Consider the following 72,089-nt stretch of genomic DNA (forward strand, 5'->3'; position numbering starts at 1 on the left):
AAATGATAATCTATTGCTTTGAATCACTCGTGTCTTAATATTCATGCCATGATTAGATTACATGATCAAGATTATGCTAGGTAGCATTCCCCATCAACAATTATGTTTTTTATCATTTACCTACTCGAGGACGAGCATGAATTTGATGGGGAACGTAGTAATTTCAAAAAAAATCCTACGCACACGCAAGATCATGGTGATGCATAGCAATGAGAGGGGAGAGTGTCGTCCACGTACCCTCGTAGACCATAAGCGGAAGCGTTATGACAACGCGGTTGATGTAGCTGTACGTCTTCATGATTCGACCGATCCAAGTACCGAACGCATGGCACCTCCGAGTTCAGCACACGTTCAGCTCGGTGACGTCCCACGAACTCCGATCCAGCAAAGCTTCGAGGGAGAGTTCCGTCAGCATGACGGTGTGATGACGGTGATGATGATGCTACCGATGCAGGGCTTCGCCTAAGCACTGCTACGATATGACCGAGGTGGATTATGGTGGAGGGGTGCACCGCACATGGCTAAAAGATCAACTGATCAACTTGTGTGTCCTAGGTGCCACCTGCCCCCGTATATAAAGGAGCAAGGGGGGAGGCCGGCCGGCCCTAGCAGGGCGTGCCAAGGGGAGGAGTACTCCTCCTAGTGGGAGTAGGACTCCTCTTTCCAAGTCCCACTAGGAGGGCAAGGAAGGAGTGGGAGAGGGGAAAGGCAAGGCCCCGCCCCCTTACTTGTCTTATTCAGACTCAAGGGGAGGGGGCGCGCGGCCTGCCCTGGTCGGACACTCTCTCTATCCACTAGGGCCCAACAAGGCCCATTAAGCCCCGGGGGGTTCCGGTAACCCCCCCGGCACTCCAGTAAAATCCCGATTTCACCCGGAACTATTCCGATGTCCAAATATAGGCTTTCAATATATCAATCTTTATGTATCGACCATTTCGATACTCCTCGTCATGTCCGTGATCATACCCGGGACTTCGAACTACCTTCAGTACATAAAAACACATAAACTCATATTACCGATCGTCACAGAACTTTAAGCGTGCGGACCCTATGATAACCCACAAGTATAGGGGATCGCAACAGTTTTCGAGGGTAGAGTATTCAACCCAAATTTATTGATTCGACACAAGGGGAGCCAAAGAATATTCTCAAGTATTAGCAGCTAAGTTGTCAATTCAGCCACGCCTGGAAACTTAGTATCTGCAGCAAAGTGTTTAGTAGCAAAGTAATATGATTGTAGTGGTAACGGTAGCAAAAGGTAATGATAGTAAAAGTAATGTTTTTGGTATTTTGTAGTGATTGTAACAATAGCAACGGAAAAGTAAATAAGCGAAGAACAATATATAAAAAGCTCGTATGCAATGGATCGGTGATGGAGAATTTTGCCGGATGTAGTTCAGCATGTAACATTCATAACCTAGGGTGACACAGAACTAGCTCCAGTTCATCAATGTAATGTAGGCATGTATTCCGAATATAGTCATACGTGCTTATGGAAAATAACTTGCATGACATCTTTTGTCCTACCCTCCCGTGGCAGCGGGGTCCTAGCGGAAACTAAGGGATATTAAGGCCTCCTTTAATAGAGTACCGGAACAAAGCATTAGCACTTAGGGAATACATGAACTCCTCAAACTATGGTCATCACCGGTAAGTATCCCGATTATTGTCACTTCGGGGTTAACGGATCATAACACATAATAGGTGACTATAGACTTGTAAGATAGGATCAAGAACTCTCATATATTGATGAAAACATAATAGGTTCAGATCTGAAATCATGGCACTCGGGCCCTAGTGACAAGCATTAAGCATAGCAAAGTAATAGCAACATCAATCTCAGAACATAGTGGATACTAGGGATCAAACCCTAACAAAACTAACTCGATTACATGATAGATCTCATCCAACCCATCACTGTCCAGCAAGCCTACAATGGAATTACTCACGCACGGCGGTGAGCATCATGAAATTGGTGATGGAGGATGGTTGATGATGATGATGGTGACGGATTCCCCTCTCCAGAGCCCCGAACGGACTCCCGATCTGCCCTCCCGAGAGGTTTTAGGGCTTGGCGGCGGCTCCGTATCATAAAACGCGATGAATTCTTTTCTCTGAATTTTTTCTCCCCGAAAGCAAATATATAGACTTGGGGTTGAGGTCGGAGGAGCGTCAGGGGGCCCACGAGGCAGGGGGCGCGCCCCCACCCTCGTGGGACAGGGTGTGGGCCCCCTAACATGGATATTCCAAAAATAATCTCCGTTGATTTTCAGGTCATTCCGAGAACTTTTATTTTTACACAAAAATAACACCATGGCAATTTTCCTGAAAACAGCGTCAGTCCGGGTTAGTTCCATTCAAATCATGCAAGTTAGATTCCAAAACAAGGGAAAAAGTGTTTGGAAAAGTAGATACGACGGAGACGTATCACCCCATGGGTTCGAGAACTATGTAAACATGACCGAGACTCGTCTCCGGTCAATAACCAATAGCAAAACCTAGATGCTCATATTGGCTCCTACATATTCTACGAAGATCTTTATTGGTCAAACCGCATAACAACATACGTTGTTCCCTTTGTCATCGGTATGTTACTTGCCCGAGATTCGATCGTCGGTATCTCAATACCTAGTTCAATCTCGTTACCGACAAGTCTCTTTACTCATTCCGTAATACATCATAGCACAACTAACTCATTAGTTGCATTGCTTGCAAGGCTTATAGTGATGTGCATTACCGAGAAGGCCTAGAGATACCTCTACGACAATCGGAGTGGCAAATCCTAATCTCGATCTATGCCAACCCAACAAGTACCTTCGGAGAGACCTGTAGAGCACCTTTATAATCACCCACTTATGTGTTCTTCTGGTATTCAGGAGTTGCATAATCTCATAGTCATGGGAACATGCATAAGTCATCTAGAAACCAATAGCAATATACTAACGATCGAATTCTAAGCTAACGGAATGGGTCAAGTCAATCACATCATTCTCTAATGATGTAATCCCGTTAATCAAATGACAACTCATGTCTATGGCTAGGAAACTTAACCATCTTTGATTCAACGAGCTAGTCAAGTAGAGGCATACTAGTGACACTTAGTTTGTCTATATATTCACACATGTACTAAGTTTCTGGTTAATACAATTCTAGCATGAATAATAAACATTTATGATAATATAAGGAAATATAAATAACAACTTTATTATTGCCTCCAGGGCATATTTTCTTCAGTCTCCCACTTGCACTAGAGTCAATAATCTAGTTTACAAAGTAATGATTCTAACACCCATGGAGTCTTGGTGCTGATCATGTTTTGCTTGTGAGAGAGGCTTAGTCAACGGGTCTGCAACATTCAAATTGGTATGTATCTTGCAAATCTCTATGTCTCCCTCCTTGATCTGGTCGCAGATGGAATTGAAGCGTCTCTTGATGTGCTTGGTTCTCTTGTGAAATCTGGATTCCTTTGTAAAGGAAACTGCACGAGTATTGTCACAAAAGATTTTCATTGGACCTGATCACTACAAAAAAATACACTTCCGTGAGGATACGTGTTTGTCACAGTAGGTCGTGTTTTTTTGTCATGCATGTACATCCATGACAATTTCATGACAGAATCAAGATAGTCATACATGTGCTGTCGTAGAAATGTTCCATGACATTACCAAAATTATCATCACGGAAGTGTCCACTTCCATGACGATAAATCGCGCGTCACAGAAGTGCTTTCGTCAAGGGTGACCAACACATGGCATCCACCGTAACGGAACGCCGTTAAGCTATCAGGTCGGGTTTTGGATCCGATAACCCGTTAACAGCCCCGACCAATGGGGATTTTCCACGTGTAAAATCATCATTGGCTGGAGGAGACACGTGTCAGGTCCGCATTGGCACAAGTGTCACTCATCCAATGGGTGAGATGCGCCTATGATATGTTGACATGTGGACTGGCCCATCAAGTTTAAATGGGCCAGCCCAACTGAAGGCCCACAAGATTTTGCGGACCATAATGGGCCGGCCCAGCTAAAGGCCCACGAGATTTTGCGGACTATAATGGGCTGGCCCAGCTAAAGGCCCACAAGATTTTGCGGGCCATAATGGGCCGGCCCAGGTAAAGGCCCACAAGATTCTTGCGGATTATAATGGGCCGGCCCAGGTAAAGGCCCATGAGATTTCGCCGACATTAATGGACCGGCCCAGCTGTAGGCCCACAAGATTTTGAGGACCCTAGTTGGCCGACCCATTAACCGGCTGCCATGTTTTGGGCCAAATGCCGGCCCATATTTGATCTGGTCCATTAATGGCCTGCCACGCTCCGGGCCTAATAGTGGTCCATATGAGATCCGGCCCGTTAAAATCCAACCACGTTCTGGGCCAAATTACGGCCCAGATCAGGTCCGGCCCTTTAAGAGGCTTTTGGCTCAATTATGGCCCATATTAGATTCGGCCCGTCAACTGGACATTATGCTTTTGGGCCCACTTGCTAAAGGCCCACTTAGTAATTCGGCCTGATATTAGTTTTGGCCAGTTAAGGGCCAGTTTAACATTTTGGTCATATATTAATTTCGGCCTGTTAAAAGCCCGTCATATAGTTGGGCATAACTACGGCCCGATTTGCATCCGACCTGCTCGCAGCCGATATCTGATTGGGCCAAACAAGGACCGAGACAATTTTGGCCTATTAAAAGCCCGTTATTTGATTCACACAATCATGGGCCGGGGTTCATTTCGGGCTGCTGCCGGCCCGTGAGCTGTTCCGCACATTTCAGGCCCAACCTACATCGTGATTGCATGACGGCCCGATTATGTACCGTAATTTTAGGGTTTGGCCGGTTTACTGCGAAGACAGGATATATATACAGTAAAATAACTGCAGCATCGAGAATAAGAAAAAACCTAGACTATACAATAAATAAATTACAGCATATTACATCCACTGGGCATCAAAGTTCGCCACTATGATAATAAGGCACAAGCAGACAGCAGATTACATACACTGGGCATCAAAGATCGCCACCAGTGCAAATAAACACGCCGACAAAATAATATACAAAACCGACAGCACTTCAATAGAGTTCAAGAAAGGTTAGCCCTGCTGGTGAGCTGCAGCGCAAGCAGCTGAGCAAGATGATGAGACTGCGCTTGTTCAACACTTATATCTTCCTCACTCTGAAAGATAAACAAGAAGACAGATGACAGGTTTTGCACATAAAAGTATCAATGCTGACAATTCATCACACTTCTTACTGACGAATAAAGTGACACAGTTTAAAATTGCATTAACACAATATGGTATTGTTCAGGTCAAGACATGGCAGGAAATGACATTGTGAAGCAGTTGGCAGCTTCACGACACCACTGGGTTATAGATCAAGAACTCATAAGTATCAATGGTTAGTGTGCTGTCAATTTATACCATTTCAGATTGGCGAATGAAGAGACGGTTTAAATAATAGTAGAATGATATGACATTGTTCATAGTTAAGACATTGCAGAATATGACATTGTGCTGTAGTGGGTAGGTTCACCACACCACTGGATTACGGATGAAGAACAGAAGCATACATGCAGTGCAAAACAAGATCACTTGCTCCGTATAGTTTAATTTACATGGTATGAAGAAGGAACTTGGTTGTACAACTGAAAACATAAATTGAGAAAGGACAAACTTTTGTTTATGAACTACATAATAAACTTTAAACAAGCAATTTGATGCAAACACCAAAAATAAACAGCTGTTGCAGTCATGCCTAACCAAATATATACAACAAAGTTTGAAGGCTTGAGATGGACAAACTTACATCATTGGTGAAGACAAGCTCTATAAAGGCCTTGTCCATGCTGATGGGGGGGCAATTCAAGAAGTTTACCACAGAATCTTCTTCAAAAGCATTGCCTTTATTCTACATTTTGTTAAGAGTAAATAAAGATGTGATAATATACGAAAAAATGGAGAATATTTAAGATAAGATGAAGAGTGATGCTACATAACCAAGTAGCTATAAATGCAAGTGCAGCGATATAGGCAAAAGGTATAGCCAAGAGCAATGCACAGCTAAACTTCTTCAGTACCAACCTTATGGTAAGAGTAAATATAGATCTGATGTGTAGAAAATGGAGGGCAAAGGAAAATAAGCTGCAGAGTGATGGTACATGAACAACTACCTGTCATTGTAAGTACACTGATAAAGGACAACATGTACTTACAAGAACAATGTAGAGCTAAAAAACATTGGCATTGGATATATTCTACACTAATGTAACCATTCATACAGATCAGATAATTTGGAGCGAACAATTGATAAGCAAGCTATCATCCATACTACTGTCACATAATGAACCAGGTATGTATGCAAGTACAGTGATACAGGACGACAGGTACTAACAAGAGCAAAGCAGTGGGCAGCATATTTGCGATATCCTGTCATTCTTGTCAAACCGGAATTCTTCTTCGAGCAGATTTCCTACAAAAAGATCCGTAAGGCACATGCGAAAAAGTAGAAGTTCAAATTGTCATGTGATTTCATAGACAGTACCTCATCCTGGGAACGAGACCAGTGCATAACAAGGTTTTTCCATTCAATGTCTTCTAAATTTAGCACAGGAGACTTCACCGGAAATTCGTTTATAGACTTGCCATCAAAGTGTGATTTCCTCAGGTAACACCGATACTGCTACAATGCTTCCTTGAAAAGCACAAGCAAGCTTTTCTCGTCATGACTATCCAGATTGACCCTCACCTAGTTACAACAATGAAATGTAAATCATTGATGTGTTCAATCAGCAGAAAACAGGAAAATAATAACCATGAATAATAGCACTTACACGTAAGTTGGATAGGAAGATGTGAAAATGGTGTTTGTCTTCACAATAATCTTCCCATGATGGGAATATATGCACATAGTCCCTAACAACATTGAAAGCATTGTCTTTTAAACTGGGAATAAATGGAATGGGGTTCCAATCTGTAGGAATTGGCCACCTCTGCAGTTGGGATAGGTCTTCGGTTGGTGGACTTGCTGTACCTTTTGCTGGAGTGGGATTTTTCTGTGGTACAGCTGGTGCTATGGCAAATGAAATCGGTATACCTTTTGCTGGAGTGCAGGTCCTGTGTGGTGCGTCTAGTGGTGTGGCCAGTGAACTATGGGTACAGTTTGCTGGAGTCGGTCCTACATTTTGTGTCACTAGTTGTACAACCAATATAAGTGGGGTGCTATCTGATTTCTCCGGCACCACCACGTTTTTCAAGGACTTTGCTGGTGCTCCTTCAGGTTTGGCAATCACCCTCTTCCTTTGTGATGTCTCATGCACAAGAACATCATTTGAGTGGAAAACATGGTATAATGATAGATGGAATATCTTTACCTAATATTAAACGACGGATCGTTTCTCCACTTTTTCCGGTCCATCAAAGTGTTTTTCGTACGTTCTCTATTTTTTGGTTCATCGTTTTATTTTTTTTCATACGTTTTCTATTTTGTCGTATGTAGAAAAAAAGATGCAAAATAAACTGCAATATATGGAGTCGAATCCTGCTCGTATAATTTGAGTACTCGAGACTAAACCAGCCCATCGAGGTAACCTGTTGTGTGAGAAAACATAGGAAGAGATCTATGTATATACATTAGAAACGAATTTTGTCAAAAAAAACCCTTAGAAACAAGCCCGACTTTCCGCTCCCTCATCCCCTGCTATCCCGCTCGTTCGTCGTTCCGCCACCCACGCCGCCGTCCTCCCAATGGTAACCGCCGGCCCTGCGCCTCGAACCGGAGCCTGCCGATCCAGCTGCTCACCGCTCCGTGGACCTCCGTCTCTCGGTCTTCTCCACCTCCATCCGACACTGATCGGAGTCCCTGTGTTGTGTTTGCACGGGATAGGTATCCGGGACGAGCACGCAACCACGGGGTGGACGGATCCCGCCCGAGCATGCAACAATGGGGTGGTACCCGACTTGGATCCGAGCCACTTGCTGCCATAAAAAGGTCTCGACCCCTAAACCCGAGAAATCGAAAGTCACAACCTTTCCAATCTCGCCTACTTTGCCAGAACGTCATCCACTCGAGTTCCAGACGAGGTTTCAATCTCGCCTACTTCGCCAGAACACCGTCTATTCGAACTCCAGCCCAGCTACCAACTTGCAATCATTGTTTTAGGTGTTTCTACACGAATCCCCTGTCTCGATCACCACCACCTGTGCAACGGCTTCCGCCCATTCAAATGCAATTCACAGTTGCAAGGATTAGTTCAGTTTAGTACAGATTGTATGGGCAAATAAAATTAAAGTGTGTCAGCAGTGACCTATGAATGCAGCATGCAGCTACAGATTGTATCTACCTTTTCTTTTAAAAAATAGAGTTGGTGATGATGGTGTGCCTGCCATCCTGCAATATGGGCCGTCCGATTTATATCCGATGGATAGGAAGGAAACTATGGAAATTTTGCAGAAAGATACCCACACCCCTCTCCAGATTTGCAAATAAGGCATTCCATCGTTCATCCTTTTCTCCTACAAGATAAACTACTCATACAAATGCCTCTTGATGTTCCGTGCAACGCATGGGCAGCTTGCTAGTGTATTGATAATGGATGGGCATGGCATCTCGACATATATGATGAGTAAACTAAGCAGATGGCGGTGCAACAAAGTAGAAGAAATGCAGGACAACATATGCAAGATACCCGCAATCAATAAAGCATTTCCAAATTAGAACAGGCACCTTGATCGATGAACAGGATAGGCCATCTGCCTTTGACTCCTTAAGGTTAGAATAGTCTTGGTGGCACTCAATGCCTTGGTGCCAATTTTGTAAGTCATTGCAGTGTTTAGCTTCAAGAGTGGACTGCTGCTAGTGCGACAAAAAGTAGCTACACAGATCATAGTGTAGATATAACGGGAAAACCTTAAGCATCAGAGTAAAATCAGCAAAGTGGAACTTGCTAGAATATATGTGCTAGTATTGCCGGTACGGCTAGAAAGGCTTCGGATACCAGCACTCTTCAAGTGAAGGTGCGGTACTATTAATATCAGTGTTACTCTCAAAGGCGACACAGCTCCCCGCATTTCATTGCTATTCTTATAGGATTCAAGTGGGCAAGCCACTACAAATCCTATTCCTATGTTTACAAGATCCTGCGAATCAAAGAGGCTCAAAGTGTCCATCACAACCGACCGTATAGACCTTTACACTTCAAATGTCCCTGCTCATCTTCAGTACAAGGAACATAATGTACTACTATCATACTCCCTCCATTCTAAAATATAAGTCTTGGTAGAGATTTCCACTATGGATCACATACAGATGTATGCAGATACATTTTAGAGTGTAGATTCACTCATTTTGCTCCATATGCAGTCCATGGTGGAATCTATACAAAGACTTGTATTTAGGAACGGAGAGAGTACATATTAAAGAAGAACGGAAGAGGAACATGGTAAAGAAGAGCAAGCAGATTTGGGATAATAAAATGTTGGTTGCGCAGTGCCCACACATGATGAACCAAAGCGCATTAAGAATGCATCTCCCAGTTGTCTCTCGACCATTTCAGGCGATTGGATGAAGATCCTACTTCTCCTAACCCTTCTTCTTCCTCGTCTCTGATTCTTCCCATACAGAACACCGCACGGGCCGCCGGCCAGACCACCGGCCCCCACCGCCTGTGTTCCTCCGCCCCCCACCCCCACCCCCGCCCCAACCCCCACCCGCGTCGAGTTTTCTTCGTTCGGCGAGGCCCCACAACCACCCGAGCCCCTTCTATCGCACCAGTGAACTCCGGCGAGCTCTGAAAAATCGACTGACCCATTTTTGAAATTTAGTCTACTGTGATTTAACTAGTGTGGAATATAAAAGGGGAAAACCATAAGCATTGGGAGTATAGTGTTGAGCGTGCCATGGCAGATCTGAAGGTGCAAACCGGACAAAGGCAACTTCCCAACCAAGACAAGAAATCAGAGTAAAGCAGTGGTGATCTATTTTCTTGCTGCAATAAAGAGTACTGCCTCTGGTGCGGCGCCGTGTACGCATCTGCTGAGAATTTGACGGTGCTGCGGTAGCGACGGCTGTCGGTGGCGTGGAAGCAGATCTAGGAGGGTAGACGGTGGCGGCGGGGCGCGGTGGACGATACCGTCGTAGGAGCGGCGCCGGCAAGGTGGACGACGGCGGGGACGAAGCGAGAGGACGGGATGCAAGGATCCCGTGGATGAGAGAGGTCGATCTCTTGTAATGGACGGCGGCGTCGGGGTATCAGCTCCGACATGGTGGAGGAGGATGGCGGTGGATGGGGTGGAGGACGGCGGCGGATGGAGGAGGGTGGGGTGGAGAGGGTGTTTTGGCGCCCACAAAGTACGAATGGGGAAAAGGAAGGTAGAGAGGAAGGGGGAACCATGTATTCAGGGCACGCTTGTCTCAAATGCGAGGAAATTTACAAACTTAGCCCCCGTTTCAAATTTCTACTACATCACAACAACATTAGTAGGTTGGGGATAGGACGGTAATCTCGCGTACACCGAATATTTGCCGACGATAGTTTGTTTTTGGCGGCAACCGTGTATGAATATTGCTATCTCTTGATCTTGCGTTGGATTTCCCCAAAGAGGAAGGGATGATGCAGCAGAGTAGTGTAAGTATTTCCCTCAGTTTTTGAGAACCAAGGTATCAATCCAGTAGGAGGCCATGCTCGAGTCCCTCGTACCTGCACAAAACGATAGCTACTCGCAACCAACGCGATTAGGGGTTGTCAATCCCTTCACGGTCACTTACGAGAGTGAGATCTGATAGATATAATATTTTTGGTATTTTTGGTATAGAGATGCAAAGTGAAAAGTAAAGGCAAAGTAAAAAAGCAAAGCAAGATTAAAGTGATGGAGATTAATATGATGAGAAGAGACCCGGGGGCCATAGGTTTCACTAGTGGCTTCTCTCAAGAGCATAAGTATTCTACGGTGGGTGAACAAATTACTGTTGAGCAATTGACAGAATTGAGCATAGTTATGAGAATATCTAGGCATGATCATGTATATAGGCATCACGTCCGTGACAAGTAGACTGAAACGATTCTGCATCTACTACTATTACTCCACTCATCGACCGCTATCCAGCATGCATCTAGAGTATGAAGTTAAAAATAGAGTAACGCTTTAAGCAAGATGACATGATGTAGAGAGATAAATTCATGCAATATGAAATAAACCCCATCTTGTACTCGATGGCAACGATGCAATACGTGCCTTGCTGCCCCTTCTGTCACTGGGAAAGGACACCGCAAGATCGAACCCAAAGATAAGCACTTCTCCCCTGGCAAGAACTACCAATCTAGTTGGCCAAACCAAACGGATAATTCGAAGAGACTTGCAAAGATAACCAATCATACACAAAAGAATTCAGAGAAGATTCAAATATTATTCATAGATAGACTTGATCATAAACCCACAATTCATCGGTCTCGACAAACACACCGCAAAAACAAGATTACATCGAATAGATCTCCACAAGAGACGGGGGAGAACTTTGTATTGAGATCCAAAAAGAGAGAAGAAGCCATCTAGCTACTAACTATGGACCCGAAGGTCTGAGGTAAACTACTCACACTTCATCGGAGAGGCTATGATGATGTAGAAGCCCTCCGTGATGACGGCCCTCTCCGGCAGAGCTCTGGAACAGGCCCCAAGATGGGATCTCGTGGATACAGAAAGTTGCGGCGGTGGAATTAGGTTTTTGGCTCCTGTTCTGATCGTTTGGGGGTATGTAGGTATATATAGGAGGAAGGAGTACGTCGGTGGAGCTCAGGGGGGCCCATGAGGCAGGGGGCGCGCCCTAGGGGGGGGGCACCCTCGTGACCGCCTCTCTGATGCCTTGGCGTAGGGTCCAAGTCTCCTGGATCACGTTCGGTGATAAAATCACGTTCCCGAAGGTTTCATTCCGTTTGGACTCCGTTTGATATTCCGTTTCTTCGAAACACTGAAATAGGCAAAAAAACAGCAATTCTAGGCTGGGCCTCCGGTTAATAGGTTAGTCCCAAAAATAATATAAAAGTAGAAAATAAAGCCCAATATAGTCCAAAACAGTAGATAATATAGCATGGAGCAATCAAAAATTGTAGATACGTTGGAGACGCATCAGGCAACTCCAAGTTTAATTCCTTCTCGTCCTCGAGTAGGTAAATGATAAAGAGAGATTTTTTGATGCGGAGTGCTACTTGGCATAATTTCAATGTAAATCTTCTTAATTGTGATATGAATATTCAGATTCGAAAGATTCAAGACAAAAGTTTATATTGACATGAAAATAATAATACTTCAAGCATACTAACAAAGCAATTATGTCTTCTCAAAATAACATGGCCAAAGAAAGTTATCTCTACAAAATCATATAGTCTGGCTATGCTCTATCTTCACCACACAAAGTATTTAAATCATGCACAACCCCGATGACAAGCCAAGCAATTGTTTCATACTCTATCTTTTTCAAAACTTTTTCAATCTTCACGCAATACATGAGTGTGAGCCATGGATATAGCACTATAGGTGGAATAGAATGGTGGTTGTGGAGAAGACAAAAAGGAGAAGATAGTCTCACATCAACTAGGCGTATCAACGGGCTATGGAGATGCCCATCAATTGATATCAATGTGAGTGAGTAGGGATTGCCATGCAATGGATGCACTAGAGCTATAAGTATATGAAAGCTCAAAAAGAAACTAAGTGGGTGTGCATCCAACTTCCTTGCTCATGAAGACCTAGGGCAATTTGAGGAAGCCCATCATTGGAATATAAAAGCCAAGTTCTATAGTGTAAAATTCCCACTAGTATATGAAAGTGATAACATGAGAGACTCTCTACTATGAAGATCATGGTGCTACTTTGAAGCACAAGTGTGGTAAAAGGATAGTAACATTGTCCCTTCTCTCTTTTTCTCTCATTTTTATTTATATATATATTTTTTTATTTGGGCCTTTTCCCCTTTTTTTATGGCCTCTTTTCTTTCTCTTTTTTTGGGCTTCTTTGGCCTCTTTTATTTGTTTTTCGTCCGGAGTCTCATCCCGACTTATGGGGGAATCATAGTCTCCATCATCCTTTCCTCACTGGGACAATGCTCTAATAATGATGATCATCACACTTTTATTTTTCTTACAACTCAACAATTACAACTCGATACTTAGAACAAAATATGACTCTATATGAATGCCTCCGGCGGTGTACTAGGATATGCAATATGAAAATGATGGAGTGTGTCATAATAAACGGAACGGTGGAAAGTTGCATGGAAATATATCTCGGAATGGCTATGGAAATGCCATAATAGGTAGGTATGGTGTCTGTTTTGAGGAAGGTATATGGTAGGTGTATGATACCGGTGAAAGGTGCCCGCTATTGGAGAGGCTAGCAAAGGTGGAAGGGTGAGAGTGCGTATAATCCATGGACTCAACATTAGTCATAAAGAACTCATATACTTATTGCAAAAATATAGAAGTTATCAAAGCAAAGTATTACGCGCATGCTCCTAGTTGGATAGATTGGTAGGAAAATACCATCGCTCGTCCCCGACCGCCACTCATAAGGAAGACAATCAATAAATAAATCATGCTCCGACTTCATCACATAACGGTTCACCATACGTGCATGCTACGGGAATCACAAACTTTAACACAAGTATTCTCTAAATTCACAACTACTCAACTAGCATGACTTCAATATTATCACCTCCATATCTCAAAACAATTATGATGCTTCAATCTTTTCTTAGTATTCAACACACTCAAAAGAAAGTTTCACAAATCTTGAATACCAAGCATATTATTATTAAGCAAATTACCATGCTATTAAGAGACTCTCAAAATAATTTAAGTGAAGCATGAGAGATCAATAGTTTCTTTAAAACAAATCCACCACCGTGCTCTAAAATATCTAAGTGAAGCACATAGAGCAAAATTATAACGCTCAAAAGATATAAGTGAAGCACATAGAGCAAAACTACATAGCTCAAAAGATATAAGTGAAGCACATAGAGTATTCTATCAAATTTTAATTCATGTATGGCTCTCTAAAAAGGTGTGTACAGCAAGGATGATTGTGGCATACTAAAATACAAAGACACAAATAATACAAGACGCTCCAAGCAAATCACATATCATGTTGGTGAATAAAAGTATAGCTCCAAGTAAATTACCGATGGAAGTGGACGAAAGAGGGGATGCCTTCCGGGGCATCCCCAAGATTTGACTTTTTGGTGTCCTTGGATTATCTTGGGGGTGCCATGGTCATCCCCAATCTTAGGCTCTTGCCACTCCTTGTTCCATAATCCATCAAAAGAATTCAACCAAAACTTGAAAACTTCACAACACAAAACTTAAAGGAGAAAACTCGTGAGCTCCGTTAGCGAAAGAAAACAAAAGACCACTTCAAGGTACTATAATTAACTCATTCTTTATTTATATTGGTGTTAAACCTCTGTATTACAACTTCTCTATGGATTATAAACTATTTTACTAACCATAGATTCATCAAAATAAGCAAACAACACACGAAAAACAGAATCTGTCAAAAACAGAACAGTCTGTAGAAATCTGTAGCTAGCGCAAGATCTGGAACCCCAAAAATTCTAAAATAAATTGCTGGACGTGAGGAATTTATCTATTAATCATCTTCAAAAAGAATTAACTAAATAGCACTGTTCAAATAAAAATGACAGCAGTTCTCGTGAGCGCTAAAGTTTCTGTTTTTTACAGCAAGTTCAACAAGACTTTCCCCAAGTCTTCCCAACGGTTCTACTTGGCACAAACACTAACTAAAAAAAACACAAAAAAAACAGAGGCTAAATAATTTATTTATTAATAATCATAAGCAAAAAGCAAGGAATAAAAATAAAATTGGGTTGCCGCCCAACAAGCGCTATCATTTAACGCCCCTAGCTAGGCATAAAAGCGAAGATAGATCTAGGTATTGCCATCTTTGGTAGGCAATCCATAAGTGGCTCTCATGATAGTTTCATATGGCAATTTTATTTTTCTTTCTTGGAAAGTGTTCCATGCTCTTTTTTAATGGAAATTGAAATCTAATATTCCCTTCCTTCATATCAATAATCGCACCAACCGTTCTAAGGAAAGGTCTACCAAGAATAATAGGGCAAGAAGGATTGCAATCTATATCAAGAACAATGAAATCTACGGGAACATAATTCCTATTTGCAACAATAAGAACATCATTAACCCTTCCCATAGGTTTCTTAATAGTTGAATCCGCTAGATGCAAGTTTAGAGAGCAATCATCAAAATTACGGAAATCTAGCAAATCACACAAAGTCTTGGGAATAGTAGAGACACTAGCACCCAAATCACATAAAGCATAAAACTCATGATCTTTAATTTTAATTTTAATAGTTGGTTCCCACTCATCATAGAGTTTTCTAGGGATAGAAACTTTCAACTCAAGTTTTTCTTCATAAGATTGCATCAAGGCATCAACAATATGTTCGGTGAAGGCTTTCTTTTGAGTATAAGCATGTGGAGAATTTAGCACGGATTGCAACAAGGAAATATAATCAATTAAAGAGCGACTTTTATAATTAAATTCCTTGAAATCCAATATAGCGGGTTTAGCAACATCTAGATTTTTATTTCTTTCAATCCCACTTTCATCAATTTCATCATAAAGATCTAAATACTCCGAATTTTTAGAACGCCTTCTAGGTAAAGGAAGATCATATTCAGTTTCATCAAGATTCATATTGCAAAACAAAGATTTAATAGGAGAAACATCAATAACTTTTAGATCTTCATCTTGATTTTCATAGGAATTCGGTTTAGCGGCCATCTTATTGACTAAGGTGGCTTGCATATCCAAAATTTCAGCAGTCATCTTCTCTAGACGAGCAATTTGGGATCTTATACCATCAAATTCTTTAGACATATCATCAAGCTCTTTATTCATATAACTCATAAAACTTTTTTGTTCCTTAAGCTCGTTTCTAAAGAAATTATTGTGCTCAAATTGCAAAACCATAAACTTCCTAACATTGGTTTCGATCTCCTCTAACCTTTTAAGGTGAAGATCACCAAATCTCGGTTGAGCCATCGTGACAATCAAGCAAACTAGAACACGAGCAGAAAAGAGCAAACGGGAAAAAGAGGCAAATAGAGATGGAGGATAGAGAGAGAGGGCGAATAAAACGGCAAGGGTGAAGTGGGGGAGAGGAAAACGAGAGGCAAATGGCAAATAATGTAATGCAAAAGATAGGAATTGTGATGGGTACTTGGTATGTTGACTTTTGCGTAGACTCCCCGGCAACGGCGCCAAAAATCCTTATTGCTATCTCTTGAGCTTGCGTTGGATTTCCCCGAAGAGGAAGGGATGATGCAGCAGAGTAGCGTAAGTATTTCCTTCAGTTTTTGAGAACCAAGGTATCAATCCAGTAGGAGGCCACGCTCGAGTCCCTCGTACCTGCACAAAACGATAGCTACTCACAACCAACGCGATTAGGGGTTGTCAATCCCTTCACGGTCACTTACGAGAGTGAGATCTGATAGATATAATATTTTTGGTATTTTTAGTATAGAGATGCAAAGTGAAAAGTAAAGGCAAAGTAAAAAAGCAAAGAAAGATTAAAGTGAAGGAGATTAATATGATGAGAATAGACCCGGGGGCCATAGGTTTCACTAGTGGCTTCTCTCAAGAGCATAAGTATTCTACGGTGGGTGAACAAATTACTATTGAGCAATTGACAGAATTGAGCATAGTTATGAGAATATCTAGGCGTGATCATGTATATAGGCATCACGTCCGTGACAAGTAGACCAAAACGATTCTGCATCTAGTACTATTACTCCACTCATCGACCGCTATCCAGCATGCATCTAGAGTATTAAGTTAAAAATAGAGTAACGCTTTAAGCAAGATGACGTGATGTAGAGAGATAAATTCATGCAATATGAAATAAACTCCATCTTGTTATCCTCGATGGCAACGATGCAATACGTGCCTTGCTGCCCCTTCTGTCATTGGGAAAGGACACCGCAAGATCGGACCCAAAGCTAAGCACTTCTCCCATGGCAAGAACTACCAATCTAGTTGGCCAAACCAAACGGATAATTCGAAGAGACTTGCAAAGATAACCAATCATACATAAAAGAATTCAGAGAAGATTCAAATATTATTCATAGATAGACTTGATCATAAACCCACAATTCATCGATCTCAACAAACACACCGCAAAAAGAAGATTACATCAAATAGATCTCCACAAGAGAGGGGGAGAACTTTGTATTGAGATCCAAAAAGAGAGAAGAAGCCATCTAGCTACTAACTATGGACCCGAAGGTCTGAGGTAAACTACTCACACTTCATCGGAGAGGCTATGATGATGTAGAAGCCCTCCGCGATGACGGCCCTCTCCGGTGGAGCTCCGGAACAGGTCCCAAGATGGGATCTCATGGATACAGAAAGTTGCGGCGGTGGAATTAGGTTTTTGGCTCCTTTTCTGATCGTTTCGGGGTACGTAGGTATAAGGTGCACTAGGGCAAGCTGGATGCTGAGAAGCTTGTGAAGGACGGTCCACCGTCGGGGAAGGAGCATCGCAAGCCCGAGAATTATTATAAGGATGTTCTAAAGGGTGCCTGCCTTATGGCGGATGAGTGTTCCAGGGATGTAATTTTTGAGTAAAACTAGCTCGTTTTGTCCTATGCGCTGAAAACTTGTTCATATGCGCTAAGCAATGCTGTTGGAATTTAAAATATTACCTTCTGTGCGGCTGTTTATCAATACTGAGAGATGGCGAGTCATCGGCTTCTGCCCCCGTGCCGCTAGTGCTGGGGTGTTCGGGGATAAACCTGAGCGCTCTTTTTCCCATGTTTGGGCCTTGACCGGACAGAGCCGACTCCTCGCTCTAGGCGGCATAAGTCTTTAAGGACTCAAAGAACCTCTCGAATAGCGACCAGCTCTCGCTTCATCATGACAGTCAGTTTTAGCTTTCTCTACTGAGGTGCTCGACCCAGCTCAACTGGGGCACAATCGCAGTAGTTCTCCTAGTGCTACCTTAACCGATATAGCGGAACGTAAGGCACCAAAACATAGGAGCCGGGCAAACCCAACTATTGACCCAAGACATGATTCGGAGCCGATGCATATAATGCTATAAGTTCGGGGTGCCGCACTTGTTAAAGTGTTCGGACTTCTCACACCATATTGAGGGGTACTAAGCCCCTGGAGTATTTTGGCCGTACCAAAGTGTACGGGTGCAACATGTCATTAAGGAACATATATTTATAAAGAAAAAGAGTAATGCAAAAATAGACAGAAGCTATGCATTGTTTATTAAAAAGGGCTGCGATCAAAGCAGAACGATACAAGTAATGCGATAAGCAAAAGGTTGGACTATTTAACATGTCCGTTCTAGGGGCAGGCTGCGGAATGGTAAGCGAAACAGGTATACTGCTCGTAATAGAGACCACCTGGGAGTTCCGTAATGCGACATGGCTTGTCTGCTTCCCTGGTTCTTGCATCGTTTTTGCGGCAGTTAAACTGCCGAACAGGCCTTCAGAAAAGTGGAGTCCTGAAAGTAAGAGAAAATTAAAAAATCGGCAGCCCCTGGTGCGGTTTAAGCCGTGATTCGGGCGTGCCGTGATGGTGCCCCTCCCCCTGCACCCATGGTATTTCTAGAGCGTAGTTATGTACGCGAATTACTGGTGTCGCATTTTTGCGAGGGCTGGGGTTGGGGCCGCATTGCTACGCCTGCTCGGAACGTGCCAGGCGGTCTTGTTGTAGGTTACTCCGGGCGCGCTTGACGGTGTCCGGACGTTTAATGGCCGGACTGGAGAACTGCCTGGAGAGGCTGCTTTGTACTTCCGCAGCAAGGGCCACCGTGTGCTCCTCCGTTCGGAGAGAGCGTTCGGTGTTTCCATTGACCGTAATTACTCCTCGAGGGCCTGGAATCTTGAGCTTAAGGTATGCGTAGTGCGGTACCGCATTGAACTTGGCAAATGCGGTTCGCCCGAGCAGTGCGTGATAACCACTGCGGAATGTGACTATGTCGAAGATTAGCTCCTCGCTTCGGAAATTATTCGGGGATCCGAAGACCACTTCAAGTGTGACTGAGCCTGTACAGTTGGCCTGTACACCTGGTATTACGCCTTTAAAGGTCGTTTTGGTGGGCTTAATCCTCGAGGGATCTATGCCCATTTTCTGCACTATATCCTGGTAAAGCAGGTTCAGGCTACTGCTGCCGTCCATCAGGACTCTAGTGAGATGAAATCCGTCAATAATTGGGTCTAGAACCAATGCGGCGAATCCGCCATGACATGTGCTAGTGGGATGGTCCCTTCGATCAAAGGTGATCGGGCAGGATGACCATGGGTTGAACTTTGGGGCGACTGGCTCTATTGTGTATACGTCCCTTAACGCGCGCTTCCGCTCCCTCTTGGGGATGTGGGTTGCATATATCATATTCACCGTCCGCACTTGTGGGGGAAAACCCTTCTGTCCACTGTTGTTCGGCGGCCGGGGCTCCTCGTCATCATCGCTATGCGGCCCCTTGTCTGTATTTTCGGTATTTAACTTGCCTGCCTGCTCTTGAATACCCAACAATCCCTGTTGGTGTGGTTGGCCGGCTTTTCAGGGGTGCCTGTATCTGGCATAAGCGGTCGAGTATTCGGTCCAAACTGGACGGGCCCCTAGGATTTCTTTTGAATGGCTTTTTCTGCTGACCGGATTTATAGCCTCTGAATCCGGCATTAACTGCCGTATCCTCAGCATTGTCGCCGTTAGTGCGGCGCTTCTGCTTGTTGCAACGTGACCTGCCGCTACTGTCCCTGGTATCCGAATTACCAGGGTTCTTGGTCATATTGCTGCTACGAGCAAGCCAGCTGTCTTCTCCCACGCAAAAGCGGGTCATGAGTGTTGTGAGTGCTGCCATAGATTTCGGCTTTTCCTGTCCAAGGTGCCGGGCAAGCCACTTGTCACGGATATTGTGCTTGAAGGCTGCTAGGGCCTCAGCGTCCGGACAGTCGACTATTTGATTTTTCTTTGTTAGGAACCGTGTCCAAAATTGCCTGGCCGATTCATCTGGCTGCTGAATTACGTGGCTTAGGTCATCTGCATCTAGGGGTCGCACATAAGTGCCCTGGAAATTGTCGAGGAATGCGGCTTCCAGTTCCTCCCAACAATCGATTGATCCTGCTGGCAAGCTGTTAAGCCAATGCCGAGCTGGTCCTTTAAGCTTGAGTGGGAGATATTTGATGGCGTGGAGATCATCGCCACGGGCCATATGGATATGAAGGAGATAATCCTTGATCCACACCGCAGGATCTGTTGTGCCATCATATGATTCAATGTTTACGGGTTTGAAACCCTCGGGGATTTGATGATCCATTACTTCGTCTGTGAAGCATAGTGGGTGTGCGGCACCTCTGTACTAGGCTATATCACGACGTAGCTCCAATGAGCTTTGTCTACTGTGTTCGGCCCTGCCGGATTTGTGTCCGGCGTGACGGTTACCGTCTCGAGTCGTGGGGTGCCCACACGATCCGTAGATCGATATTGTTTGCCTTGCCTTGTCCTCCAACATATCTCGCAGGTCAGGCGCATTTTCCCATGCCTTGGTATGGGGTGCGGCTTGAGTGGAGGGCCGAGAGGCCTCTCTGTCGTGGCCACGAGGTGGCCGGTCGGCCGTATCAAGTGCTGGTGATGTAGGTTTAAGTGCTTCCTCCTCTAATTGGGGTAGCAACCTGCGCTTTGGGTAGCTCTTGGAGGGGCGTTCGAGTTTATGCTCTTCGGCCGCAAGGACTTTAGTCCATCTGTCGACTAGAAAATCTTGATCAGCTCTAAGCTGTTGCTATTTTTTCTTGAGGCTTCTTGCCGTGGCCATAAGCCTGCGTTGAAAACGCTCTTGCTCGACGGGATCCTCTGGCACGACAAATTCGTCATCGTCGAGGCTTGCCTCATCTTCGGAGGGAGGCGTATAGTTATCGTCCTCGACCTCTATGTATGCCGCTCTCTCGTGAGGGCTGGCTTCTCCATCCTCCTGTGCTGAATCTTGCTGGAGGGGGTTTTCTTCGGTGCTCTCCGGAGTATTATTATCTCCCGTGCTGGAGTCACCATACTTGCTTTGGTGGGATTTTGAGCGGCGCCGCTGACGCTGGCGCTTAGGCTGTTTCTTGGAGGGGTCATCCTCCGATGTTCCGTCGCCATCTCCTTCTTTTGGAGTGTCCACCATGTATATGTCATATGACGAGGTGGCTTTCCAGGGCCCAGTAGGCGCTGGTTCTTCATCGTGTCCTGCATCGGCGTCCATACTGTCGATGTCTTCGAAGTTGAAGTCGAGCATGTCGGTTAAATCGTCGACAGTGGCTACAAAGTGCATGGTGGGTGGGCTTTGAATTTCTTCATCGTCCGCATCCCAACCTTGCTGACCGTAGTCCGGCCAGGGCTCCCCTGATAAAGAGAGAGACTTTAGTGTTTTCACAATATCGCCGAAAGGTGAGTGCTGAAAGATGTCCGCGGCAGTAAACCCCATGATCGGCGCCCAATCGGATTCGATCGGCACGGGCGCGGAGGGTTCGGAGTCCGGAGGGGAGTCCGGCTCCTTGGAGTCATGAGTATTGCGGAGTGTGAGGCTGGTGTTCGGCTCGATCGCCATTGGGATCGCAGCCCCCGAGGCGGCGTCCAACCACCCATCCTCGATCGGCGCAGTTGGCTCCGAATTAAGGGTCCAAGCCGATGAGGGTGCAGCCTCCAAGGCACTGTTCGGCGGCAGAGCTAGATCATGCTCGTCGTGATAGTGCGGCGCGCTCGGCAGTGGCTCGAATCCGTCGAGGATCAAGTCCCCGCGGATGTCAGCCGTGTAGTTTAAACTTCCAAATCTGACCTGACAGCCAGGGGCATAGCTTTCGATCTGCTCCAGACGGCCAAGTGAATTGGCCCGCAGTGCGAAGCCGCCGAAGACGAAGATCTGTCCGGGGAGGAAGGTCTCCCCCTGGACTGCATTGCTATTGATGCTCGTAGGAGCCATCAAGCCTAACGGCGAGAACACAGAGGAACTCTCAATGAAAGCACCAATGTCGGTGTCAAAACCGGCGGATCTCGGGTAGGGGGTCCCGAACTGTGCGTCTAGGCCGGATGGTAACAGGAGGCAAGGGACAACAAGTTTTACCCAGGTTCGGGCCCTCTCGATGGAGGTAAAACCCTACGTCCTGCTTGATTAATATTGATGATATGGGTAGTACAAGAGTAGATCTACCACGAGATCAGAGAGGCTAAACCCTAGAAGCTAGCCTATGGTTGATTGTTGTTCTGTATGTTGTCCTACGGACTAAAACCCTCCGGTTTATATAGACACCGGGGAGGGTTAGGATTACACAAAGTCAGTTACAATGGTAGGAGATCTACATATCCGTATCGCCAAGCTTGCCTTCCACGCCAAGGAAAGTCCCTTCCGAACACGGCACGAAGTCTTCAATCTTGTATCTTCATAGTCTAGGAGTCCGGCTGAAGGTATAGTCCGGCCATCCGGACACCCCCTAATCCAGGACTCCCTCACCCACCGCTAGTCAGGCCCTGTGGCGACGGCAGCCTCACACCGCAGCCGAACTAGTGAATCCTCGTACTCGTCTCCGCGCGGGCTTCCACTGCCGCATCTTCCCCGGCTCCACATCATCCCCTTCCTAGGCCTCATCGTCGCCCACCGCCGTGGTGCTCTCCGCGCGGCGTGGTCAACGTGGTCAAGGAACGACTTCCATCGGAAAAGTACTGTACGTGGAGAGGCTAACAGCTGGGTCCACGGGCACAACCCAGTTTTTTTTATTTGCCATGTAAGTCGCTTTGTCAGGCCTATTGGGCTGCAAATCTTTCAAGACGAGGAGAGCTTTCATTCGGCTGGCCGAGAAAATGGCCCATCAGTAATGAGAAATGGGATGTACATTTTTAAAACACATCAAACCGGCAATTAGTTTCAAATATCTTTTTTTTCATTTTGATATTTTAAATTACATTAATTTTTATGCGTGGAGAATTTGTTGGATTTTATATTGATATACATTTATTTTTAAAATCAGATTGAATGTGAGTCGAAATTTCGGGATTAAAAACAGTTCGGACCACACCGAAATATGCAAAATCTCATATAATTTTTTAACCGTGGCCACAATATGGGCTGTAATGCTAACAAAAAGAATATGGGCTCCAAAAAACCCTAAGAATTAGCAAATGGGCTGTAAATTATTAGAAATAATGGCAGATGGGTTGTATGCTGTTTTCCACAGATTTGAGGCTTTCCTAAAAAAAGGTTGACGCACAAGCAGTGACTGTTGGATGTCCATCAAACGGCCGTCGTGCTTCTTCAATCTCTGCACTTCCTGCTCCAGCCACTCAAACAAGCGCTAGCGGGACTGCCTACTCCCTCCTCCCCACGGCCGATTGTGCTGCCGCGCAGGCCTCACCGCCCCACCGTACTCCCATCGCTGGCCTAGCCATCCCTCTACTCACCCACAGCTGTCGTTATTCTCCGGCGACGGCAGCCGAACTAGTAAACCCTCGTACAGTCGTACTCCCCTTCGCGTGGGAAACAACTGCCGAGTCTTCCCTGCCTCCGTGTCGTTCCCTTCCTAGGCCTCGCCGTCGTCCACCGCCCTGGTGCTCTCGGCGTGGCCTGGTCAACGTGGTCAACGACCGACATCCCCTGTTATTCTGCGGCAACGGCAGCCTCACACCGCAGTGAACGAGTGAACCCTCGTACTCCTCTACGCGTGGGCATCCACTGCCGCGTCTTCCCCGGTTCCGCGTCGTCCCCTTCCTAGGCCTCGCTGTCATCCATGCCCTGGTGCTCTCGGCACGGCGTGGTCAACGTGGTCAAGGAACTGTTGGAAATATGCCCTAGAGGCAATAATAAATTGGTTATTATTATATTTCCTTGTTCATGATAATCGTTTATTATCCATGCTATAATTGTATTGATAGGAAACTCAGATACATGTGTGGATACATAGACAACACCATGTCCCTAGTGAGCCTCTAGTTGACTAGCTCGTTGATCAATAGATGGTTACGGTTTCCTAACCATGGACATTGGATGTCGTTGATAACGGGATCACATCATTAGGAGAATGATGTGATGGACAAGACCCAATCCTAAGCCTAGCACTAGATCGTGTAGTTCATATGCTATAGCTTTTCTAATGACAAGTATCATTTCCTTAGACCATGAGATTGTGCAACTCCCGGATACCGTAGGAATGCTTTGGGTGTATCAAACGTCACAACGTAACTGGGTGACTATAAAGGTGCATTACAGGTATCTCCGAAAGTGTCTGTTGGGTTGGCACGAATCGAGACTGGGATTTGTCACTCCGTGTAAGCGGAGAGGTATCTCTGGGCCCACTCGGTAGGACATCATCATATGCGCAATGTGACCAAGGAGTTGATCACGGGATGATGTGTTACGGAACGAGTAAAGAGACTTGCCGGTAACGAGATTGAACAAGGTATAAGGATACCGACGATCGAATCTCGGGAAAGTAACATACCGATAGACAAAGGGAATTGTATACGGGATTGATTAAGTCCTTGACATCGTGGTTCATCCGATGAGATCATCGTGGAACATGTGGGAGCCAACATGGGTATCCAGATCCCGCTGTTGGTTATTGACCGGAGAACGTCTCGGTCATGTCTGCATGTCTCCCGAACCCGTAGGGTCTACACACTTAAGGTTCGGTGACGCTAGGGTTGTAGAGATATTAGTATGCGGTAACCTGAATGTTGTTCGGAGTCCCGGATGAGATCCCGGACGTCACGAGGAGTTCCGGAATGGTCCGGAGGTAAAGATTTATATATAGGAAGTCCTGTTTCGGCCATCGGGACAAGTTTCGGGGTCATCGGTATTGTACCGGGACCACCGGAAGGGTCCCGGGGGTCCACCGGCTGGGACCACCTGCCCCGGGGGGCCACATGGGCTGTAGGGGGTGTGCCTTGGCCTATATGGGCCAAGGGCACCAGCCCCAAGAGGCCCATGCGCCAAGAGATGGGAAAAAGAGGAGAGTCCTAAAAGGGGAAGGCACCTCCGAGGTGCCTTGGGGAGGATGGACTCCTACCCACCCTTGGCCGCACCCTTCCTTGGAGGAAGGGGCAAGGGCTGCGCCTCCCCCTCTCCCTTGGCCCTATATATAGTGGGGAAAAAGGAGGAGCAAACCAACGTAAGGCCTGGCGCCTCCCTCTCCCTCCCGTGACACATCTTCCTCCTCCCGCAGCGCTTAGCGAAGCCCTGTTGGAATCCCACTACTTCCACCACGCCGTCGTGCTGCTGGATCTCCATCAACCTCTCCCTCCTCCTTGCTGGATCAAGGCGTGGGAGACGTCTCCATTCCGTACGTGTGTTGAACGCGGAGGTGCCGTCCGTTCGGCGCTAGGATCATCGGTGATTTGAATCATGACGAGTACGACTCCATCAACCCCGTTCACTTGAACGCTTCCGCTTAGTGATCTACAAGGGTATGTAGATGCACTCTCCTTCCCCTCGTTGCTGGTTTCTCCATAGATAGATCTTGGTGATACGTAGGAAAATTTTGAATTTATGCTACGTTACCCAACAGTGGCATCATGAGCTAGGTCTATTGCGTAGATTCTATGCACGAGTAGAACACAAAGTAGTTGTGGGCGTTGATTTTGTTCAATATGCTTGCCGTTACTAGTCTTATCTTGATTCGGCGGCATCGTGGGATGAAGCGGCCCGGACCAACCTTACACGTACTCTTACGTGAGACAGGTTCCACCGACTGACATGCACTAGTTGCATAAGGTGGCTAGCGGGTGTCTGTCTCTCCTACTTTAGTCGGATCGGATTCGATGAAAAGGGTCCTTATGAAGGGTAAATAGCAATTGGCATATCACGTTGTGGTTTTGCGTAGGTAAGAAACGTTCTTGCTAGAAACCCATAGCAGCCACGTAAAACATGCAAACAACAATTAGAGGACGTCTAACTTGTTTTTGCAGGGTATGCTATGTGATGTGATATGGCCAAAAGGATGTGATGAATGATATATGTAATGTATGAGATTGATCATGTTCTTGTAATAGATGATCATGGAGCCCCAAGATGGAGATCAAAGGAGCTACATGATATTGGCCATATCATGTCACTATTTGATTGCATATGATGTTTATCATGTTATGCATCTTGTTTACTTAGTACGACGGTAGTAAATAAGATGATCCCTCATTAAAATTTCAAGAAGTGTTCTCCCCTAACTGTGCACCGTTGCTACAGTTCGTCGCTTCGAAGCATCACGTGTTAATCGGGTGTGATAGATCCTTTCGTTCACATACAACGGGTGTAAGCAAGATTTACACATGCAAAAACACTTAGGGTTAACTTGACGAGCCTAGCATGTGAAGACATGGCCTCAGAACACAGAGACCGAAAGGTCGAACACGAGTCGTAAGGAAGATACGATCAACATGAAGATGTTCACCGACGTTGACTAGTCCGTCTCACGTGTTAATCGGACACGGCCTAGTTCACTCGGATCATGTAATCACTTAGATGACTAGAGGGATGTCTATCTGAGTGGGAGTTCATAAGATGAACTTAATTATCCTGAACATAGTCAAAAGGATTTTGCAAATTATGTCATATCTCACGCTTTAGTTCTACTGTTTAGATATGTTCCTAGAGAAAAATTAGTTGAAAGTTGATAGTAGCAATTATGCGGACTAGGTCCATAAACTGAGGATTGTCCTCATTGCTTCATAGAAGGCTGATGTCCTTAATGCACCGCTCAGTGTGCTGAACCTCGAACGTTGTCTGTGGATGTTGCGAACATCTGACATACACGTTTTGATAACTACGTGATAGTTCAGTTAAACGGTTTAGAGTTGAGGCACCAAAGACGTTTTTTGAAACGTCACGAAACATATGAGATGTTTTGAGGGCTGAAATTGGAATTTCAGGCTCGTGCCCACGTCAAGAGGTATAAGACCTCCGACAATTTTCTTAACCTGCAAACTAAGGAGAAAAGCTCAATTGTTGAGCTTGTGCTCAGATTGTCTGAGCACAACAATCACTTGAATCAAGTGGGAGTTAATCTTCCAGATGAGATAGTGATGTTTCTCCGAAGTCATTACCACCAAGCTGCTTGAGCTTCGTGATGAACTATGATATATCAGGGACATATATGATGATCCTTGAGATATCCGCGATGTTTGACACCGCGAAAGTAGAAATCAAGAAGGAGCATCAATTGTTGATGGTTGGTGAAACCACTAGTTTCAAGAAGGGCAAGGGCACGAAGGGATACTTCATAAAACGGCAATTCAGCTGCTGCTCTAGTGAAGAAACCCAAGGTTGAACTCAAACCCGAGACTAAGTGCTTCTGTAATAAAGGGAACAGCCACTGGAGCAGGATTACCCTAGATACTTGGTAGATAAGAAGGCTGGCTAGGTCGATAGAAGTATATTGGATATACATTGTGTTGATGTGTACTTTACTAGTACTCCTAGTAGCACCAGGGTATTAGATACCGGTTCAGTTGCTAAGTGTTAGTAACTCGAAATAAAAGCTACGGAATAAACGGGGACTAGCTAAAGGTGAGCTGACGATATGTGTTGGAAGTGTTTCCAATGTTGATATGATCATGCATCACACGCTCCCTCTACCATCGATATTGGTGTTAAACCTAAATAATTGTTATTTGGTGTTTGTTTTGAGCATAGACATGATTGGATTACGCCTGTCGCAATACGGTTATTCATTTAAGGAGAATAATGGTTACTCTGTTTATTTGAATGATACCTTCAATGGTCTTACACCTGAAATGAATGGTTTATTGAATCTCGATCGTAGTGATACACATATTCATGCCAAAAGATAGTAATGATAGTACCACCTACTTGTGGCACAGCCACGTAAGTCATATCGGTATAAAATGCATGAAGAAGCTCCATGTTGATGGATCTTTGGACTCACTCATTTTTGAAAAGTTTGAGACATGCGAACCATGTCTATTGGTGTGTATGCATGAAGAAACTCCATGCAAATGGACCGTTTTGTACTCACTTGATTTTGTATCACTTGAGACATGCAAATCATACCACATGGGCAAGATGACTGAAAGCCTCGGTTTCAGCAAAATGGAACTAGAAAGCAACTTGTTGGAAGTAATACATTTTGATGTGTGCAGTCCAATGAATGCTGAGGCATGTAGTGGATATCATTATGTTCTTTCTTCACAGATGATTTGAGTAGATGTTGAGTACATTTACTTGATGAATCACGAGTCTGAATTATTGAAAGGTTCAAGTAATTTCAGGGTGAAGTTGAAAGATCGTCGTGACAAGAGGATAAAAATATCTATGATATGATCATAGAGATGAATATCTGAATTACGAGTTTGGCACAAAATTAAGACATTGTGGAAATCGTTTCACAACTAATACAGCCTGGAACACCATAGTGTGATGGTGTGTCCGAACATCATAACTGCACCCTATTGGATATGATGCATACCATGATGTCTCTTATCGAATTACCACAATAATTTATGGGGTAGGCATTAGAGACAACCACATTCACTTTAAATAGGGCACCACGTAATTCCGATGAGATGACACCGTATGAACCATGGTTTAGAGAAACCTAAGCTGTCATTTCTTAAAAGTTTGGGGCTGCGACGCTTATGTGAAAAAGTTTCAGGCTGATAAGCTCGAACCCAAAGCGGATAAATGCATCTTCATAGGACACCCAAAACAGTTGGGTATACCTCCTGTCTCAGATTCGAATGTAATAAGGGATTGTTTCTAGAATCGGGTCCTTTCTCGAGGAAAAGTTTCTCTCGAAAGAACTGAGTGGGAGGATGGTGGAGACTTGATGAGGTTATTAAACCGTTACTTCAACTAGTGTATAGCAGGGCACAAAGAGTTGTTCCTGTGGCACCTACACCAATTGAAGTGGAAGCTTATGATATTGATCATGAGACTTCGGATCAAGTCACTCCCAAACCTCGTGGGATGACAAGGATGCGTACTACTTCAGAGTGGTACGTAATCCTGTCTTGGAAGTCATGTTGCTAGACAACAATGAACCTACGAGCTATGGAGAAGCGATGGTGGGCCTGGATTCCGATAAATGGCTTGAGGCCATATAATCCGAGAGAGGATCCATGTATGAAAACAAAGTGTAGACTTTGGAAGAACTACTTGATGGTCGTAAGGCTGTTGAGTATAGATGGATTTTAAAAGGAAGATATACAATGATGGTAAATGGCACCATTAAGAAAGCTCGACTTGTCGTTAAGATGTTTTCTGACAAGTTCAAGGAGTTGACTACGGTGAGACTTTCTCACTCGTAGCGATGCTAAGAGTCTGTTGGAATTATATTAGCGATTACTGCATTATTTATGAAATCTTGCAGATAGGATGTCAAAACATTGTTTCCTCGACGATTTTCTTGAGGAAAGGTTGTATGTGATACAACCGGAAGGTTTTGTCAATCCTGAAAGATGCTAATAAGTATGCAAAGCTCCAGCAATCCTTCTGAGGACTGGAGTAAGCATCTCGGAGTTGGAATGTATGCTTTGATGAGATGATCAAATATTTTGGGTTTATACAAAGTTTATGAGAAACTTGTATTTCCAAAGAAGTGAGTGGGAGCACTATAGAATTTCTGATAAGTATATGTTGACATATTGTTGATCAGAAATGATGTAGAATTTCTAGAAAGCATGTAGGGTTATTTGGAAAGTGTTTTTCAATGGAAAACCTGGATTAAGCTACTTGAGCATTGAGCATCAAGATCTATAAGGATAGATCAAAACGCATAATGGTACTTTCAAATGAGCACATACCTTGACATGATCTTGAAGGTGTTCAAGATGGATCAGTCAAAAAGGAGTTCTTGCCTGAGTTGTAAGGTATGAAGTTAAGACTTAAAGCTCGACCACGGCAGAATAGAGAGAAAGGACGAAGGTCGTCCCCTATGCTTAAGACGTAGGCTCTACAGTATGCTATGCTGTGTACTGCACCTGAAGTGTGCCTTGCCATGAGTCAGTCAAGGGGTACAAGAGTGATCCATGAATGGATCACAGGACAGCGGTCAAAGTTATCCTTAGTAACTAGTGGACTAAGGAATTTTCTCGATTATGGAGGTGGTAAAAGAGTTCGTCGTAAAGGGTTACGTCGACACAAGCTTAACACCTATCCGGATAGCTCTGAGTAGAGATAACGGATACATATAATGGAGCAACAATTTAGAATAGCTCCAAGTAGAACAGTTATTTGGATTAGCTCCAAATAGAGCGTGATAGCTGCATCTAGGAGATGACATAGAGATTTGTAAAGCACACACGGATCTGAAAGGTTCAGACCCGTTGACTAAAACCTCTCTCACAAGCAACATGATCAAACCTAGAACTCATTGAGTGTTAATCACATAGTGATGTGAACTAGACTACTGACTCTAGTAAACTCTTGGGTGTTAGTCACATGGCGATGTGACCTGTGAGTGTTAATTACATGGCGATGTGAACTAGATTATTGACTCTAGTGCAAGTGGGAGACTGTTGGAAATATGCCCTAGAGGCAATAATAAATTGGTTATTATTATATTTCCTTGTTCATGATAATCGTTTATTATCCATGCTATAATTGTATTGATAGGAAACTCAGATACATGTGTGGATACATAGACAACACCATGTCCCTAGTGAGCCTCTAGTTGACTAGCTCGTTGATCAATAGATGGTTACGGTTTCCTAACCATGGACATTGGATGTCGTTGATAACGGGATCACATCATTAGGAGAATGATGTGATGGACAAGACCCAATCCTAAGCCTAGCACTAGATCGTGTAGTTCATATGCTATAGCTTTTCTAATGACAAGTATCATTTCCTTAGACCATGAGATTGTGCAACTCCCGGATACCGTAGGAATGCTTTGGGTGTATCAAACGTCACAACGTAACTGGGTGACTATAAAGGTGCATTACAGGTATCTCCGAAAGTGTCTGTTGGGTTGGCACGAATCGAGACTGGGATTTGTCACTCCGTGTAAGCGGAGAGGTATCTCTGGGCCCACTCGGTAGGACATCATCATATGCGCAATGTGACCAAGGAGTTGATCACGGGATGATGTGTTATGGAACGAGTAAAGAGACTTGCCGGTAATGAGATTGAACAAGGTATAAGGATACCGACGATCGAATCTCGGGAAAGTAACATACCGATAGACAAAGGGAATTGTATACGGGATTGATTAAGTCCTTGACATCGTGGTTCATCCGATGAGATCATCGTGGAACATGTGGGAGCCAACATGGGTATCCAGATCCCGCTGTTGGTTATTGACCGGAGAACGTCTCGGTCATGTCTGCATGTCTCCCGAACCCGTAGGGTCTACACACTTAAGGTTCGGTGACGCTAGGGTTGTAGAGATATTAGTATGCGGTAATCCGAATGTTGTTCGGAGTCCCGGATGAGATCCCGGACGTCACGAGGAGTTCCGGAATGGTCCGGAGGTAAAGATTTATATATAGGAAGTCCTGTTTCGGCCATCGGGACAAGTTTCGGGGTCATCGGTATTGTACCGGGACCACCGGAAGGGTCCCGGGGGTCCACCGGGTGGGGCCACCTGCCCCGGGGGGCCACATGGGCTGTAGGGGGTGTGCCTTGGCCTATATGGGCCAAGGGCACCAGCCCCAAGAGGCCCATGCGCCAAGAGATGGGAAAAAGAGGAGAGTCCTAAAAGGGGAAGGCACCTCCGAGGTGCCTTGGGGAGGATGGACTCCTACCCACCCTTGGCCGCACCCTTCCTTGGAGGACGGGGCAAGGGCTGCGCCTCCCCCTCTCCCTTGGCCCTATATATAGTGGGGAAAAAGGAGGAGCAAACCAACCTAAGGCCTGGCGCCTCCCTCTCCCTCCCGTGACACATCTTCCTCCTCCCGCAGCGCTTAGCGAAGCCCTGTTGGAATCCCACTACTTCCACCACGCCGTCGTGCTGCTGGATCTCCATCAACCTCTCCCTCCTCCTTGCTGGATCAAGGCGTGGGAGACGTCTCCATTCCGTACGTGTGTTGAACGCGGAGGTGCCGTCCGTTCGACGCTAGGATCATCGGTGATTTGAATCATGACGAGTACGACTCCATCAACCCCGTTCACTTGAACGCTTCCGCTTAGCGATCTACAAGGGTATGTAGATGCACTCTCCTTCCCCTCGTTGCTGGTTTCTCCATAGATAGATCTTGGTGATACGTAGGAAAATTTTGAATTTATGCTACGTTACCCAACAGGAACGGCTTCCATCAGACGTGGATTGTACGTGGAGAGGCTGACATCTGGTTCCACGGCCGCAACAAGGAAGTGCCTCCTTATTACATGCAAAATGATTATTCCTCCACCTGGCAGCGGGGACCCACCAGACGGGCCACCGTATTTCGCGAAAAAAACGTTTGCCCCTGACTGCTGGGACCCACCAGCTACATCTTCGCACGCAAGGAAGTGCGTCTGGGCAAAAAAAAAACAATTCGCCCCCTGACTGTTGGGACCCACCAGCTACATCTTCGCAGGCAAGGAAGTGCCTGACAATCGGGACCCACCTCTTCGAAGCGTACGTAGCGTTGTCATTCTGGTCGCGAATGTGTACGTACATATATACTGGTAGATGTAGAGGCGCGCACGTGTCGTAGTAGAGGCACGTACGTGTCGTAGTAGAGGCGCACATGTAGCCTGTACACATACGTACAGCGGCCAGGGTGCAAGAAAGAAAATACGGCCACGTATGTGTACATACGGGTGGGGTCTCGAACGCCTACTCACGCATACGTACAGGCAGGGCTCGTGTACATGGCTGGGTCGGAATGGAGAAACAACGTCGTCGTCGTGTTCATGGGGAGGCAACGGAATGCGTCGTGTTCATGGGGAGGCAACGGAATGCGTCGTGTTCATCAGGAGGCAATGGAACGCGTGGGAGCCAACCAGCTGGGTCAGAACGGAATGCATGGTCGTGTTCATCGGGAGGGCTTGGACGGAACAGGCGATGGAAACGAGGCCTGGCGTACCGCACAACAACGGAAACAAATCTCCTATGTTCGGAACGGGGTCCTGTTGATCGGGAGGGGTCTGGCATACCGCAAAACGGAGGAAACGTACCTCCTACGGTCGAAACGGGGGTCCTGTTGATCGGGAGGGGTGTGGCGTACCGTGAAACGGACCTCCTATGGTCGAAACGGGGGTCCTGTTGATCGGGAGGGGTGTGGCGTATCGCAAAACGGACGAAACAAACTTGTGTTGGAGCGCTACGATCGAAACGGGGGTCCTGTTCATTGGGAGGGGTGTGGCGTACCGCAAAACGGGACTCCACGGGATACTGTCCATCTCCACCGTCGACCTCCTCCGGCCTCCACGGGCTCCTGTTCATCCAGCCTCCACCGCGCGCTACTCCACCGGCTACTGTTCAACCACCCCTCCACGGGCACCCCTCCACCGTCTACTGTTCATCCAGCCCTCCACACCATGGGGTCCTGTTCAACCACCCCTCCACGGGCACCCCTCCACCGTCTATTGTTCATCCATCCCTCCACCACACCACAGGGTCCTGTTCATCCAGAGGCAACACCACCGCTCACTGTTCATCCACCCCCCCCGGCAACGCTCACTGTTCATCCCAGAGGCAGCATCGATCGACTTCAGTTAGCAGCAGTAGCGAAGGAATCGCTCGATCGGGTTCAGTTAACAGCCATCGATCGATCGCTCGGCTTCAGTAATGCGTAACCTGCAGTGCAATCGCTCAGGTTCAGTTAGAGCCCAATGCCTCGCTCGGGTTCAATTAGAGCCAACGCCTCGCACACACGCGCGTACGTGTACGAGAGAAACGCGCATCGCTCGGCCCACGACCTCCCACCGTAACGGGGAACTCCCCGAAATTTTCCTCCCCCTCACTTCTACCACGGTATTTTCCATCAAGGACGGCCCAAAGAATGTCATGAAGCTGTGTCTCCGGCCCGCCCAGGACGAAAAGCCCATTTTCTGTCATGATTTTTTGTCATAGAAGTAGGAGCCCACCACATCTATGATGATACCATGTTTTGTCAGAATTATCGTCATAGAAGTGTCATATGTATGACAGGAAAAAAATTCGTTCGGCCCAAAATGTCATGGATGTGTCTTTTTTTGTAGTGGATGCACTATGTATGACACCTAGATCGGATATGAACTCCTTCATCCAGACTCCTTCATTTGCTGCTTCCGAAGCAGCTATGTACTCCGCTTCACACGTAGATCCCGCCACGACGCTTTGCTTAGAACTGCACCAACTGGCATCTCCACCGTTCAATATACATACGTATCTGGTTTGTGATTTAGAGTCATCCGGATCAGTGTCAAAGCTTGCATCAGCGTAACCATTTACGACGAGCTCTTTGTCACCTCCATAAATGATAAACATATCCTTAGTCCTTTTCCGGTATTTCAGGATGTTCTTGACTGCCATCTAGTGATCCATTCCTGGATTACTTTGGTACCTCCCTACTAAACTAATATCAAGGCACACGTCAGGTCTGGTACACAACATTGCATACATGATAGAGCCTATGGCTGAAGCATAGGGAACATCTTTCATTTTCTCTCTATCTTCTGCAGTGGTCGGGATTGAGTCTGACTCAACTTCACACCTTGTAACACATGCAAGAACCCTTTCTTTGCTTGATCCATTTTGAACTTCTTCAAAACTTTATCAAGGTATGTGCTTTGTGAAAGTCCAATTAGGCGTCTTGATCTATCTCTATAGATCTTGATGCCCAATATATAAGAAGCTTCACCGAGGTCTTTCATTGAAAAACTCTTATTCAAGTATCCTTTTATGCTATCCAGAAATTGTATATCATTTCCAATCAACAATATGTCATCCACATATAATATTAGAAATGCTACAGAGCTCCCACTCACTTTCTTATAAATACAGGCTTCTCCAAAAGTCTGTATAAAACCGTATGCTTTGATCACACTATCAAAACATTTATTCCAACTCCGAGATGCTTGCACCAGTCCATAGATGGATCGCTGGAGCTTGTACACTTTGTTAGCATCCTTTGGATTGATAAAACCTTCAGGTTCCATCATATACAACTCTTCTTCCAGAAATCCATTCAGGAACGCAGTTTTTACATCCATTTGCCAAATTTCATAATCATAAAATGCGGCAATTGCTAACATGATTCAGACGGACTTAAGCATCGCTAAGGGTGAGAAAGTCTCGTCGTAGTCAACTCCTTGAACTTGTCGAAAACCTTTCGCAACAAGTCGAGCTTTGTAGACAGTAACATTAGCGTCAGCACCAGTCTTCTTCTTGAAGATCCATTTATTCTTGATGGCTTGCCAATCATCGAGCAACTCAACCAAAGTCCACACTTTCTTCTCATACATGGATCCCATCTCAGATTTCATGGCCTGAAGCCATTTTGCGGAATCTGGGCTCATCATCACTTCCTCATAGTTCGTAGGTTCATCATGGTATAGTAACATGACCTCCAGAATAGGATTACCGTACCACTCTAGTGCGGGTCTTACTCTGGTTGACATACGAGGTTCAGTAGTAGCTTGATCTGAAGTCACATGATCATCACCATCAGCTTCCTCACTAATTGGTGTAGGAGTCACAGGAACAGATTTATGTGATGAACTACTTTCCAATAAGGGAGCAGGTACAGTTACCTCATAAAGTTCTATTTTCCTCCCACTCACTTCTTTCGAGAGAAACTCCTTCTCTAGAAAGGATCCTTTCTTAGCAACGAATGTCTTGGCTTCGGATGTTTGATAGAAGGTGTACCCAACATTCCCCTTTTGGCATCCTATGAAGACACATTTCTGCGATTTGGGTTCGAGCTTATCAGGTTGAAGCTTTTTCACATAAGCATCGCAGCCCCAATCTTTAAGAAACGACAACATCGGTTTCTTGCCAAACCACAGTTCATAAGGCATCGTCTCAACAGATTTAGATGGTGCCCTATTTAACGTGAATGTAGCCGTCTCTAAAGCATAACCCCAAAATGATAGCGGTAAATCAGTAAGAGACATCATAGATCACACCATATCTAGTAAAGTATGATTACGACGTTCGGACACACCATTACACTGCGGTGTTCCAGGTGGCGTGAGTTGTGAAACTATTCTGCATTGTTTGAAATGAAGACCAAACTCATAACTCAAATATTCTCCTCCATGATCAGATCGTAGAAACTTTATTTTCTTGTTACGATGATTTTCCACTTCACTCTGAAATTCTTTGAAGTTTTCAAATGTTTCAAACTTATGTTTCATCAAGTAGATATACCCATATCTGCTCAAATCATCTGTGAACGTGAGAAAATAACGATACCCATCGCGAGGCTCAACATTCATCGGACCACATACATCAGTATGTATGATTTTCAATAAATCTGTTGCTCGCTCCATAGTTTCGGAGAATGACGTTTTAGTCATCTTGCCCATGAGGCATGGTTCGCAAGTACCAAGTGATTCCAAAAGTCCATCAGAATGGAGTTTCTTCATGCGCTTTACACCAATATGACCTAAACGGCAGTGCCACAAATAAGTTGCACTATCATTATCAACTCTGCATCTTTTAGCTTCAATATTATGAATATGTGTATCACTACTATCGAGATTCATCAAAAATAGACTACTCTTCAAGGGTGCATGACCATAAAAGATATTACTCATATAAATAGAACAACCATTATTCTCAGATTTAACTGAATAACCGTCTCGCATCAAACAAGATCCAGATATAATGTTCATGCTCAACGCTGGCACCAAATAATAATTATTCAGGTCTAAAACTAATCCCGAAGGTAGATGTAGAGGTAGCGTGTCGGCCGCGATCACATCGACTTTGGAACCATTTCCCATGTGCATCGTCACCTCGTCCTTAGCCAATCTTCGCTTAATCCGTAGTCCCTGTTTAAAATACCCAGGTGCTACTACGAGCATTAGTGAGGTACACATCAATAACATGTATATCACATATACCTTTGTTCACCTTGCCATCCTTCTTATCTGCGAAATACTTGGGGAAGTTCCGCTTCCTGTGACCAGTCCCTTTGAAGTAGAAGCACTTAGTCTCAGGCTTAGGTCCTGACTTGGGTTTCTTCACTTGAGCAGCAACTTGCTTGCCGTTCTTCTTGAAGTTCCCCTTCTTCCCTTTACCCTCTTTCTTGAAACTGGTTGTCTTGTTGACCACCAACACTTGATGCTCCTCCTTGATTTCTACCTCCGCAGCCTTTAGCATCATGAAGAGCACAGGAATTGTCTTATCCATCCCTTGCATATTATAGTTCATCATGAAGCTCTTGTAGCTTGGTGTCAGTGATTGAAAAATTCTGTCAATGACACTATCATCCGGAAGATTAACTCCCAGTTGAATAAAGTGATTGTTATACCCAGACATTTTGAGTATATGCTCACTGACAGAACTATTCTCCTCCATCTTGCAGCTATAGAACTTAATGGAGACTTCATATCTCTCAATCCGGGCATTTGCTGAAATATTAACTTCAACTCCTGGAACATCTCATATGCTCCATGACGTTCAAAATGTCGTTGAAGTCCCGGTTCTAAGCCGTAAAGCATGGCACATTGAACTATCGAGTAGTCATCAATGTTGCTCTACCAGACGTTCATAACATCTGTCGTTGCTCCTGCAGTGGGTTTGGCACCTAGCGGTGCTTCCAGGACGTAATTCTTCTGTGTAGCAATGAGGATAATCCTCAAGTTACGGACCCAGTCCGTGTAATTGTTACCATCATCTTTCAACTTTTCTTTCTCAAGGAACGCATTAAAATTCAACGGAACAACAGTACAGGCCATCTATCTACAACAACATAGACATGGAAAATACTATCAGGTACTAAGTTCATGATAAATTAAAGTTTAGTTAATCATATTACTTAAGAACTCCCACTTAGCCAGACATCTCTCTAATCATCTAAGTGATCACGTGATCCATATCAACTAAACCATGTTCCATTATCACGTGAGATGGAGTAGTTTTCAATGGTGAACATCACTATGTTGATCATATCTACTATATGATTCAAGCTTGACCTTTCGGTCTCAGTGTTCCGAGGACATATCTGCATAGGCTAGGCTCGTCAAGTTTAACCCGAGTATTCTACGTGTGCAAAACTGGCTTGCACCCGTTGTATGTGAACGTAGAGCTTATCACACACGATCATCACGTGGTGTCTCGGCATGACGAACTTTCGCAACGGTGCATAGTCAGAGAGAACACTTATACCTTGAAATTTAGTGAGAGATCATCTTATAATGCTACAATCGATCTAAGAAAAATAAGATGCATAAAAGATAAAACATCACATGCAATCAATATAAGTGATATGATATGGCCATCATCATCTTCAGCCTGTGATCTCCATCTCCAAAGCACCGTCATGATCACCATCGTGACCGGCGTGACACCTTGTTCTCCATCGTAGCATCGTTGTCATCTCACCAACTATTGCTTCTATGACTATCACTACCGCTTAGTGATAAAGTAAAGCAATTACATGGTGATTGCATTTCATACAATAAATCGACAACTATAACATCCCAAATTTTCAATTTGGAAGGTTGTGCATTAGATCATCCTTGCATATCATATTTATTTGCCTTTTGGTTGATCCTAGAAATTCTACGCAACTCAAGGACCCTCGGAGAGAGTTGGGGATTTCGTTATTTTCATATTTCAGTTTTCTCAAATTTTGAAAATAGGGTCATTTGATTTTATTTATTTTATCTTCAATTATTTCTATTATAAAAAAATGAGAGAGGGAATAAAATGACTTTCCTAAAATAACGAAATATTGATGATTTAATAATAAAATCAAATAATATTTTTTTTGGATTTATTTGCTATTTTATTTGAATTTAGAAAAAATGTGCGTTTTTCAAAATTGCATTTAGGCCCCAAATAAATGGTCATCCTGCGCGGCTTGATTTTAGAAGCTGTGGAAAATTTATTTCGGGATTTTTAGAGTCCGTTTAGTATTCCTTTTGTTTGTTTTTCTGCGCGTAATATTTTTTTTAAAAAAGAGCGAACCGACTACGGGCCGTGCTTGGCCCGGACTCCTCAGGGGGGGGGCTTTATATAGCGCGCCCCGGGGCCCGAATCAGCCCAAGCCGCCGCCGCCCTAACCCTAAGCCGCGCCGGAGCCCCGCCGCCGCCGCCGTCGACGAGGTCGATCCCGCCGCCGCCGCCGCGGTTTTTTTTAGAAAAACCGTTCGGTTTTTCCGTCGGTTTTCTGTCGGTTTTTTTAGATCCGTTTTTTAGATAGATCCATTTTTTGGTTTAGTTAATTAGCGAGCGTTCGCTCGTTCGTTTTAACGAACGCGTTCATCGTTTAGATCCAGATTACGAACATTCGTTCGTTAATCTGTTCGTCATTTTTCTTTTCTCGGATTTATTCCGCGATTTTTCTGATCCGATTTTCGTTTTAGTATAACTTTTCGCTCGTTTATCGGAATCAGGCGATTCAAGCGCCAGGAGTTTCGTCTCGAAACCCTCTTTCTGTTTAATCAACTCAAACAAGTTTTTGCCTCTGTAAAATTTGAGCTAGATCCAGAATTGTAAATGAAGCTTGTTTCTTTTGTCGTTTGTCTTTCGTTGCTTCGTTCGATTTGGTTCTTTTTGCCAACCGGAGTTCTTAAGTTGAACTTTATGGTTAGATCTCTTATTTGAGTTTTACCTGTGCATTAGTTGAGTACTTATTGTATGCTTGTTTGTTTGCGATAGAGTACCCGGAGTGCGTCGCTTGCTACTTCGAATAGCTAGGTTTTGCGGATCATCAGCAAGGCAAGTAACACTTTGATCATTCCTCCTACTACCATGTTTTACTGCATTAGATCAATCCTCACACATTGCATGATTATGATATAATTAAATTGTGGGTTTTGAGAAGTAGATGAGGTAGTACCTATTACCTATTCTATTATCAAACCTTTGGGAGTTACTTCTACGATTGCTTATATTGCCATGCTATGCTATTAGACGTGGATTGGGTGAGTGTATCCATGACAGATGTGAGATTGTTAAATTAATGGTTTATCTAAGGTGGCAACTTAAACACACATCTGGGTGGATTGAGGCACCTGGGTAATCTAGCGATTGCCTATTTTTCTTTTGTACCGCCACCCAGGCTCAAAGGGATCATGAGCTTATTCATACTAGAAACTTCCGTGTGCAGCCGCAAGCTACTATGGGCTCTAGCATAGTTGATCAAGTTGTGCGAACTCTTACAGTGGTAGACTAGCAGATGTAGGGGAAAGTAGGTGTAACGGTCTACCCGATCGTAAGGTGCTAGCGCTTCTGAAAGACTATGTCTCGGTCATCCGTTTCTCAAACACCATGAAGTGCGAGAATCCCAATGGAGGAGATCGAGTCTTGTGGGGAAAAGTGCGCAAACCTCTGTAGAGTGTATAAACTAATCATGGTTTGTCGTGTCCCCGGTTATGGACATCTTGAGTATCTAGTACTTGGATTATCATGTGAATCTCATCATGTTACACTAATTAATTTGTTGGGTTTTTAATGATGATGTTTAATTGGGATTGAGAGGATGTCTACACTCTCAATGTTTAACAACCACCATGATAGTTAAATAAAATTTATTACTTTGCATTAGGGAAAAATTGGCTTTACGCAAAACTGTAACCATAGAGCTTTACACCAGCCAAATATGCATGTAGTATAGCCTTATTCTTTCATTGCTCTCTATGTGTTACATTGCCAGCATATTCCATGTGCTGACCCGTTTCGGGCTGCAACATTCATGTTGCAGACTTTTTAGATGACGAGTAAGGTGCTTTTAGGTCGTGGTTCTATACTCGGTGGTGCAGTTGGAGTTGATGGACTCACTTATCTTCCAAGCCTTCCGTTGTTATCGTTATTAGATGGCCTTATGCCATATTTATTGTAATAAGTTCTCTTTTGAGACACTCAATGTATTAAGTGTGTGATTGCTGCTCTATTATAAATCCTTCAAGTACTGTGTGGTGTCAGAATTACTGATCCAGGGATGACACTGGAGCACAGAGATTGGACCATTTGATGTCTGGTCGCTACAAGATGGTATCAGAGCACACGCCGACTGTAGGACACGACCACTAAGCTAAAGCCCTAGATCACTACTCACTCTTCTCATTCTGACTTCTCATCTTTTCTACTCTATTAGGATGGCAGATGCAAGGAACAAGTTCATGCAACCAGATGAAGATACACCCTTTGGACGTCACTTGAAGGAAGTCACTAGATATCTGAACATCGGAGTACCAAGCTTCACTGGGACCTACAACGCCACTTTACCTGAAGAGGAGTGCTGGATGATTCAAGTTCAAGTTTCAGGAATGACGTTCATGCCAGTCACCAAACCCATAGAATTTTCCTTTGATGCACCAACCTGGAGTCTAGGAAAGAGCATGGCAGCTCACATCGTCATGGGACGTATTGGAGAAGTTTACCGCAATGATCTCAAGGATACTATCTACCAGATTTGTGGGCGCTGAGATGAGCAATGGGAGATGATCAGCACCAAGAAGGATAGATCAATCGCAGCTTTCATCCAGGAGTTAAACCAACACATTCGACGACAGGAGAACCAGATGTGCACAGACATGATAGATCTGAAGAAGGCGAGGACAAGAATCACGGAACTGGAGGAAGAACTCACGACTACACGTGAAGATTATGAAGAGGAAATCGGAGTGCTAGTGGATAGGAATGCCGACCTAACAATGAAGACCGGAATATTTATGGGAGGCCCTACACCAGTAGAAGAAGACGAAGAACCCAAGGAGATTCGCCCGGAAGACTACATCATCATCGACGACACCGACTCGGATCCAGATGATAGCGATGATGACTATGTTGATGAAGCTGGAGCAGATATCATGGAGTCTGCAACCGAAGAATATTTCTAGTAGACCACCCCAACAGTAGTAGTAGTCCACCATGTAAATATAGTAGTCCGAGCACTTTTGCGATAGTTAGACCGATTGTATGCCCTTGTGTGATTGAATGAGGTGAATTGTTTGCAATTGCCTCATGTGCATATGGGTAGTGTTTTCTCTTTAGACCCCCTCTCTATTCTTAAATCTCATCTTTTCTAAACCCATCAGATGCCTCCGAGACGTGACCCCGGATTTACCTTCCCACCAGAGCTCACTCAGTTGATCCAGCAGCAGAACACATTAATGCAGTTGCTAGTCTAGAATCAGAATCAGGGGAACAACAACAACAACAACAACCCACCACCACCACCTGTTGATCACTTAGCCCGTTTTCTTAGGCTGAATCCGCCGGTGTTTTCCAGTAGCACCGAGCCTATAGTAGCAGATGATTGGCTCCGAAAGACAGCAAGGGAGTTGACCACAACAGGATGCGCAGATGCGGAAAAGGTGAAGTTTGCCGCACATCAGCTTGACGGACCCGCAGCATCATGGTGGGAGAATTTCACAGCCACTTTCCCTATCGACACTGTCACATGGGACCAGTTCCAGCAGGCTTTCCATACTGCCCATGTGTCAGCAGGAGCTATGGCCATGAAGAAGCGAGAGTTTCGCAACTTGCACCAAGGAGGATGGACAGTTGGCCAATATGTGGAGGACTTTAGTAAGCTAGCACGTTATGCCCCAGATGACGTTGCTACGGATGCAGCTAAGCAGGAGAAGTTTCTGGAAGGACTGAATGATGAGTTGAGCATGCAGTTGATGGTAGCAACCTTCAACAACTACCAGGAGTTGGTAGATCGTGCTCTTATGATTGAAGGGAAGCAGCAGCAAATTGAGAACCGCAAGAGGAAGTATGGACAAGGGAAGTACAATTCTGGAGCTCAGTAGAAGCCACGTTTTACCCCTAGACCGGGAGGACATTTTCAGCATACTCATGGAGGAGGTAGCTCGCACAATCATAATGGCCCCAAGAATGGTAATGGGAATGGAGGAAGCAACGGCCAGAACCGTACCAACCCATCAACCCCAGCCAAAAGAGACCTGAGCCAAGTCACTTTCTTTAAGTGCCAGAAGACCGGACATTATGCCAATGGATGTCCTGAATCCCAGAATGGAAATGGCAATGGAAGCTCTGGGAACAAGCCGAACCCTTTCAATAGGGGACATGTGAACCACGTTAATGTGGAGGAGGTTGAAGAGCAGCCGAATGCAGTAATCGGTAAGTTTTTGGTTAAGACATTTACTGCAATCGTTCTTTTTGATACTGGTGCATCTCATTCATACATATCACGGCGATTTGTGGATAAGTATAACCTGCCCACTAAGGTTCTTAGAACACCTATGTTAGTAAGCTCACCAGGAGCGGAGTATATGGCCGGTAAGGGATGTTTTCAAGTGCCATTGTGTATAGGTAGGCATGTGTTTCCCTCGGATTTAATCATTTTGGAATCACAAGGTTTGGATGTAATTCTGGGTATGGATTGGCTGTCGATGTATGGAGGAAACATCGATTGCGCCAGTAAGTCAATTTTGCTTACCACCCTAGAAGGAAGAAGGATCAAGTATGTATCCCGACATGTGCCTAAAAGGACTCAAGTAAATTCATTAACAGGAGTTGTGCAGGAGGAAGTACCAGTAGTGAAGGATTTTCCTGATGTATTTCCAGAGGAGTTGCCAGGCATGCCACCGGATAGAGACATTGAGTTTTTGATTGAGCTTTTGCCAGGCACAGGACCAATATCTAAGAGACCATACAGGATGCCCGCAAAAGATTTGGAGGAGATTAAGAAGCAGATTAAAGAGTTACTGGATAAAGGTTATATTCGCCCAAGTTCTTCACCTTGGGGATCGCCAGTACTTTTAGTGGAGAAGAAGGATGGATCGTTAAGGATGGTTGTTGATTATCGAGGATTGAATGAAGTAACCATCAAGAACAAGTACCCACTACCGATGATCAATGATCTGTTTGATCGATCGCAAGGAGCTTCGGCATTTTCCAAGATCGATCTGTGATCAGGATACCAACAGTTGAAGATTCGAGAACATGATATACCTAAGACAGCTTTTACCACCAGGTATGGGCTGTACGAGTACACCGTTATGTCATTTGGCCTGACTAATGCACCGACATATTTTATGAACATGATGAACAAAGTGTTTATGGAGTTTTGGATAAGTTCGTTGTGGTGTTCATTGATGATATTCTGGTTTACTCGAAGAATGAAGAGGAGCATAAGGAGCATTTGCGTTTGGTACTTGGGAAGCTCAGAGAACATCAGTTATATGCCAAGTTTAGCAAATGTGAATTTTGGTTGAAGGAAGTTGGATTTCTCGGACACGTTATATCCGGAGAAGGTATAGCAGTAGACCCCACCAAGATTAACACGGTGACAAGTTGGGAAGCGCCAACAACAGTTGGAGAGATCTGGAGTTTTCTTGGACTCGCAGGATACTACCGGAGATTCATTGAAAATTTCTCGAGGATTGCAAAGCCTATGACGGAGTTGTTGAAGAAGGATACCAAGTTGAAATGGACTGAGGAATGTGAGGCTAGTTTCCAGGAGTTGAAGAAACATTTGGTTACCTCACCAGTGTTGATTTTGCCGGATCAGACCAAGGATTATGAGGTGTATTGTGACGCTTCATGTAGAGGACTTGGAGCAGTGCTTAGGCAGGAAGGAAGAGTTGTTTCATATGCCTCACGACAGCTTAAGCCGCATGAGTTAAATTATGCCACACATGATTTGGAGTTAGCAGCCGTAGTGCATGCATTGAAAACTTGGAGGCACTTTCTCATTGGAAACCATTGTGAAGTGTACACAGATCACAAGAGTTTGAAGTACATTTTCATAGAGAAGGAGTTGAATCTCAGGCAAAGGAGATGGTTGGAGCTCATCAAGGATTATGATATGAGATTGCATTATCACCCTGGAAAGGCTAACGTAGTAGCCGATGCACTGAGCCGTAAAAGTCATGTCAACACCTTAATGATGGGAGAATTACCAAGGGAGTTAGCCAAAAATCTTCGTGAGCTATGTTTGGAGATAGTTCTGAGAGGCTATGTAGCAGCATTGGAGATTCAGTCTACCTTGATGGATAAGATCAGAGAAGCCCAGAAGACTAACAAGGAGATTGCTTCTATTAAGGAGAAAATGAACAAAGGAAAAGCTAAAGGATTTCGTGAGGATGAGCACGATACCTTATGGTTTGAAGACCGTGTTTTTGTGCCCAATGACCCGGAGATCAGGAAGTTAATTCTGTAGCAGGCCCTATGTAGCAGCATTGGAGATTCAGTCTACCTTGATGGATAAGATCAGAGAAGCCCAGAAGACTAACAAGGAGATTGCTTCTATTAAGGAGAAAATGAACAAAGGAAAAGCTAAAGGATTTCGTGAGGATGAGCACGATACCTTATGGTTTGAAGACCGTGTTTTTGTGCCCAATGACCCGGAGATCAGGAAGTTAATTCTGTAGGAGGCCCATGATTCACCATATTCGATTCACCCAGGAAATACCAAGATGTATTTGGATTTGAAGGATACTTTCTGGTGGACCGGAATGAAGAAGGATATTGCGGAGTATGTAGTAGTCTGTGATGTATGTCAGAGAGTAAAGGCAGAGCATCAGAAGCCAGCAGGATTGCTACAGCCATTGCCAATACCCGAATGGAAGTAGGATAAGTTAGGCATGGATTTTATCACAGGATTGCCCGGAACTCGTTCAGGCTATGACTCGATTTGGGTTGTAGTCGATCGTTTGATAAAGATAGCTCATTTCATCCTAGTGAAGACTACCTACACTAGTGCCAAGTTGGCAAAGATATACATGACCAGGATCGTATGTCTGCATGGAGTTCCAAGGAGCATTGTATCAGATAGAGGAACCCAGTTTACCTCAAAGTTCTGGAATCAGTTGCATGAAACTTTGGGTACCAGGCTAGAGTTCAGTACAGCTTTCCATCCGCAGACAGATGGACAGACTGGGAGAGTCAATCAGATTTTGGAGGATATGCTGAGAGCTTGTGCGCTAGATTACGGATCTAGTTGGGACGAGAATTTGCCATACGCAGAGTTCTCTTACAACAACAGCTATCAATCCAGTTTGAAGATGGCCCCTTTTGAAGCCTTGTACGGAAGGAGGAGCGGGACCCCATTGTCGTGGGATGAAGTTGGAGACCGCTAGTTGTTTGGACCGGATCTGATTAAGGAGTCTGAACAGAAGGTGAAATTGATTCGTGATAGGCTCAAGGTAGCCCAGTTCAGGCAGAAGAGCTACGCAGATTCTAAACGCAAGGAGACAGTTTACGAAGTCGGAGACCAAGTTTATCTTCGAGTATCTCCACTTGGAGGAGTTAAGCGCTTTGGAGTTAAGGGAAAGTTAGCGCCACGTTTTGTAGGACCATACAAGGCTTTGGAGCGTATCGGAGAAGTAGCCTATAAGTTGGAATTGCCCGAAGGATTGTCAGGAGTTCACGATGTATTCCACGTTTCCCAGTTGAAGAAGTGCCACGCAGAGATGGCTGATATACCACTGAGAGACACAGTGCCGCTGGAAGCGATTCAGTTGGCCAGTGATTTGACCTATGAGGAGAAGCCAGTCAAAATTCTTGAGTATGCCAACCGAGTCACCCACAGCAAGGTTATCAAGTTTTGCAAAGTTCAGTGGAGCCACCACACGGAGGATGAAGCCACCTGGGAGCGAGAGGAAGATCTGCTGAAGGACCACCCTCACCTATTTTCTAGCCAACCCGAATCTCGAGGGCGAGATTCATCTTAAGGGGGTAGGTTTGTAACATCCCAAATTTTCAATTTGGAAGGTTATACATTAGATCATCATTGCATATCATATTTATTTGCATTTTGGTTGATCCTAGAAATTCTACGCAACTCAAGGACCCTCGGAGAGAGTTGGGGATTTCGTTATTTTCATATTTGAGTTTTCTCAAATTTTGAAAATATGATCATTTGATTTTATTTATTTTATCTTCAATTATTTCTATTATAAAAATATGAGAGAGGGAATAAAATGACTTTCCCAAAATAAAGAAATATTGAGGATTTAATAATAAAATCAAACAAGATTTTATTTTGGATTTATTTGCTATTTTATTTGAACTAGGACAAGTGCCCGTGCGTTGCACCGGGCGATAAAATTAATAGAACATGCTCAACATGCCATTCCACAACACTTCACATATCCAATTTTGACAAACATCAGAAATAAGGTAACCCTGAGTATCCTTTTCCCTCCATGATGTGTGAATGTGAAGAAACCTCCCTAACATCGTTCATCGGGATGTACTGCAGTTCCGCACTTTCCTCTCACACTTTCATCTTATGACAAAGTAGTGATGCACAGAATAGTCGTTCACTCTTTTGTTGTTGTTCAGAATAACACAATTTCTTTTTTATGTATTTTTTGCAATTTTTTAGAACATTATTTGAAAATTTTAAATCATTTTTTATGTCTAACATGTTTGATTTTGAAAATTATATATCATTTGTAATTGTTTTTACTCTATTTGGGCTTGCCCCAAACGTAAGGACTTGGCCTACACAACACACACGCTTTCAGAAAAAGATTACACCTTTCTGGTGAGACCAGAAGTGCATGCACTATCTCTCTTCCGGTTCCTCATCTCACTATCCTAGTAAACGTCACCACCGGCCGCCTTTCCCAACCGCCAGCCGCCCGCTCACGCGGCACTCTCCATCGATGTAGATTCGCCATTTTCTTTTGTGTTAATCCCCGGCTATGCTTTGCCATGCCGCCTCACCGTTTTGATCAACGCCATCCCTTCGTGTTTCTGGTGTGGTGTCGACCTGGACAATGGCACAACTTTCTCCGGTTGTCGTTCCTCGTTGTCGTCTATGAGGTCCTGCCTCTTTGGGTGATGCGGTGCTCCGCGTCTACGCCCGTGGCGGGCCAGTTGGAGCTTGGCTTAGTCACACACTACGGCCTACGATTTCTGACTGGTTAGTCCCAGCTTCCACTCATCTCTCAATATAAAAAGCTACTCTTCTTATCAAACTATCTATGTCAAATTAACATAAAATAAATAAGAAGGCAGTACCAAGAGCACTATATGTCACACAAAATTAATAGAACCTGTAGCAAAAAAGAAGTGTAATATACAACACATACTACAGAATCAGGATCGTCTTTTCATGGTTACTACTTGCTTGCATCAATTTAAATTGCTACTTGCTGCAAGCTAGATTCACAAAGGAGCATTACTCTCTCAACAGTACTTCTGAATTTAATTTGTCACCAATGAAATAGTACTGCTGAGTTCTCAGAGTGTAGGGCTCCGGATTTAGATCAAAACAAAATGAGAATTGGGAACTAATTTATCAGACAACAACTCGGGGTAATTTCCTCAAATACTTCTGACTTGTTCACTGGTTAGGGGTGAGATGATCCATGACGCATGTCAAATACTATGTCCTCATGATACAGTGAACTACCAAAAACTTCATAAAGCACCTGAAAAATAAATTAATAGTACATACTTCTTTTAAATTAGGACGTGAGTAACATGTAACTGTTGTGCCTCCAAAAATTATATGTATCAAAGATCTGCACTAATTCATCCACTCTTGCAAGCACTCATGAGTACTCACCTAGCATACCTAGTTACCTACAAGCATCTACATGATCACCAACTATACAGATATGAGTTTGGAATTTTGGGCTACTTGGTAGTGTAGTGTGTGCTAACCAAATACAAAATTAAGATGATATGATGGATACTCTGTTCTGGTCACCAATCTATATCACTGTCAGGTATTGCATGTTCTGTCCACCAATGTACAATATACTATTAGGCCTGTAGATAAACCATGAATGTATGCAAAAAAATGCATCTACTGAGGTTACATGCATGTCATAAGTAGTTATATCTGAACTCATTTCTTTCCCCTAGGAAAAATGTAAGTTATATATTAAATCCAAAGGGATAAACTGTAAGAAGCAACTCTTGCATAATTCTCGATTCCCTAGAAAAAACAACATACAACAGTTGCTAATGTTATTGTCAGTCATACACATGAATGTATCTCTAATGCATAGCACTATAATTCAGAACCTTTAATCTCTGTCCTAGAGGATATGTTGCTTGGCATGGATCTGGGTGTCTCTAGTAAGAAACAATGCTACCAATAAATACGTCCAAAGAGATGAACTGTAGGTTACCAAAGCAGCCAAAGCGAGTTGGGGAGGAAGAGAGGTTGCAGACATATTTGAAGCAACAAACTGGCCCCGGAAAGTAAGGAGAAGGATCACTCTACGATGGGGCACCTGGTAGCTGAAGTTCGTGAGCTACCTACTTACTGGGAGTAAGGAGTTTTCTATTATTCTGCTCAAAAGAAAACAAAATAGATGTGCTGATGCATTCGAAAATTTCTCAAGGGTGAGTCACTGTGCTGATATGTGGCTAGAGGGTCTTCCTATCGTTGTAACTAAATTCTTAGCAGCTAATTGTACATCTATGACTGAGAAGTAATACTCCCTTTTCCACCTCAAAGAAAAACATCACCAGCGATGCACTTGCAAACTGCACTAAACAAATTCGCTTAGGTTCAGAGTTTACAGTCTACACTAGCTCATGTGATTCTCAGATCCTGGCCTAATTGGTCAAACCACATCATAGGTTTGACAACAAACTGGTCTCTGCACAAACTGACGATAACAACAAGAAGAACCAAAAAATTAGTAATGATGGTCGAAGGTAGATAGGAACAATGCAGCAGACTTCCATTACCATTACAACCCCTCAATACCCAAGTTAAGTATAAGTTTTCTATGAAAGAGTAATAATATGAAGATAGTAACAGAATAGATATCCTTTTTTCGATAAAGAGCAGAACAGATATCCTGGTAATAACATCTCACTATATGTCTTTATTGATATATATAGGTCATGTGACATGCAACATTCTACACCAAGTCTAACATCAAGATAACCTCTCATGGGCACAATTAACGAACTAAATCCTCTTGAATTTATTATCTGTAGTTTTGTACATAATCAAAAAGAGTCTTTCTTAAGGAATGCAAAAATAGACTATTATCTTTTCACCTCATTCAAGATATAGTATGGTGCATGACTAACAGGGCTTCCCAATAGTGAGCCTGATAAAGACACGTACTAAAGGAAATTTGTAGTGTGAAAGATATGCTTATTCTTAACATGGGTCCCACTAGTCCGGGAACATATGTAGGTGCATATTCCTAAAATCAGTTATATATAATGATACAGACATGGATCTATTTTAGGGGAAATTCACGCCAGTCTCCGTTGATCACAAGTAAGTGCAGATTGCGATGTAAATGACCAGCACTGCTATCTAAGTGGATATTGGAGCTTTGTTCTCTGACTCCCACCCGAACAAAAACTGATAATTTGGATTGTACAGTAGGTTTCAATGAGACAGATTTCGACAATAACTGAGTATATATGTCTATAAGTTGAAGGGTAACAAACCTCAATATGGCAATGGACTTACAATTTTCATCTTTTTGAGCTGCTGCCTTCGATTTTTTTGACGCATCCTGCAGAAAGAAAATGGACCAACATTTCAAAGATGAGCTGAAAAGGATGAAAATAATTCAACAGAGATGGATGTGGCAAATGATGAGCATCCTGCTGGCTTCTCTTCCTGGCCTAAACTGTACAGACCCAGCTAATTAAACCAGCAATAGGCCACATCCCATAAAACACCACTGTAATTTATTCGCCGGCAGGAGGGACCATGGGTTGCGTTGCTGGAAATCCTCATTGTCCCCTGGGACACCTTCGTTGTATGCACTATCCTCGTCCTCGTCCTCCTACCTGCTCGGCTCCAATGGCAGTTGGTCACGTGCCAGTGGGGCTCATAGGTCATTGCAAGGTTTCTCGGCAAGGCATCTAGGATGGCTAGCTAGCTCGTCGAGCTTGGAGATTTGGTTGTTCGGCAGCGGCTGGCGAGCTCGCTAGGGCAACAAAGGCGGCCAGCCCAATCATCCATCAGCACGAGATCCACCAAACCAGCTCGAACGGTCCTACCATGTCCAGGACCCTGACGCCGGAGCCGAATGCCAGGGTGCCGTCGCCGTCGACGAAGTAGACCTTGTTGGGCCCAACCACCTCCTCCACCGCAGGGGCGTCAGGGCGGCTCTCACTCGACGGCCTCATCGAAGGCTCTCGCCAGCTAGACCGTGGCGCCCCCCGTGCGGGTGCGGAACTCGTATTGCTGCACAGCGCCGACGAGCATGCCCTCGGCGTCAAGCGGCCAGACCCAGACCTCGGTGCTGGGGTCCCGGCCGTACTTGTCGGTGACGGCGTCGATGACGTCGTCGAAGAAGGTGGGATCCGGTAGAACCATATATGCCACAACAAAATTCCTACAAGCCTATATACAACAACAAGCAATGTTATCATGTGAGGATTGCCTCTATTACTAACGACATTCGCTTGACAATATTATGAGACCACCAAGATTCATTTTAGAAAGAGAGAAACATGATATATCGCAAGCAAGTAACCTGATTATATCACCAAACAACAAGCGATGTATGATAGACATGAACAACACTGTGAGGCCTCAAAGTACCCAAGAGTAACATAAGATAGCAGATATATGTGTCTGTTTTCTACATCCTTGCAAAATTTAACAGGTTCAGTTACTATTTACCACGCATAAATGACAAACAAGATCAGCACCCAAGCCATGCTCAACTGCACTCTTAGCGGAGCAATCTAGAATCAGCATTGTAGATATTACAGGCGCAAAATCGTTCCAAGACTACCGGCTACAAGGATTTTACTAATCATGAAAAGTAAAAATAAAATAGAGAGGACTTGTCAGCACAACCACACTCCCATTAGTAAACCATGTGGTTAAGGATGCAAGTATCATACATACAAAAATATAACTAATCAAACTTTCGATATGAAGAACAAAGACTGCAAATTCATCGCTCTCTGGTGGTACCACGGCCGGCAGGGATCTCAGCCGGGTCCGGCGACCTGGAAAGGATGTGCCGTGGTGGGGAGGAGGGGCGCGGGCTTCTGCTCCACCGTCCAGATTGGGGGCGTGCACGTCGAGATGGTGCCGTCTCCGTTGTAGGGGCTCGCTGTTGTAGGGGATGGTGGGAGAAGGCAGCTCCTCCTCCTCTGGCCGTCCGTTGGGTTGGGAAGGAGATGGAGATGGGAGGTGCTGCAGCGCCGGCGGGTCGGGGAGGGACAGGGGCGGCAGCGCTCAGCGACGGGACTGGGACCGGCGGCGGGCTGGGGTGTGGCGCGCTAGAGGTGGAAGATGGGATTGGATCGTGGGTGGTGTGGCTGGTTCAGCTCGTTTTCTTCTTTTCTGTCGCTTGTACGTTTTGGGTTGACTTATTTCGTTCACTACAGGTTGAATACCCTGAACAACAGGGATTGTTTTGTAAAAACGTCGCGACGATGAACCCGGAGACTCAATCCTTGCTTTATTATTAGGGAGAGATTTAGGAAAAACGCGCGTTTTTCAAAATTGCATTTAGGCCCCAAATAAAGGTTCATCCTGTGCGCCTTGATTTCAGAAGCCGGGGAAAATTTACTTCGGGATTTTTAGAGTCCGTTTAGTATTCCTTTTGTTTGTTTTTCTGCGCGTAATAATTTAAAAAAAAGAGCGAACCGACTACGCGCCGTGTTTGGCCCGGACTCCTCAGGGAGGGCCTTTATCTAGTGCGCCCGGGGCCGAATCAGCCCAAGCCGCCGACGCCCTAACCCTAAGCCACGCCCGAGCCGCACTGCCGCGCCGTCGCCGCCGCGCCGCCGCCCACCGAAGCCCCGCCGCCGCCATTTTTTTAGAAAAACCGTTCGGTTTTTCCGTCGGTTTTTCGTCGGTTTTTTTAGATCCATCTTTTTGAGATAGATCAGTTTTTTCAGTTTAGTTAAATAGCGAGCATTCGCTCGTTCGTTCGTTTTAATGAACACGTTCATTGTTTAGATCCAGATAACGAACGTTCGTTCGTTAATCTGTTCGTCATTTTTCTTTTTCTCGGATTTATTCCGTAATTTTTCTGATCGCGATTTCTGATCCGATTTTCGTTTCAGTATAACTTTTTGCTCGTTTGTCGGAATCAGGCGATTAAAGCGCCTGGAGTTTCGTCTCGAAACCCTCTTTCCGTTAAGCAACTCAAACAAGTTTTTGCTCTGTAAAATTTGACCTAGATCCAGAATAGTAGACGAAGCTTGTTTCTTTTGCCGTTTGTCTTTCGTTGCTTCGTTCGATTTTGTTCTTTTTGCCAACCGAAGTTCTTAAGTTGAACTTTCTGGTTAGATCTCTTATTTTAGTTTTACATGTGCATTAGTTGAGTACTTATTGTATGCTTGTTTATTTGCGATAGAGTACCCGGAGTGCGCCGCTTGCTACTTCGAATCGCTAGGTTTTGCGGATCATCAGCAAGGCAAGTAACACTTTGATCATACCTCTTATTACCCAGTTTTATTGCATTAGATCAATCCTCAGACATTGCATGATTAGGATCTAATTAAATAGTGGGTTTTGGGAAGTAGATGAGGTAGTACCTATTACCTGTTTTATTATCAAACCTTTGGGAGTTACTTCTACGTTTGCTTATATTGCCATGTTATGCTAGTAGACGTGGATTGGGTGGGCGTATCCATGACAGATGTGAGATTGTTAAATTAATGGGTTATCTAAGGTGGCAACTTAAACACACATCTAGGTGGATTGAGGCACCTGAGTATTCCAGCGATTGCGTGTTTTTCTTTTGGACCGCCACCCAGGCTCAAAGGGATCATGAGATTATTCATACTAGAAACTTCCGTGTGCAGCCACAAGCTACTATGGGCTCTAGCATAGTTGATTAAGTTGTGCGAACTCTTACGGTGGTAGACTAGCAGATGTAGGGGAATGTAGGTGTAACGGTCTACCCGATTGTAAGGTGCTAGCGCTTCTGAAAGACTATGTCTCGGTCATCCGTTTCTCAAACACCATGAAGTGTGAGAATTTCAACGGAGGAGATCGAGTCTTGTGGGGAAAAGTGCGCAAACCTCTACAGAGTGTATAAACTAATCATGGTTAGCCGTGTCCCCGGTTATGGACATCTTGAGTATCTAGTACTTGGATTATCATGTGAATCTCATCATGTTACTCTAATTAATTTGTTGGGTTTTTAATGATGATGTTTAATTGGGATTGAGAGGGTGTCTACACTTTCAATGTTTAACAACCACCATGATAGTTAAATAAAATTTATTCCTTTGTAGTAGGGAAAAATTGGCTTTACGCAAAATTGTAACCATAGAGCTTTCCACCAGCCAAATATGCATGTAGTATAGCCTTATTCTTTCATTGCTCTCTATGTGTTACATTGCCAGCATATTCCATGTGCTGACCCGTTTCAGGCTACAACGTTCATGTTGCAGACTTTTCAGACGACGAGTAAGGTGTTTTAGGTCGTGGTTCTATACTTAGTGATGCCGTTGGAGTTGATGGACCCATTTATCTTCCAAGTCTTCCGCTGTTATCGTCACTAGATGGCCTTAAGCCATATTTATTGTAATAAGTTCTCTTTGAGACAACGTTGTAATAAGTGTGTGATTGCCACTCTGCTATAAATCCTTCGAAGTACTGTGTGGTGTTAGCATTACTGATCCAGGGATGACACCGGAGCACAGAGATTGGACCGTTTGAGGTCTGGTCGCTACAACAACCATATGGCTCCAGCCAGTTGCCGATAACTCGGTTACAAAACATGATCATCTCATACAATAAAATTTAGCATCATGTCTTCACCATATCACATCACAACATGCCCTACAAAAACAAGTTAGACGTCCTCTATATATTGTTGCAAGTTTTACGTGGCTGCTACGGGCTGAGCAAGAACCGTTCTTACCTACGCATCAAAACCACAACGATATTTTATCAAGTATGTGTTGTTTTAACCTTCACAAGGACCGAGCGTAGTCACACTCGATTCAACTAAAGTTGGAGAAATTGACATCCGCCAGCCACCTGTGTGCAAAGCACGTCGGTAGAACCTGTCTTGCGGAAGCGTACGCGTAATGTTGGTCCGGGCCGCTTCATCCAACAATACCGCTGCTACCTCTTGAGCACTGCGTTGGTTTTCTCTTGAAGAGGAAAGGGTGATGCAGTAGAGCAGCGTAAGTATTTCCCTCAGTTTTTGAGAACCAAAGTATCAATCCTGTAGGAGGCCACACACGAGTCCCTCGCACCTACACAAAGAAATAAACTCCTCGCAACCAACACGATAAAGGGGTTGTCAATCCCTTCACGGTCACCTATGAGAGTGAGATATGATAGATATGATAAGATAATATTTTTGGTGTTTTTATGATAAAGAGAAATAAAGATGCAAGTAAAATAAATGGTAAGGAAATAACTAAGTATTGGAAGATTAATATGATGGAAAATAGATCCGGGGGCCATAGGTTTCACTAGACGCTTCTCTCGAGAGCATCTACATCCACCAGTACGTACGTGTACATGCTACGTGCGTGCCTCTACTACGACACGTACGCGCCTCTACTATGACACGTGCGCACCTCCACATCCACCAGTATATATGTACGTACACGTTCGCGACCAGAATGACAACGCTACGTACGCTTCGACCAGGTGGGTCCCGACTGTCAGGCACTTCCTTGCGTGCGAAGATGTAGCTGGTGGGTCCCAGCAGTCAGGGGGGCGAATCATTTTTTTGCCCGGACGCACTTCCTTGCGTGCGAAGATGTAGCTGGTGGGTCCCAGCAGTTAGGAGGAAACGTTTTTTTTGCGAAATACGGTGGCCCGTCCGGTGGGTCCCCACTGTCAGGTGGAGGAATGATAACCCACAAGTATAGGGATCGCAACAATTTTCGATAAGTAAGAGTGTCGAACCCAACAAGGAGCTAAAGGCAGAACAAATATTTCCTCAAGTTCTATCGACCACCGATACAACTCTACGCACGCTTGATGTTCGCTTTACCTAGAACAAGTATGAAACTAGAAGTACTTTGTATGTGTTTTTGGATAGCTTTGCAAGATAATAAAGAGCAAGTAAATAAAAAGTAGGGGTTGTTTAGGTAAAGACACAACTAAATTAGTTTTAGTAAATAGTTTTTTATTACGAGAAAGTTATTTGTCCCTAGGCAATCGATAACTAGACCGGTAATCATTATTGGAGTTTCATATGAGGGAGAGGCATAAGCTAACATACTTTCTCTACTTGGATCATATGCACTTATGATTGGAACTCTAGCAAGGATCCGCAATTACTAAAGATCATTAAGGTAAAACCCAACCATAGCATTAAAGTATCAAGTCCTCTTTATCCCATACACAACAACCCCCTTATTCGGGTTTGTGTTTCCGTCACTCACGCAACCCACTATAAGCGAATCATGAACGTATTGCAACACCCTACAGCGGGGATCCCTCACATTGCACGACACGGAGAGCACCATAGGACAGTAGTAATAATAAAACATGCAACTCAAACCAATCTTGATCATCAAATAGCCCATAGGACAAAACAGATCTACTCAAACATCATAGGATAGCCATACATCATTGGGAAATAATATATAGCGTTGAGCACCATGTTTAAGTAGAGATTACAGTGGGTAAGAGAGAGGTTACACCGCTGCATAGAGGGGGGAAGAGTTGGTGATGATGGCGGTGAAGTTGTTGGTGAAGATTGCGGTGATGATGATGGCCCCCGGTGGCACTTCGGTGCCACCGGAAGCGAGGGGGGAGAGCCCCCTCCTTCTTCTTCTTCCTTGACCTCGTCCCTAGATGGGAGAAGGGTTTCCCCACTGGTCCATGGCCTCCATGGCATGGGAGGGGCGAGAGCCCCTCCGAGATTGGATCTGTCTTTCTGTCTCTCTCTGTTTCTGCGTTCTCAGATTCTACCCTTTCACCGTTTCTTATATTCCCGGAGATCCGTAACTCCGATTGGGCTGAAATTTTAACATGATCTTTATCCGGATATTAGATTTCTTTCGGCGAAAGTAGGGCACCAACTACCTTACGGGGAGGCCATGAGGGTCAGGGGCGCGCCCCCTGCCTCGTGGCCCCCTCGGGCATCGTCTTGCGTGGATTTTTCTTCCCAAAAATCATATATATTCCAAAAGAAATCTCCGTCAGTTTTTATCCCGTTCGGACTCAGTTTGATATGGATATTCTGCGAAACAAAAAACATGCAACAAACAGGAACTGGCACTGGGCACTAGATCAACATGTTAGTCCCAAAAATAGTATAAAAATTTGCCAAAAGTATATAAAAGTTGTATAATATTGGCATGGAACAATAAAAAATTATATATACGACGGAGACGTATCATCATCCCCAAGCTTAATTCCTGCTCGTCCTCGAGTAGGTAAATGATAACAAAGATAATTTTTGATGTGGAATGCTACCTAGCATAATCTTGATCACATATCTAATCATGACATGAATATTAAAGCAATAGTCTATCATTTGACATAATCTTGATCACAAGTGATTCAAAGCAATAGTCTATCATTTGACATAAAAATAATAATACTTAAAGCGTACTAATAAAGCAATCATGTCTTTTCAAAATAACATGGCCAAAGAAAGTTATCCCTACAAAATCATATAGTATGGCTATGCTTCATCTTCACCACACAAAATATTCAAATCATGCACAACCCCGATGACAAGCCAAACAATTGTTTCATACTTTTGATGTTCTCAAACCTTTTCAAGTTTCACGCAATACATGAGCGTCAGCCATGGACATAGCACTATAGGTGGAATAGAATGGTGGTTGTGGAGAAGACAAATAGGAGAAGATGGTCTCACATCAACTAGGCGTATCAACGGGCTATGGAGATGCCCATCAATAGATATCAATGCGAGTGAGTAGGGATTGCCATGAAACAGATGCACTAAGAGCTATAAGTGTATGAAAGCTCATACTGAAAACTAAGTGGGTGTGCATCCAACTTGCTTGCTCATGAAGACCTCGGGCATTTGAGGAAGCCCATCGTCGGAATATACAAGCCAAGTTGTATAATGAAAATTCCCACTAGTATATGAATGTGATAACTCAAGAGACTCTCTATATGAAGAACATGGTGCTACTTTGAAGCAAAAGTGTGGTAAAAGGATAGTAACATTGCCCCTTCTCTCTTTTTCTCTCATTTTTTGGGCCTTCTATTTTTTTGGCCTTTCTCTTTTTTTTCTCTTTTTTTATTTTTTTTATTTTTTTCGTCCGGAGTCTCATCCCGACTTGTGGGGGAATCATAGTCTCCATCATCCTTTCCTCACTGGGGCAATGCTCTAATAATGATGATCATCACACTTTTATTTACTTACAACTCATTATTACAACTCGATACTAGAACAAAGATATGACTCTATATGAATGCCTCCGGCGGTGTATCGGGATGTGCAATGATCTAGCGTAGCAATAACATCTAAAAATGGACAAGCCATGAAAACATCATGCCAGCTATCTTACGATCAGGCAAAGCAATATGACAATGAATGCTCAAGTCATGTATATGACGATGATGGAAGTTGCATGGCAATATATCTCGGAATGGCTATGGAAATGCCATGATAGGTAGGTATGGTGGCTGTTTTGAGGAAGGTATATGGTGGGTTTATGGTACCGGCGAAAGTTGCGCGATACTAGAGAGGCTAGTAACGGTGGAAGGATGAGTGTGTATAATCCATGGACTCAACATTAGTCATAAAGAATTCACATACTTATTGCAAAAATCTATTAGTCATCAAAACAAAGTACTACGAGCATGCTCCAGGGGGGATAGATTGGTAGGAAAAGACCATCGCTCGTCCCCGACCGCCACTCATAAGGAAGACAATCAATAAATAAATCATGCTCTGACTTCGTTACATAACGGTTCACCATACGTGCATGCTACGGGAATTACAAACCTCAAGACAAGTATTTCTAATAATCCACAACTACCCACTAGGATGACTCTAATATCACCATCTTTATATCGCAAAACTATTGCAAGGAATCAAACATATCATATTCATTGATCTACAAGTCTTATGTAGGATTTTATGACTAACCATGTGAATGACCAGTTCCTGTCATCTCTCTAAATAGATATAAGTGAAGCAAGAGAGTTAAGTTCTTTCTACAAAATATATGCCCACGCTCTAACAAATATAAGTGAAGAAAAAGAGCATTCTACAAATGGTGGTTGTCTAAGTGAAGAGAAACAGGCAATCCAAACTTCAAATGATATAAGTGAAGCACATGAAGCATTCTATAAAGCCATACTCAAAAGATATAAGTGAACTGCATAGAGCATTCTATAAATCAACCAAGGACTATCTCATACCAGCATGGTGCATAAAATAAAAATGTAAACTAAATGCAAAAGACGCTCCAAGATTGCACATATTGCATGAACGAAACGAATCCGAAAACATACCGATACTTGTTGAAGAAAGAGGGGATGCCTTCTGGGGTATCCCCAAGCTTAGACGCTTGAGTCTCCTTGAATGTTTGCTTGGGGTGCCTCGGGCATCCCAAAGCTTGAGCTCTTGCCTCTCTTCCTTCTTCTCATATCGAGACTTTCTCGATCGTCGAACACTTCATCCCCACAAAACTTCAACAGAAAACTCGGTAAAATTCGTTAGTATAAAAAAGCAAATCACTACTCTAAGTACTGTTGCAAATCAATTCATATTTTTTTTCATTGTGTCTACTGTAGTATAACTTTTTCATGGCTTAATCCACTGATATAAATCGATAGTTTCATCAAAACAAGCAAACTATGCATCAAAAACAGAATCTGTCTAAAATAGAAGAGTCTGTAACAATATGAACATTCATCATACTTCTGATACTTTAACATTCTACCAAAATTAGTAAAAATAAAAAATTTGTATCGGAAGACAGTGCAAAAAGAATCAGAACGATTTGATGTTCCAACTAAAAATGTAAAACCGCGCACTGCAGCCAATGTTTCTGTCCTGCACCGTACAAACCATCAAGAAAATGTAAACATCCTAAAGGCAAACCTTGGCACATTATTTTTATAATACAATGGAATTGTACAAGGGGATAATTATTTTTGTTGAAAAGTTTCTGTAATCAAGATTCACAAAGTTGTCATGAGCGTGAACAAAGTTCAAGGAGCTCTCCCACTTCAACAATGCTTGTCTTTCTCACTTTCACTTTCCTTTTTGAAAAAGTTTTGGGTTCCCCTATTTATTTTTTTTGCTTTTAAACTATATGAAAGCACTCAACAGAAATAAATGACTCCCTAAAACTTCCGGGTTGTCTCCCTGGCAGCGCTTTCTTTAAAGCCATTAAGCTAGGCATATAGTGCTCAAGTAGTGAATCCACCTGGATCCCAAGGTATGTAAAAGCCAATTTTAATTAACAATGATTTATAATTTAGTAGTGAGCTCAAAGTAACATATATCATGCAACAACAAAGTCTAACTCTCTTCCTATGCATCGGCATGTCATAAAAGAACAATTCATGCACACATAGTAAAGGCCAATGCATAGTATAAACAGTTGCTTGCAATTTTATCGTATTGGAAACATAGAGAGGTGGAGATATAGTTCCTCTCTCATAATAATTGCAAGTAGGAGCAGCAAGCACATGCATATTATATTCATCAAAATCATCATGTGTAATAGTAAGACGCAACCCATCAATACAATCCTTAATAAGTGCAAACTTCTCCGATATAGTGTAGTTGGGAGAATTCAAAAAGATAATAGGATTGTCATGCATGGGTGCAATAGCAACAATTTCATGTTTAACATAAGGAACTATAGCAAGTTCATCTCCATAAGCATAATTCATATTGGCATCTTGGCCACAGGCATAGCAAGCATCATCAAAAAGGGATATTTCAAAAGAATCAACGGGATCATAGCAATTATCATAGCATTCATCGTTCGGTAAGCATGAAGGGAAATTAAACAATGTATGAGTTGAAGAGTTACTCTCATTAGAAGGTGGGAACGGGTGATCAATCCGCTCTTCCTCCTTTTGTTCTTCGCTCTCCTCCTCATCTTTTTCATCCAATGAGCTCATAGTTTCATCAACTTCTTCTTCCGTAGATTCCTGCAAAATATTAGTCTCTTCTTGGACAGCGGAGACTTCCTCAATAAGCGCATTAATATAGAAATTATATTCATAATTACCATAGCAATATTTCAATATAGCAAAATTTTCAGGCCTATAAACATCATCATCAAACGCTTCATACTTTTCAAACAAAGATTCAATTTCATAAGCACCCTTAAAAGCAACAAATTCTTCTATTTGTTCCACATCGTAGTAATCATATATACCTCTAGCGTAAGAAGCCAAGGTTTCATTATCATTAAATTCGCATGAAAAGGGAAGGCGTGGAGACTTCATCCTAGAGCAACAAGTATAATCATATCTCAAGCATAGTTGCCTAGCATACCAATACAACATATAAATTTGATCCAATAATAGTTTCCCTTTTTGTGTCAAGCGATAATCCCTAAAGTATTCACGTTGATCCAATGTTACTCCCATTACCAGATTGAATGGGGTTTTCTCAGGATTATCAAAGTAGTACATAATTTTTTTCACATATTGAGCATCGAGGGTTTTAGGAGGTTCCCCATCTCCATGAGTAGAAGATACACCTGATTTTTTTGGTATTTCGTGTTCCATATCCATAACTAAAGATAGAGAACAACTAAGAATAGCAAATAAAAATAACTTAGTGATAAAGCAAACAAGCACACACGAGAATATTCACCCCACGCTATTGCTCCCCGGCAACGGCGCCAGAAAAAGGACTTGATAACCCACAAGTATAGGGGATCGCAATAGTTTTCGATAAGTAAGAGTGTCGAACCCAACGAAGAGCTAAAGGAAGAACAAATATTCCCAAGTTCTATCGACCACCGATACAACTCTACGCACGCTTGATGTTCGCTTTACCTAGAACAAGTATGATACTAGAAGTACTTTGTAGGTGTTTTTGGATAGGTTTGCAAGATAACAAAGAGCAAGTAAATAAAAAGTAGGGGCTGTTTAGGTAAAGACACAACTAAATTAGTTTTAGTAATAGCTTTTTGTTACAAGAAAGTTATTTGTCCCTAGGAAATCGATAACTAGACCGGTAATCATTACTGCAGTTTCATATGAGGGAGAGGCATAAGCTAACATACTTTCTCTACTTGGATCATATGCACTTATGATTGGAACTCTAGCAAGCATCCGCAACTACTAAAGATCATTAAGGAAAAACCCAACCATAGCATTAAAGTATCAAGTCCTCTTTATACCATACGCAACAACCCCCTTACTCGGGTTTGTGTTTCAGTCACTCACGCAACCCACTATAAGAGAATCATGAACGTATTGCAACACCCTACAGTGGGGATCCCTCATGCTTGCACGACACAGAGAGCACCATAGGACAGCACCAATAATAAAACATGCAACTCAAACCAATCTTGATCATCAAATAGCCCATAGGACAAAACGGATCTACTCAAACATCATAGGATAGCCATACATCATTGGGAAATAATATATAGCATTGAGCACCATGTTTAAGTAGAGATTACAGCGGGTAAGAGAGAGGTTACACCGCTGCATAGAGGGTGGAAGAGCTGGTGATGATGGCGGTGAAGTTGTTGGTGAAGATTGTAGTGATGATGATGGCCCCCTGTGGCACTTCGGTGCCACCGGAGGTGAGGGGGGAGAGCCCCCCTCCTTCTTCTTCCTTGACCTCCTCCCTAGATGGGAGAAGGGTTTCCCCACTGGTCCATGGCCTCCATGGCACGAGAGGGGTGAGAGCCCTTCCGAGATTGGATCTGTCTCTCTGCCTCTCTCTGTTTTTGCGTTCTCAGATTCTACCATTTCACCGTTTCTTATATTCCCGGAGATCCGTAACTCCGATTGGGCTGAAATTTTAGCTTTCCTGCGGCGAAAGAAGGGCACCAACTGCCTTACGTGGTGGCCACAAGGGTCAGGGGCGTGCCACCCTGCCTCGTAGCCCCCTCGGGCATCGTCTCACGCGGATTTTTCTTCCCAAAAATCATATATATTCCATAAAAATCTCCGTCAGTTTTTATCCCGTTTGGACTCCGTTTGATATGGATATTCTGCGAAACAAAAAACATGCAACAAACAGGAACTGGCACTGGGCACTGGATCAATATGTTAGTCCCAAAAATAGTATCAAAAGTTGCCAAAAGTATATAAAAGTTGTATAATATTGGCATGGGACAATAAAAAATTATAGATACGATGGAGATGTATCAAGGAATCATTATTTTGCGCGTAATAAGGAGGCACTTCCTTGCTGCGGCCGTGGACCCAGCTGTCAGCCTCTCCACGTACAGTCCACGTCCGATGGAAGTCGTTCATTGACCACGTTGACCATGCCGCGCCGAGAGCACCATGGGGGTGGATGACGGCGAGGACTAGGAAGGGGACGACTCGGAGCCGGGGAAGACGCAGCAGTGGATGCCCACGCGAAGAGGAGTACGAGGGTTCACTGGTTCGGCTGTGGTGTGAGGCTGTTGTCGTCGCAGAATAACAGGGGGTGTGGGTGAGTAGAGGGATGGCCTAGCCAGCGGTGGGAGTAGTAGGGGGCAGTGAGGCCTCCACGGCTTCACAGCCGTCCATGGGAGGCAGGAGCACGCAGCACGACCGGCGCTGGTGTGGGCGGATGGAGCAAGAAGACCAGAGGTTGAAGAAGCACCACGGCCGTTGGATGAACATCGTATGGTAACAGGGGCTAGAATCGTTCATATTGACTAAGTTGACAAAGCCCTCCGTCCCCGTCAACTTGGTAGGCGCACAAGTCAGCCTCCCACTATGCTGGGTTCCAGCTGGCAAGGGGAATATTCATTTTTTTGTGCGTAATAAGGAGGCACTTCCTTGTGTGCGAAGATAGCTGGTGGATCCGACATGTCAGCGGGGGGCACATTATTTTCGCGAAATACAAAGGCCCTTCCGGTGGGTCCCAGATGTCAGGTGGAGGAATCATTATTTTGCGCGTAATAAGGAGGCATTTCCTTGTGTGCGGCCGTGGACCCAGCTGTCAGCCTCTCCACGCACAGTCTACTTCCGATGGTGTCGCTCATTGACCACGTTGACCATACCGGGCCGAGCGCATCCAAGGTGGTGGACGACAGCGACGCCCTGGACAGCAACGAGCCGGATATGGGAAGACGCGGGAGTAGAGTCGCAGACGGAGAGGTGTACGAGGGTTAACTGGTTCTAGTGCGGTGTGGTTCAGCAGTCGATGGAGAAGAATAGGAGGTGTGGAGGGGTGGAGGGATGGCCTGGCCAACGGTGGAGTAGCGCTTCATAGCGAAGCGTGCTAAGCATAGCTGCTAGCAGCAGGAGACGGGAGGTGGTCCCGGCGGCGCTGGAGGAAGAAGACGAGAGATTGAAGATGGATGCCGGTCAAAATCATTTGTTGACTAAATTGACAATTACTTGCGTCGGCTTCGACCTATTGGCCCACATTTCAGCCTCCACAAATGTGGCATGTATTCAACCCATTTTTTCAGAATTTACAGTCTTTTTTTTGCACGGTAGAATTTACAGTCAATTTGATCTTTTTTTGAATTACAGCCATTAGCTGGGCTGGGTAAACAAATAATGTAGCGTCCATGCGGCACATTTATTTTATTTCCTAAAAAAATACAGGCCATTTGCACTTTCTCGAAATACACGATTTTGCTAGGCTGATTCTAATTATAATGTTGGGTTCGGCCAGCAATGTTATCAAAAAATAAAAATGGGCTGAGCATTTTTTTATAAATATATTTAAAAAATAAGTGATATTATTACATTCATCCTTAAATCTTACCAAGCTTTTGTACAAAATCACTAGGATTTTCGTGCCAAAACAATTCAGGATTTTATTTGTTAAGAAATTATTTTTATAACTTAATAAGATGTGGGATATTGTTTTCTTACATATGTAAGTATTTGTTAAATATATGATGATAATAAAAATAATATATAATAACATATAAAATAATTTAAATATATATAATATAGTTAGAAGGGAAACATAAGTTGGACCTGGCGTTCCTATTCTTATCTACAAAAATAGAACAGACCTCTGCGTTTTCTTCAAAAAAATACATAAATTGGGCTGCAAAAATAAAACCTCGGATGGGAGGTCCATAGGCCGGTCGTTACATGACGGCCCTAAGAAAATACAAACAGGCATATGGACCTCCCGTCCGAGGTCGTGGGCTGCGCATGTTAAAATGAAAGCCTAGACGGGGCAGCCCAAAACCACGTCCAACACTTGCCAAAACTTCGTCCCTCGTTTTCTCTGTGTTTCGCACACTCGACATTGTGTGGGCATTTTGATTGTGCATCATATGAAGATGTGCTATGCATGAATGATGATCAGCATGATGTTAACTGGCTGGTAGTTCCATTTTCGACCATGAATAAAACTTCCAACATGATGTTAACCCTGTTTGAAAAGGCCGTGTTAATATAAATGTTGTGCATCTGAAATTTGCAGTTTCTTATCTGAAACTGAAACTTGGAGTTTCTTCTCTGAGAATCACATTGTCTGCACTTTTATACTCCTATGAAACTACATTTTTGTAAGTGCTAAAAATGGATCTCTATAATTCATAAAATACTTCATATGCTCAATATTGCAAATCTGAAATTCAAAAGACATTCATATCTGAAAGTACCCTCAAAATACACAACACAAAACACAATTCACAACCTGTAAATGCTGACAACCATAAGCTCCTCCTGACAATACACAACCTGCCCGACTATTGGGCTGGGGGGCAGCCCCTTCCTATTCCTCGGCGGCAGACAGCTGCCCCGTGAGACGATGTGAACGGTGAGGGAGACGATGGCGGGGAAGCGTCATCGGGCCAACTGCTTTTCTCCTCTTGCACTTGGGTTCGGTCGACGAAGACTCCACCGGCTCGCTCTGGCAGGACACCCTCACAAACGACACCCTATAGATGCTCGATCCTTCAATCTCTGGTGGATGCTCCATCTGGGATCGATACTCCCACCACCGCTCCCTCATGATCGGATTCGGTGAATCTGTTTGCTCCATGGCCCAGAGGAGCAGCTCTATGTACTCCGGCGTGACTCCCTCCGGGAGTATCGCCGCCTTTTCGCTCTGTTGCAGATATTTGGCCATTGATGTCGCCGTCGCCGCTAGTTGGTCCTTGTTGTCAAACCAAGACTGTATCTCCAACATCCTAGCTAGCTTCACAGGGTTGCCGTCTGCGATCCTCACGTATCGGTTGTACTCCTCCATCGATCTACTTCTCCACAGCACCTTCACTCACCGGCGGTGGTTTTTGAATGGAAGAGGAGAGGAGCAGCTCTGATTTTGGATTAGAACAAGAGAGGAGCGACGCTGGTTTTGGACTGGAACAGGAGAGGAGGGGCAGTGGTTTTGAAATGGAAGAGGAGAGGAGCGGCGCTGCATTTAGATTGGAACAGGAGAGGAGCGGCGGTGGTTTAAGAGGAGAAGATAATTAAATCACCACATATTAGTCCCATTTTTATTAGTCCCACTGTAATTAAATCACCACATATTACACTGATTCCGCTGCTCGTTGCGTACGCTGATTGGGAGAAATAAATACCGAGCCATAGCATGCACTAGGGATGTGCGCGTGAGGCTTGCATGCGGCTTGCGGAGGGAGGCGAGACGATTCAATTAATTAATGCCGCTCCTACTCGTCCCCGCACGTCCTTCAATACTATGGCGGTTCGCTCCTAGTCGTCACATCCATTCACATTACGGCAGTTCCACTAATCCTAAATCCATGGCGTCCCAAATCTCCACGATCGGCGGTGAGTACAAGGTTAGAACCATCACCGGTGATGAGTTCGACGTCATCTACACCCGTTCTTCCGCGACGGTGAAAGGATGCCTTTCTCACTTCATACGCATGTTTGAACACTCAGATGATGAGTGGGTCGATGGGCTAGATGTTGAGTACACCACAATCCTGGGATGAGAGAAGGATCTAAAGGACAAAGAGAGGAAGAAGCCCGTCGTGATGTAGGTTTGCGTGCATGACTTATGCTTGGTCTACCACATATGCCATGCGGACATTGAGTGCCAGGATTTTAAGGACTTCCTCGAGAGCAACCTAGTCAAATTCGTTACTGTAGACTTTGGTAACGACAAAGAAGTCATGTGTCGGATAGGCCTCGTTGTAGGCAACACCTTTGACCTCCAGAAGAATCGGCTGGTGTCCTCTTGTCAGCCTTCAATGCTGACCCTGGCAGGAGCCATGGTTCATCCTTCGTACGGTAAACTAGATAAACCTCCAAACACGTTTCATCATCATGCATGGCAGCGGAATGTACTAGATATTGACCACATCCACTACGCTTCAATGGATGGCTACCTTTGCTTCAATATCTACAAGGATTGGATGAAGAGCAACAGCCAAGTGTGCGGTTCAAGCAAAGAAGTATCGGCCAAGAGGAAGAGGGACAAGGACGAAGTCGAGGACATGGACGAGGACTCCGAGTAAGGTGGCAGTGTCGTTGCTCATGGTGGTTCTAATGCAGTGTATACAGGAATAGTTGCAAAGTTTAATTCCAGGTGTGATTAATTTAATTTGAGGGGTGTGTTGTGCTGAGCACCCAGCAGAACTATGTTATGTTTCTTCTCATTACTTTAACTCTTAAGTACGTACATACTAGTATTTCTTACATTTCATCTTTTAGTTGGTATAGTACTACCACTCGTTTCTTCACATTATATACGTACAATATATATGGCCAACATCATATAGCCAGCAGTTTAGTTGTCAAAGAATTTCAGGGTGCTTAGTTTTGTCAAAAAATTCCAGGATGCTTAGAGGGTGCTTGGATCCAAGGGACTTATTTTAGTCTGACTAAAAATAGTCTCTTTAAGAGGCTAAAGTTTCAAGCACCCTTGACTAAAGAGGGGCTAAAACTAGTCTTGAGACTAAAAAAATTTAGTCAGGGGTACCCCTACTAAAATGTGGATTAGTCTTCTCTCTACTCATTTAACTCATCTCCTTTAACACATGCGAGTTCTGGATTGGAGGGTTTGGAGGATAATAAATGCTCATTAACTTGATTTTAGCCTTTTTAGTATTTGGATCCAAGTATGGGTGAGGCTAGCATGTTTTAGTCCCACTACTTTTAGTCATGGGACTAAAATGTATCCAAGCACCCTCTTAGTTTTATTTGAGGGGTGGGTTGTGCCGGACACCATTATTGTGACTAGCCTTTTTAATAGTACTATATGCATAATTTGGCAATGAGCACTCTCTATATGTACCACCTTTTTTTAATTTCAAGTTTTGCTCCATGGCGCAATCCATCGATACTACTGCTATACAAAAGTATACATTTTTTAAAAGGCTAGAGGGCGGGGCAGTCTAGCTTGGTCGGTTTCACGAGAGGCGAGGGCCTTTGTGATTTGACGGCTCATTACTGCTGGAAGGCGGGGCCTTGTGATTTGACTGCTCGTATAAATGCGTTGATGACCTGATCGAGGAGGAGCAAAGAACCGTGTGGTATACTCAAGTTTTCCACTGGAGTAGTACTGCGACGGAGGAGCACGAAACACGGCAGGCAAGTGCCATATGACGATAAAAATGATCTAATTTTCTTGCCATCTCATTGTTAGCATTGTTCTATTCATTCCCTCGAAAAAACATTGTTCTTTTCATGCCTCGCAGAGAATGTGACACGTGCGGCAAAACACCCGAAGAAAAAGTTGAAACACAGGAGCAAAAGAAGAAGGAAGATTATCACCCCAAATGATCTAATTCGCCGCGGAGTCGTAACTGCTTCTTCATTGCCTCCACGACCTCCATCTCCTTGCGCGTCTCCTCCGCCATCTTCTTCATTCTGTCCATAACGCGGGATTTCTCTACGCGAGCCTTCATCATCTGTTCCACGGCCGCATTACGTACCTTGAAAGCAGCCGGGTGCTAGATGCGGAGCTTCGCCAACTCCTCCTTCTGTTCCATGATGAGGGCCTGTAGCATCTTCATCGAGGAACTACTATTCTCATGCAGCTTCTTCCAGCCGGCATTCTTCTCCTTCAATAGGTCGATCTCGTGGCAGAGCTTCGCCTTGTCCTCCTAAAGTTGCAGGATTTCGCCAGTCGCCTTCTTCTCCGAGGTAATGCTCTTCTTCAGCAGCATCACCAAGCCGGCGGTCAACTCCCCCTTCTGATTGAGCTCAGCGGGCATGTCGTCGAGGCTCTCCTTCAGCAACTCCATCAAGCCTTGGATGAACTCCTTCTGCTTATTGAGGTGCTTATTGAGCTGATCGGACATGCCGTCGAGGGATAACGACTCCAGCTCCGCCGGCTCGGCATGTTCACCTCCGCGGCTAGGGCGCTCCTGGGAGCCATCGCCTGCCCGTGAGAGATCTTTCGAGGTCTCTGCGTGGCGGCGAGCCCTCTTTTTTTCCCGTAGCCTTGGTTGTCGCTCCCTTGTTACGAGTAGTTCTTGACCTAGAGTTTTGCTCACCGGCCATGGCAACGACGGACGAAAAAGAAGCACTTATGAGGAGGAAAGGTAGAGTAATTTTCGGTTAGGTAGTTCCCCTTTTTATAACCTGCATAGTGGGAACACGTTCAGGTTTGGTACTGTGATGGCCTGGCTTATTAGGGATGATAGACTACTCATATCAATAAGGAATTCCTTTTTTTCCGGGAGCCCATTCGGACAGAACTCCAAAGTTAAGCGTGCTCAGCTTGGAGTAGTGTTAGGATGGGTGACCGACCGGGAAGTTGCTCCCGGGTGCGCACGAGTGAGGACAAAGTGCACAGAAAAGACTAGTATTGATCTGTGGGGCCAGTCTAGATCCCGCCAGGAGTAACGACCACCGGCGGGTGTGTCCGGGGCGTTACAAGTTGGTATCAGAGCCGACCCTCGCGGTTACACGGATGGTTGCAGACAGGTGCGTGGTCATGGTGTTCATGACGTTTGTGACCCGTCGTGGCACACGACATGGTACATGTACCGGATTGGATGCACAGACGTATGTGCCAAGAGGGAACGTTCATGTGGCCCGACGAGGACGTCGGTTCCTCTGAGTGGGGGTGTATGTGATGGCCTGACTTATTAGGTATGATAGACTACTCATATCAATAAGGAATTCCTTCTTTTCCGGGAGCCCATTCGGACAGAACTCCAAAGTTAAGCGTTTGCATGCGCTGTATTAAATGACCAACAATGAAGTGAACGACTTTAGACGCATCAAATTATCACATGGGGTGGATCTTGGTACAAAATTGCATCCGCCCGTGTACCCACGTGTGCGTGCGAGGGAATGAGTGTGTGTGTGACGTGCGTGCACATCTTTGCTTCGTGAATGTACCGCCAGTATGGCTCAGGGAGGACGAGTATATTCTTCTGGAACCAGCAGCACGTCACTGTGATCAATCCACGCAAGGAGGTCGCGACAACGCCTCCACATGTGCCACATGGCTTCATGAACTATAAGAGAGACACTGTGTAGCATGCCATTGGTATTCTAATTTACGTGTTTTGCACATACTCGAAGTACTAGTAAGGTACACGTGCATTGCACGCATCAGATTTTGCAACAAAATTATGAATAAATACCACACTATAGCATGTAAGCTCTGAGTCATATATGTTGGAAATATGCCCTAGAGGCAATAATAAAAGTATTATTATTATATTTCTTTGTTCATGATAATTTTCTTTATTCATGCTATAACTGTGTTATCCGGAAATCGTAATACACGTGTGAATACATAGACCATAATATGTCCCTAGTAAGCCTCTAGTTGACTAGCTCGTTGATCAATAGATAGTCATGGTTTCCTGGCTATGGACATTGGATGTCATTGATAACGGGATCACATCATTAGGAGAATGATGTGATGGACAAGACCCAATCCTAAGCATAGCGCAAGATCGTGTAGTTCGTTTGCTAGAGCTTTTCCAATGTCAAGTATCTTTTCCTTTGACCATGAGATCGTGTAACTCCCGGATACCGTAGGAGTGCCTTGGGTGTATCAAACGTCACAACGTAACTGGGTGACTATAAAGGTGCACTACAGGTATCTCCGAAAGTGTCTGTTGGGTTGACACGGATCGAGACTGGGATTTGTCACTCCGTATGACGGAGAGGTATCTCTGGGCCCACTCGGTAATGCATCATCATAATGAGCTCAAAGTGACCAAGTGGTTGATCACGGGATCATGCATTACGGTACGAGTAAAGTGACTTGCCGGTAATGAGACTGAACGAGGTATTGGGATACCGACGATCGAGTCTCGGGCAAGTAACGTACCGATTGACAAAGGGAATTGTATACGGGGTTGATTAAATCCTCGACATCGTGGTTCATCCGATGAGATCATCGTGGAGCTTGTGGGAGCCAACATGGGTATCCAGATCCCGCTGTTGGTTATTGACCGGAGAGTCGTCTCGGTGATGGCTGCCTGTCTCCCGAACCCGTAAGGTCTACACACTTAAGGTTCGGTAACGCTAGGGTTGTAGGGATATGTATATGCAGTAACCTGAATGTTGTTCGGAGTCCCGGATGAGATCCCGGACGTCATGAGGAGTTCCGGAATGGTCCGGAGGTAAAGAATTATATATAGGAAGTGCTATTTCGGCCATCGGGACAAGTTTTCGGGGTTATTGGTATTGTACCGGGACCACCGGAAGGGTCCCGGGGGCCCACCGGGTGGGGCCACCTGTCCCGGGGGGGCACATGGGCTGTAGGGGGTGCGCCTTGGCCTACATGGGCCAAGGGCACCAGCCCCAAAAGCCCATGCGCCTAGGGTTCCACAAAAGGGAAGAGTCCCGATGGTGGAAGGCACCTCTAGGTGCCTTGGGGGGAGGGAAACCTCCCTGGCCGCCGCCCCCCTAGGAGATTGGATCTCCTAAGGCCGGCGCCCCCCCCTTGGCCCCCCTATATATAGTGAGGGAAGGAGGGCTTTTCTCCCGTGCCTTTGGTTGCCTCCTTCTCCCTCTCCAACACCTCCTCCTCCTCCATAGTACTTGGCGAAGCCCTGTCGGAGTACTGCAGCTCCATCACCACCATGCCGTCGTGCTGCTGCTGGAGCCATCTTCCTCAACTTCTCCTTCCCCCTTGCTG

This window comes from Triticum urartu, chromosome 6A (assembly GCF_056163025.1).
Source record: "Triticum urartu cultivar PI428250 chromosome 6A, HENAU_Tu73, whole genome shotgun sequence".
Lineage (NCBI taxonomy): Eukaryota > Viridiplantae > Streptophyta > Magnoliopsida > Poales > Poaceae > Triticum > Triticum urartu.